At 36.9% G+C, this 72089-nt stretch overlaps 5 protein-coding genes and 1 pseudogene across 5 annotated transcripts; 3 read left to right on the forward strand and 3 right to left on the reverse strand.

Annotated features, from left to right (window-relative positions):
* The first annotated feature begins 12446 nt into the window (after positions 1-12446).
* LOC113285942 lies at positions 12447-17052 on the forward strand. Its single transcript, XM_026534677.1, has 10 exons — positions 12447-12585; positions 13175-13388; positions 13697-13854; positions 13970-14115; positions 14495-14557; positions 14676-14768; positions 15594-15755; positions 15921-16027; positions 16333-16481; positions 16561-17052. The coding sequence occupies exons 1-10, from the start codon at positions 12489-12491 to the stop codon at positions 16839-16841; spliced, it is 1470 nt and encodes a 489-aa protein (XP_026390462.1). The 5' UTR covers positions 12447-12488; the 3' UTR covers positions 16842-17052.
* Positions 17053-35567: 18515 nt separating this feature from the next.
* Positions 35568-36568, reverse strand: LOC113291172 (annotated as a pseudogene).
* Positions 36569-40995: 4427 nt separating this feature from the next.
* Positions 40996-47892, forward strand: LOC113288523 (probable amino-acid acetyltransferase NAGS2, chloroplastic). Its single transcript, XM_026537591.1, has 11 exons — positions 40996-41454; positions 42047-42134; positions 42246-42454; positions 42612-42763; positions 43891-44311; positions 45072-45169; positions 46039-46150; positions 46309-46468; positions 46950-47022; positions 47143-47295; positions 47639-47892. Exons 1-11 carry the CDS (start codon positions 41056-41058, stop codon positions 47667-47669), a joined length of 1896 nt encoding a protein of 631 aa, XP_026393376.1. The 5' UTR covers positions 40996-41055; the 3' UTR covers positions 47670-47892.
* A 1052-nt stretch (positions 47893-48944) lies between these two features.
* Positions 48945-50033, forward strand: LOC113291173. The gene has a single exon (XM_026540738.1). It carries the CDS (start codon positions 48945-48947, stop codon positions 50031-50033), a length of 1089 nt encoding a protein of 362 aa, XP_026396523.1.
* A 172-nt stretch (positions 50034-50205) lies between these two features.
* LOC113285943 (wall-associated receptor kinase 5-like) lies at positions 50206-53117 on the reverse strand. Its single transcript, XM_026534678.1, has 3 exons — positions 52098-53117; positions 51737-51907; positions 50206-51659 (listed from the first exon to the last, which is right to left on the reverse strand). The coding sequence occupies exons 1-3, from the start codon at positions 53023-53025 to the stop codon at positions 50413-50415; spliced, it is 2346 nt and encodes a 781-aa protein (XP_026390463.1). The 5' UTR covers positions 53026-53117; the 3' UTR covers positions 50206-50412.
* Positions 53118-67332: 14215 nt separating this feature from the next.
* Positions 67333-69980, reverse strand: LOC113291174 (wall-associated receptor kinase 2-like). Its single transcript, XM_026540739.1, has 3 exons — positions 69050-69980; positions 68769-68939; positions 67333-68685 (listed from the first exon to the last, which is right to left on the reverse strand). Exons 1-3 carry the CDS (start codon positions 69978-69980, stop codon positions 67466-67468), a joined length of 2322 nt encoding a protein of 773 aa, XP_026396524.1. The 3' UTR covers positions 67333-67465.
* Between the last annotated feature and the right edge of the window lie 2109 nt (positions 69981-72089).

Consider the following 72089-nt stretch of genomic DNA (forward strand, 5'->3'; position numbering starts at 1 on the left):
TGTGAGAAGCTAGATCCTTGAGTGTAGATCAGCCATTTCTTCTTCGTCTATATCGGAATATGCGAACTCACTAGATGAAGAAGGAGGAAGCGGAGTGTTAACCGCTCGAAAGAGGTCCTTTAGTTGAGTGACGGGTCTAAGACGTATACCAATTGGACTCGGTCTGCCCTCTTTATGAGTTCACCAAAGATATAGTACCTGAAACAAGATTCTCGAAAACTAAGTTAGATATGATATAGAATCTAACAAAGCAATAATAAAGCAAAAAGAAAAATAAAACAACTAAAATCGTCCGCTGCTCTCCGGCAGCGGCGTCAAATTTGATGTGTGTCGTAACCACAACAAATTAATTAATATTTTCCCACCTAATTAACAAGTAATATACTGTAGTCAAGTTCGTTCCCACGAGGAGCAAGAGGTTTTAGTTGTTTAGTTGTCACAACAAGGGGGATTTGGTTTTAGATTTTAAAAACAAAAGAAAATAAAAAAAAGAAATTAAAAGTGTATGTTGAAACCAATAAGAGAGATTAGATCAAGGAATCCTTCTTCGTTGCAAAACAATGATTCAAGTTATGTTCTTTTTCACTTTTTATTCGTCACAGATTATCACCAACCGTAGGTAAAGCATCTAGCTCAGTTCTAAACCCCTAAATCCCTAGTATCTCCGGATACGGAAGTTCTCGACTACCGGATTCTATTCACCAAAACACCTAGTAGTAGCTCACTCAAGATGTAATTTAATTAAACGCATTAAGATTTATGAATTTATTAGGTTGATATTAGTAGTTAGACTCTTAGCTCAAGGTCTACTTGCTAACGTTGTTTCCACACACAATTGCTCCACGGAATCCCTCCGCAAGGTCTCGTGTTTGCTACTTGTGTAAAGAGTCAAGAAACGATTACTTATCCCCTAACTTTCACTACTTTTAAATCAATTAATAAATCAATTTAGTTGGCCACCTAAACAATCTATCAATCAACCATGAATGCATATTCCTAATAGTAAAAACAAACGATAATCATGTGAAAAACTTCAAAGTAGATTTACAAACAAAACTCAAAACATGTTAAAAACTAGGAATTCATCCTCAATCAATAAGAAAATTAGCTACTCATGTTTTTGAAATTCACACAAATAATTAAAGGGAGAATTTTTAAAGTTCACACAAATAATTAAAAGAAGAATTTTGAAAGCAAGCAAAAACGCAAGTGTTGTGTGTGTAGAAGTGTAGAAGTTGTGTAGAGAGCTTCTCTATTTATAGGCTTCAATTTTCTTCAACTCTTCTTAGGAATAGAATCCCTTTCCCTTTGTAGCTCAACTTCCAAATCCAAGTCTTTCTCAAATCTTCCATCTTCTCTTTCCAAATTTCTTCAAACCCGTGAGTCTAGATGAGTCTAGAAAATTCTCCATTAATTGAGTCGCCGGAACTTCACTGGTACCATCGGAATACGGCACCGGAAATCTCCTTGCCGGTCGCTGGAATCTTCATCGCCGCTGACAGAATATTCCATCCCGTCACTGTTACAATTAGCGGTCAAACTGGTCAAGCTGTCAGTCAACTGGGTCAAGAGAAGGATAGTCAGCTAAGTCAGCTGATCTTAGTCAGGGTCTGAGTTAGCTTAGTCGGCTGACTCTCCGAGTTAGGTTTACCGAGTCACTGAGTCGACTCATTCGAGCAGAACTGCGGCAGAGTTCTGTTTGTTTCTCGGTGTTTCTCCCGGCCAATTTCAGGCCAATTTCTTCTCCCTGCAACAACCTAACATATAATTCACAAGCAGCATTTTATTCATTCCCTGTAACACCAACTCTACCACTTCCCATGGATATCAACAACATCATGCTCAACTTCCCCGATTCATATCACCAACATAATTTCTGCATCTCAACTCAGCTACCAATTGCAGTGAAAACCCATCTTCACCTCAGTCTTGATTTCTTCTCAATTACAGCAGCAGCAGCTCACCATCATTACCATCTCACATCTTAGCAGAACCCCTTCAATTTCTTATTGTCTTTTCCATCACAAACTCAACCAAAAACCCATTTAATCCATGGCAGCAACTAGTTTTTCTTCTTTCACTCATCTTCAAATTCTTTATAAATTTCACAGCATCTCGAGTTGTCTCTGTAACCCTAATTCGCCACAAAAATCATCATCAGTGAAGACCCATCTCTGATTCTTCTTCCACAGTTCAAACCCATATCAATTTCAACCACAATCATCTCATAAATTGATTCTCGGCTTCAATTCTCTCAAATTACTAACCAATTTCTTCCAATACCGAACTCATCTCAGATTTCACAACAATCTCTCGATCATAGCAGCATCGATTTACTTTTCTTCTCTTGGTTTCAACAGCAACAACCGCTGCTTTTAGTTTCAGGTGAATGGATGAATGGGAGGCAGTCTCCTCTCGGTTTTAGGGTATAAGCATTAGGGTTGGACGACTACACCCCAGGGATAGGGACCACCCCAGTTTGGGTGCTAACATCACACACATTTTCTGGCTAAGGGCTACCCAAATTGCCATCCCCTTAATTCTCAGCTGGACTGTCTTTAGTGCTCTTCCAAATAGAGCTTCCCCTTAACATTGACTGGGATCCAGATAGTGTTCGCCCATGAAATAACAAATTTCGCCCTTTTCGTTCAAATTGGGTGACTTCTTCTCCTTTTTTTCCGCATGACTCCAAAGTAGCTACAAAACTCAAAACATGCGTAAAATACATAATTTACAAGAAAAATAGCAAAGAAAGCATAAACTCTAGATAGTAAATAAGGTGTATTCTACACCTATCAGCCGACCGGGCGCCTTTGGCGTTCCCGTATCCTTTCGTAGATTTGTCAGCCGACCGGGAACCTTTGGAATTACCGAAGACTTTTGTATATTTTCAAACCATCATTGATAACTTACTTTTACTATTCAGGGCAGGTGCTTATACATTGAGCGATTTATGCATGGAAATTTTTCAACCATTTTCCGTTGATGGGCGTTTTGACCTTAGTTCCATTCATTTGCCTAAGCTTATAGTATCCACTGTCTGCTACCTTTCTTATCTTGAACGGGACCTCCCAATTTGCAGCAAACATACCAGCGCTGGCATTCCTTTGTACATGAGGGGCGATTTTTGGGACCAAGTCGTCTACCTTGAAGGTTCCCTCTTTTACGCTTTGGTTGTAATAATTAGATGTGCGCTTCCTGTAAGCTTCCGCGAATCGTTCCGCTCGTTCTCTCCTTTCTTCTACCGTATCGAAGTGGGAGAAACGACTTATTTCATCTAGTGTGGTATGGCTAGCCATTGCCACCCTTGCAAGCGGAACTGCTATTTCTGCTGGCAGTATCGCGACTTCTCCATAGACTAGCGAATCGAGTGACGCTCCTGTGGAGCTGCGCTTCGAGATCCTATATGCCCATAACACCAGCGGTATCTGTTCTTGCCATTCTCTGTGATGATCATGCACTGTTCTGCTCAGGACTCAGATGAGTGTTTTGTTCGTCGCTTCCACTTGCCCATTCCCCTGAGGGTAGTAGGGGGTTGATGTATGCAGACTTGTGTTGTATTGGCGGAGCAGATCAATGACATCCTTGTTTACGAGTGACTTGGCATTGTCTTCCCTAATTATCATAGGCACGCCAAACCTGTAGATGATATGCTCTTTGATGAACGCGACTATTGTTGCTCCGCATAGTCTTTGAGGGGTACTGCTTCGACCCATTTTGATGCATACTCGGTGGCTGTTATTATGTATTTGTGGCGCTTTGAAGATATTGGGTTGATTGGCCCTATAAGGTCCAGCCCCCAGCTATGGAACGACCATGGTGTTACTATGTTGTGTAATCGAGTATGAGGCGCCCGAATCAGGGTTCCGTGCATCTGGCAGCTTAGGCATTTTCGGACGTGTTCGACAGTATCACTTTCCATGGTTGGCCAATAAAATCCTCCTTCGTAAAGTTGTAGGAACAACTTCCGCATTCCTTGATGCTCGGCGTCATGGGACCGAGTCATCACTTCCATTGCTTCTTGGTCGGACAAGCACCGCAGCATGGCGTTACCGTAGCTTCTGCGGTAAAGGACACCCTTGTGTATGAAGAAACATGCTCCTTTCTTTTGGATTTTTAGGGACGCCTGTCTCTCGTTGGGTAACTTCCATGTTGGATGAAATCTATGTAGGGTTGTCTCCAATAGTCGGTACAGACTTCTGCTGGATGTGGTGGAGCCTGACAGTCGGCATAACTATCTTGGAGGGTCACTGCTTGCGCTGACATGCTTGGAAAGTATATCCCCAACCTCTGAAGTTTTCTGTAAAGGTAAACGGCGCCAGTTTTCCCGCATGTCTCCGTGTGAAGCTCTTGGAGTATTTTTTCCTCCTTCCCTCTTATTTACACATCTTGCGAGGGATACCCCGGCGGATCGATAGTACAAAGCTCCTTGGATCATCACAAATTGCTTCAAGGCTTGGGTAGGAACTACTCGATCTTCATCCATCCGAGTTAGGACTTCAATATATACTCTCCTCCAATCATCTGCTTCCTCGAAAGCTAGATCATCTTTCCAAGTGCTGGGAAGCTCCTTTCTTTTTACCGTGACTGTACTCTCTTCTTCACCATTTAGTTGCATCTTGCTCGCTAGAGTTGCTAGAGCGTATGCATGCCGATTCCCACTTCTGCCTGTATGGTCCAATGTTGACCCCGTCTGGTTCATCAGACTCTGAGCCTCTTCCCGATAGGGTGTCAGGTGCGGTTCTTTGACATGGAAGTCACCGTTCACTTGGTTTGTCACTAATTTTTAATCGCCTTTTACTTCTATGCTCCTTAAATCGAGCTCATTTTCCCACCTGAATCCCAGAATCAACGCTTCATATTTGGCAACATTATTACTGCACGGGAAATCCAATTTGAACGAATACGAGAGTAAGTCTCCTTGTGGGGCTTCAAATACTACTCCTGCTCCTCTGGCGGTGTCATACGAAAATACGTCAAAGAACATGGTCCAAGGTTTGTCGACGTCCGCAGCTGCTACTTCTCCAGGTATGCATTCGTGTACCTCGTCGTCTCCTTCTCCCGGAAACATGGTTACTAAGTCGACCATAATTTGTCCCCTTACCCCGTTTGGTAGCTGATATTTGAGCTCGAATTCTGACAACTGTAGAAACCATCGAGCAGTCATTTCTGTTAGGACGGGATCAGATGCTTGGTAGGCTATGGGATTTTCCGCGACTACCACGATGGTCTCGTGTGTCAAGAGATAAGGGCGTAGCTTTTGTGCCGCGTAGATGAAAGCCAGACATGCCTGTTCTATGCGCGGATACCTCAGTTCCGCATCTCACAGGACTCGACTAACATAATAAATACGGCGATAACTCATTTCCCCCCATGTTTTGTGTGAGGACCGCGCCTATCGCTGAATTGGTAAACGCCGTATAGAGATAGAGGGGAACTCCTCTTATCGGAGGCCTGTGGACCTTAGGGCTGACGAGACACTGTTTCCGTTTTTCGAATGTGGCGCACTGCACCTCTCCCCACACAAAGGCTACACCTTTCTTTAGTAAGGGAAGGAACGTAGTTATTAATTGCGCTAAACCAGGTACGAAGCGTCGTATGTATGATATTCGTTATATGAAAGCTTGTAGTTCATTTGCATTCGCCGGAGGTGCCATGGTTGTGATCGCATCAACCTTGCTCGGGTCTACTTGAATCCCTTTATTAGTCACCACGAAACCTAGGAATTTTCTTGACGTCAACCCGAAGGCACATTTGAGGGGATTCATTCTAAGGTCGAACTTCCTGCATCTCTCAAAATATGTCTTCAAATGGGATACATGATCTTCAGCCGCTTGCATTTTGACCACAATGTCGTCAACATATACTTCTACCGTTTGGTGTAGTAAATCATGAAATATGGAGGTCATGGCGCGTTGATACGTGGCGCCAGTGTTTTTCAGATCGAAAGGCATTACTACATGGTAGAAATTTCCATATGGAGTTTGGAAAGCGGTTTTCTTTACGTCCGATGGGGCCATCCTTATCTGGTTGTATCCAATGAATTCGTCCATGAAGGAGAATCATTTCTTACCTCCCGTTGCATCTAGCGTCATATCGATATTGGGTAGCGGGAAGTCATCCTTTGAGCAGGCTCGATTTAGGTCTCTATAATCCACGCAGCACTTGATCTTCCCATTCTTTTTTACCACAGGCACGATGTTAGCTAGCCAAGTTTGGTGCTGGATAGGCTTGATGAACTTGGCCTTAAGGAACCGTTCTACCTCTTTCTTTATCGCGAGAGTTGTGGCCCTAGGGAACTCCCAGCTTCTTTGCTTTACATGCTTGAACTCGGGTGACACTCCAAGGTTGTGGGCCACAAGATCGCTGTCTAGTCTCGGTATCTAGTTGTAATCAAAGGCGAAGACATCCTTGTAGTCTCTGAGTAGCGTGATCAACGCTTCTTTCTCTTCTTCGTCTAAGCTTTTGATTATCATAATATGGCGCTTATCCTCCAGCGTTCCTATGTTGATTTCCTCCATAGCATACATAGTGAAGTCTCCAGGCGTTCGCTCTTCTACAGCCCTAGGTGTCACGTCTATGAGCTGGTCTCGCAGCTCCTCGTCATCGATTGTGTTGTAAGGTAGCTCGACTAAACTCTGCTTGGTGTCTTCATAGGGAGTCTCCACTTCGCTTATCGAAACGTTGGCGCAATCCTGCACATCCGCGGGTATTCCCTCAGCTAACTGCTATAAGCGGTACACGTGCCCTCCATCCGGCTTACAGAAACGCTGGAATCTGGGTTGCCCTTCTTGTTTCCTTTTTATTTCGGCGGGGAACACCATCCTGGATGGGCTAAACACGGACTTGTCCGGCTCCGGATTTTCTTCCTCTCCCCACCTAGGGAGTGGGGTAAGTTGTACTTCGGGCATTTCATCCGTCTCCTTCGGTTCGTCGTAGAAGATCGCGTCTTCCACGTACGCTTCTTCCGGGTCAAAAGGGTTGCTCGTGGAAGGGATCCAGTATTGCTTGCCTCCTATATTGGTATTAACACATTTGTGATATGTTGACGCCACCACCTTATGGTTAAGTAGCCATCCTCGTCCTTGTAATACATCGAACGTGGTGTCATCTTCAAGCACGTAAAATTGTGTAAATGCTCGGATATGGCCGACTCACATGACTAGATTGACAATTCCAATGGCTATCTGGGTGTGAACTCCAAACCCCTTTACTGTTGTAATTGGCATCCTGATTGCAGAATGTTGTACTCCCAGGATGTCTAACGTGTGCATGGAAATTAGATTCAGAGACGCGCCCCTGTTTGCGAAGGCTCTATTTAGTGGATATGCACCGTTAAGTACAAGGGTCTAATGTGTTCTATTGGATAGCAGGTGTCTTCGTCTGTAAACACAATCACCTCCTTGGGTAGGGGGTCGTAGGACTTTCTTCCGCGATAGCCGCTATAGCCTTGGACGCTTCTTTGATTTGGTTTTCGCTGAAGTTGAGGGAATCAAAGAATTGTTGAGCCAACACTGTTTGGGCGAACTTACTAACCACGCCATTTGTATTTGTGAATGTAGGGTTCTCCATTTCGACCTCACACGCCTGTTCCTCATTGTCATGCCAAGGTTTCCAAACATATCCACTTGGGTCATGGGAGAGCATCATAACTTGATGTTGAATCGCCTTACCGCCTTCAAGATTGCTCATCTCGATTTCGCCTATCTCCAGCTTCCACTGGAACATTCTTCGGAGGTTATAGCATTCGACTGTGGGGTGATATATCCTTCGATGGTAGTGACAGTACCTAGCATCGTTTTTGTCAATGGCGCTGGGGTCCATTTTTGTTGGAGGCTGCAGGGTTTCTTTATTTTTTATCCATTATTCCAACAGACCCACAATCTTATCTTTACTGCAAGGTAAGGACGGAGGGAGCGCTTGTGTGCTCCATCCTTCTCGGTTATTGCTCGCACAGATATTCCTAGGTATAGTTGATGCGGTGTTGACTGTATTGCGCAAGGTGTAGTCTGGGTTGTGCTCCTCGACACAGTCGGCGATTCTTGTCGCCGCTTCTTCTAGCTCGGCGAATGTTGGGAAACGAAAGTTGACCAGGATTTTTTTGAAGGACAGAGTCATTCCGCGTACGCAGATCTCCACTAGCGCTTCTTCCTTGACGTCCTCATGGCAATCTAAAGTGAGGAGACGAAACCTGGCGACGTATTTTCCTGTTTCTTCACCTAGGCGCTGGTTGCACTTGCTCAAATCTATAGTTGTAACCTTTCTTTTCGCTAAATAAAACTTTCTAAGGAAGAGAGTTGACATGGTCGACCATGAGCTAATGCTTCCTGACTTTAGGTTGTCATACCAAGTAAATGCTGTATCGGTTAGCGACTTCGGGAACTCTCTCAAGCACAGCTTCCCGTTAGTCGGGTGGTCATTCATAGTAGATAGGAATCAACTAAGGTGTTCCCGCGCATTTCCTTGACCATTGTAGACCTTGAATTTCGGCGAAGTATAATCCTCTACGTATTGATATTCTGTAACTTCGGAGGAGTACGGTCTAGCCACGAAATCGTAGTTGTCTTGCTTCACAACTCTGTAGTTCATCTATAAGTACTTGGCCATCGCTTCTTGCGTCATAGCTATAGGTTCTTCTTCCTTTTCTCCCGTATCTTCCGTTGCTCCTTTAGTATTCTGCTCAGCGCTGGCCACTTTTAGAAGTTTTCTCAACTCTTGCTCTCTTCGGACGTGGTCCTCTAGCTCCTTCTGCATCTCTCTCAGAGAAAGCTGTATGGACGGCGTGTTCTCGACTTCCTGCTGTTTGTTCTTCTCGTGTGGAGTGTCCGGTTTTCTCACTTGTGTGATTGGGTACGATACTATTCCTACTCTCTCGCCCTCTGGGTTGAGTGGCGGGATGTTCGGTTGGTTCTCTGTCGCGCTTGAACTAGCGCCTCCTAGGTGTGTCATGGTGAGCTAGGCTCGAGCCTCCGGGTGTGGTCGCAAAATGTTGAAGGGTGGTTTTAGGTTTTGGTTCTACCCGTCCTAGTTACACCAAGTGACCTCATCTTTCTAGGAATGGTAAGAGAGAGACAGAGATTTGACTTTGCATTGTACCTTGTCCTTCCTTATATAGACTTTCCCAAAAATCTCTCATTTTATGACATCATGACACATGACCTAAACCTCCTTAATTACTTCTAATGTCATTCCTTCATATAACCTCCTCCTCATTTATTAATCCATTCCTTGTCCTTCTTACCTCATGGGTATTTTCTCATTGGACTTGGACTCAGTCCGCAAATCCCCATATCTCACATTAGGCTTATCTCCCCTTTTAGGAGCACCCCCAACCCATTAAGAGGTATTATTTTTCATGCATGAACACCTATCATTTCATTTTAAAACCTAAAATGCAGTTTAAACAACAATACACCATGACAAGAACATCCATTTGAAGTGGTAGGTGGACTAAAATAAGATGATTTGGTTTGTGTGTTCACAATTATAATGTTCTTTATTTTTAACATAACAAGTTGCATATAAGATGTCCGAGCCAATCAATGACGAATCATTAAAAATATTTATATCTTTGGTGTTTATTAAAGTATATGATGTTGGTGTTAAGTATATATATATATGGTGTAGGAATATTATAAATAGATAAGAGAGTGAACGTGTCAAGCGCATATGTGTCCAAAGATATCAGTGGAGTCATTGTTATAATATTGATAATATATCTCTTGTAGTATGATACGGATTCGATCGAATAATAAATGATGACATTTTGAAGACTTTTTGATTTTCTTCAAATTGTCATCATGGTATCACCCGGATCCTACTTCCTAACAGTCTACCATAAAATTATGGTTTTCATTTTTATATACTTTTCGTTCAATTTCCATATAGTTTTTATTATGTTGGTTGTGCTTCAACTATCACATTTTAGAGCATATCGTATTTTTGTTTCTACAAAAAGGTATCTGGACTTGGTCCCCTTATCTTGAGCACCCCGAGGAAATGTTTCTTGTTGAGTTTGTTTAGGATATTTATAGTTTTTTCGGCCTACAATACAATTAGGTACTGACTTATATTGTTTCTCTTTATGGCGAAGCATGTGGAGGATGAGAAAAATTTATGTTATATATATTGAAAATTTATGCATAAACCGAAAAAAGAAAATGATTACATAAAATCATCTTGTTTTCGTTGTGTTGCGACTTAAGCAATAAAATATCTAATTGCAATAAAGTCACAAACATTGGCGATTCGAAACTAGCTTCAAAGCGGTAACTTGTGACATATAGTTGCCTAATGATTGAAATTAGGTTGCAAGGAAAACACACGAGAATAATGGAGTTTCCCATAATAGAAAATAAATTAAACTTTGTTAATTTTTTTGCTAATAAAAATCAAATAAAATATTTGAAAAGGAAAGGATGACCAAAGAAAAAGAGGTAACAACGTAAGTAAGGATGGAAAGATATTTACAGAAGATATATTCCCTCAATACCACGGGTGAAGCTGATCACATAATCATTGGAGAAGTTCTAACAACTACAAACAAATATTGCCATATGGTTAAATTTAGTGAAATAACTTCTAATGCTCCCTAATGATATACATTACAATAAGAACATCTATTTTGAAATCGTCGGTGCATCAAAAGAAAAAGATCCGGCTTGTGTTTCACAATGTTCATTATTTTAAATGTAAAACATTCATGCGTAGGTTGTCAGAGTCGATCAATGATAAACCATCAGAGATATTAAAAGCGTCTTTGGATACCAGAAGCAGAAGTCAGAAGCAAACTATTTTGCTTGACAAAAAGTTACTTTTCGACTTTTAGAAGTCGTTTCGAAATTCTCTAGTAAACTGACTTCTTTCTTTTTTGACTTCTAAAAATCAAAAAATTACTTTTAGATACGCATCCAAACGCGTTATAATATACATGGTGTGCAACGTATATGATACGAACTTGGATAAACTACTTAAAAAATGCATTCTTTACTTTACGGTGATACAAGTTGTTCTTGCTCGCTTTATATAGCATCATTGGACCAAAAAAGAGCACATGTGCACAAGAAAATCTAAAAATGCTCAAGGAAGATACCAGTGCTAACAGGGGATACCAATTAATATAATACAAAATAATCCAACCATTAGATCTGTGAATTGGTATCACCTGCTTGCACTCACCAGTTATATTTTAGAAATAAAAAACAACAAAAACTAACCACTTCAACGCAATCTCCGGTGAGTTCTAAGCTTTTATATCAAACTTTGTGTTTGGATACTAGAAGTGAAAGTGTTTTTACTTTTTCAGAAACAGAAATCAATCTCAAAAATCAATAACAAGAAAATTTTGCTTCAAAAAAGTAAAAGTCATAATCAAATTTTATTCTCCACCTGACTTTTGACTTTCTTGCTTACAAAACCGGTAAATTACTTCTTAAGATGCACCCAATAGGCTGTTTGGATTAGGGGTGTCAACGGGTCCGGGTCCTCCCGGGTATCACTAGACCCGGATCCGGACCCTACTTATAAAGGTCGGGTCGGTTCCTAACGGTTCCGGGTCCGGTTCCTAAATTTGTGGATCCAGAACCGGACCCGTTTAAATACCCGGGTACCCATCGGTTCCGGGTGCCCATTGGGTCTAAAGAAAACTATTTAAAAAATCTCAAAAACTTAATATATTTCTCTTTTTAACTTGGATTTAAGTAATTTTTATAAAAAATTATTATTATTTCTTATGAATGTACTAAATAAAGATTAAATGTAAGAGAAAAAATTTAAATGAGTAAAATATCAAAGTTAAAATTAGAAAAAATACTTATAATTTTGCTAAAAACATGAATAAAAGAATGAATAAACGGGTACCCGATACCCGCGGGTACCCAATGGGTATTACCCGTTTGGACCCGTTTAAATTCGGGTAATTACCCACCGGGTCCTAAGTAGCTAATGGGTCCAAATTTAGGACCCGGAACCGGACCCTAATATACCGGGTCCGGTTCCGGATCCGGGTAGTGGGTACCCATTGACAGCCCTAGTTTGGATAGCACATCAGAAGTCGAAAAATCAAAAATTAGTTTGGCTGTCAGATTTCAAAACAACTTTTAAAAGTCAATAAATGAACTTTTTATGAAAGCAAAATAATTTTGTTTTTGACTTCGACTTCTGGAGAAGCAGAAATCAAAAACATATTTGTATCGAAACGTGCTATAAATACTCTTTTATTTGGTTGCCCAATCTCAAAAAAGAATAGGTTTTAGATAGGCGTCACAGTCACACCAGGGTCTCGTTCGAGTTGCTCAAAAATACTGAAAGACCATTTGGTTCAATGGGGTCTGTTCTGCTCGTAAGTTTCTGGACCGCAAGAGTCCACTTTTTAACGGCGTTGTCTATAAATAAAATAGTACTCATAAATAAAGCCAACTTTACCTTCAAGGCGGTGTCTATAAATATTATCCCTAATAACTTCCGCTTTTTTACTCTCTCCAAAAACGATGGAAAATTCAAAATCTCAGCGATTTTCAACTCTTCTTGTCCCTGTAATTCTTTCGTACTCTATCATTGTCTCTGCCACCGATGATCTCTCAATTGGTATGTCCTTCATCCCACTTTATCGTTTTTTCTTGAAAATTGCTTGAAAAATCTTAAAACTAGGGTTTCTAGGGTTGTTGTCTCTCACTTTAGTTATGTTAGGAAATGTTAAAAAACCCTTTTCCGCTCAGAAATTGGGACATTCTATGAGGTATTAACTAGCCAATGTTTGTGCATTCATTAGATAATGTACCTTGAAGGTGATGTAGCAGCACAAACTTAACTGAAGTACATAGGATTAGGTTTGAACATTAGAAAATGTAGTTTGCGCAAAGGGATGATATATAAACTATTGATTGTCTGTCGTTTGTATGTTTAAGTTATGTGTGATTCTGCAAGAAGGCTTTTCTCGTGAACCAAGTATCATGATATGTCGAAAATGGATAACACTGATGAATGGTGATATAATACTATAAAATCTATATGCAACTCACTTGAGTGAAGTTTTTAATGTTCAATGCAATGGGAAGAGGAAAAGGTTTACTTTTCATTGCTTTAAGATGATTGTTACATAAAACTGATATTCGTTGAAGCACGAGCTTTGTGAATATGTCATTTATATTCACTGAAATACCTTTTGATTTCGCAGATGTTGCTCAACCCACTACATTGAAGCTGTCATCTGGCTTGCCTTTGGAAAAGTCTCCGGGTACAAAGCCTAGTATGGCCGTGGTTGGCGAGAGAGTTAATATTAGTGGTGTATCAAGGCTTAAAAATCTGAAAAAGTATGCTAATACAGTAAAAGTGAAAGTGATAGTCGTGGATAGCTCTCGTCCAAATGCTATCGAAGTCTGTTTTCATAGGTAAGTCAATATGCTGTTTCTAAGAAGTGGTTGTTTCAGTACTACCTGCTGGGAAGATAAGTTTTGTTCTATCTGTTAATAAGTAGATTGAGGGCACATTCCTGTCAAACAAAATCCTTTGCGCTTCTAGGACAAGGCGTTTTTCAATTCCTTCCAGTCAATCAGAGTATTTCTGTTTGGTAGCAACTCAAAATAAATCAGAAGTTTCATTGGCCGTCGTTCAATTTCTACTATTGGTGCAAATTTCTACGTTTTCAGTTGTTTCGATAGTAAACTAGTAATATGATACAATTTTTTTTCTTTTGCAGTAATACATCTCTAGGAGTAGGCATGTGCAATCGTAGTCACTGGGAGAAGCTTGTAAAGGGTCTATGGATTAGATCCATGTCACCTTATGATAACAAACTCTTAGATATACGGATGCCTGGAAAATCCCTTGCAAATGTTGAGGTGTCAGTGGAAGAAGGTGGGTTTTTGTAATTTGCATCTAGTGATCCCTTGGTTCAGTTCTTATTATTAATCTCTATTTTCTTTTTCACTTGTAAACATTTAAACTATATAAATGGTCATGTTTTCTGCAGAGTTCTTTCTGTATCGTATTATATTTCTGGTGCTGGGTTTAATCTTGCTGACACTAGCACCAGCTCTGAGCCAATCTCTTACTTTTTACTATGGCGGGGCAATGACTATGGGCATCATCCTTGTCGTATTAATGGTCCTTTTTCAGGTTAGCATACCCTCAAGTTTCTATTTGACTATTACACAGTGTCCCACTCCTATATTATTTAAATAGAAGACCGATATATGTACTTGATCAAGCATGATTGTGGTACAGTCATAACTGATATATGTACTTGATTAAGCATGGTATATGTACTCCTGAACCCTGAACTATTACCCAATGATATTCAGCTTGTGATTTTCTGAACATCCCATCATTTGGTTGCAAAAATGTCTTTTGTGAACATCCGAAATTACTTGTAGTTGAATTATGTTGCACCCAGTGATTTTCATGTACCTGTAATCCATGACAGAGTCTTACTGTAGTCATATTGGTATTATTACTTTCCGCATTATTTTAGACATACTAAGATGGTCACTGACAGGGGATGAGGCTGCTTCCGAGTGGTCGAAAGAGTTCGTTCGCAATATTTGTATACTCATGTCTGGTAAGTATCCAAATTTTCAGTTACAAGATGGAAAATTGAAAATCCTGACAGGGGATGCTATATCCATTGTTTAGTGACTATAGTCTAATTTTTTTATGTACCGCTTTTGCATCTCCAGGTAGGAATGGGATCTATGCTTCTTGGTTACTTACCTGGGGTATTAAAGTCGGTGCTTGTGGAGATTGGGGTCAGCGAAGATATGTACAATCCTGTATGTAAGTTTTTCTCTGCTTTATGTTATTACTTTACATCTATGTGCTCATTGGAAATTTGTTATCTCATTGTCATGGTTCATCTTGGAATTTGGACAGTAGAGTGCAGTTATAACCTGCCTTGTAATGCTAGAAAAAATAGCGAATAATGCACTGAATGGATCTTCCTAGTAGTCTGTCACAATGGTGGTGTTTATGCCTAAGCTTCTTTATATTGTGTTCTGTTCATTTTAGACCTGTTTCTGGTTTTTGGTATTTTTCCATTGATCGCTGAATTTTTTCTATAACAAAACATCGCCTGACTTGGATCTGAATACATCTTAAATACTGTCAATATTGAGGACCCTGTTGTTCCCCGCTATCATGTCCACGTAGAATTGTATAGCCTAATGTTGCTGTTTTTTGGAAGGAGCAGCGTTATACAACAGTAACAGAGTAGTCCTCCTTTATGTGGTACCTGGTCGCAAAGCTGGCGGGTGACCCACTGAGTGAAGAAAAGAGAAATTAACATTGTACTAGGGGACTTTTTACGCCCTAGATTATGTTTTTTAGTTAGCTTCTGAACTTCTCTTCACTTGTGCACTCTTTTATTTTTTTTTATTTTTTTTCTTCCAGTTTTTCCATAGAATAGGGGATTCTTGTAACCCCTGAAAAATGAAAAAGAGTTGCTGATTACTTCTGATACGGATGGAATGAACATGTGGAATGCTAAGTAGAATTAGTATACAAATGTTGGATAAAATAGCTAATATTAGCTATTGATTGTGATCCACTATCTAAGTAACACATAATAATGGCTTTCCTCGTTTCCGATTACATTGCAGTTGGTGACGGTCCTGTTGGTTTGTCTTCTGCTTGCTGGAGCTTGGTTGGGTTTTTGGGTGGTCCGTAAACTTGTTCTAACAGAAGAAGGATCCATTGATTCAAGTGTAGCTGTTTTCGTTGCTTGGGCAATTCGCCTTGTATCAGCTGTCATGATTAGTCAGGTGGTCTGGCTCATCATTTTACTTTTAGATTGTTTTTTCTTTTAATCAGTTTGTAGTATTTGCTTTTGACTTGCATTTTAAATCGATTCTTTAGTTATTATATTAGATCTTTAATTTGATTTCTGATTTGACAATTGTTAACTTACAAGTTTCTCATGTGTCTAGAGTTCAATGGATTACTTACTGGCTGCAGAGGCCTTTATCTCTTGGATGTTAATTACATTCATACTTGGGAGGATTGACATGTTCAGATCCTTGCGGCGCATGATTAAGTGAGTGCTTCGAATAACTCTGAGTATCTTCATCTTTTAGGTTTTACAATCTTCATATCTTTGTCTGATAATCCTGTCACAAAATTTTGATACTACTTTTTAAGGGGTTGAACTTAGAAATTCTTCGTGGTATTTGCCTTATTCTGGATACGTGCCTTTTTCTTTCCCCTGCTTTGAGGTTTATAAAAAAACGTTTGAAATGGGCTTCTCTTCTTTAATATTCTTGTCTTGGTTAGTGCTCCTTTACGTTTTCTTAGTTTTTTCTGTTGCCAATTTTTGATGTGATATTCATTTTCTATTTACAGGCATCTGTTTAGAACAGCCAAGAGCAACCACAAAAGATCCCAGATTCAGGATTATTCAGCTTCTGAAGATTATCACGAGAAATCAGAAGATCATACATCACGCAGGCGTCGAGCTTCATCGAATCTCTCCCCCAGTTCCCCAGCTGCAGGTTTGCATATTTTTGCATAATCTTGTTGCTCATCAATGTTATTATCTGAATCTTAATGTTATCTCTCTGTTTAATCTAGTTAACGAGACACGTGTTACCAAGACACCGCAGTCTTCTCAGCTATCAGACTCAGGAACGTATTTCTCAACCTTCCATAGAGTACCTGACAGGAAAAAGTTCTCAAAGGAAGAATATGAAAGGTTCACTAAAGATTCCACGAAAAAAGCTTTGGAAAGTTTAGTAGCTTCCCCTGATTTCTGCGAATGGGCTGTAGCTAATGCTGAGCGAATCACCCTGACTCCCACCAAAGACCAAGCTGGTAGTTCAGAGCGGCGTCCAAGGTGGCTAGGATTGTTTTAAAGCACATGTGGCTTGTGTAAATTTTCAGCTAGGGAGTACATATGATTTTGTTTCATCAAAAAAGCTGTAGAAGATTAGGTGCAATTTTCTTTTTCTGTTTTCGTAGTTTATGAAACATTATCAACAATTTTTTGTACAATATCACGTTTGTATAGACGCCAGAAAATTTCAGCTTCTTATAGTAAAAAGTCAAAGGCAAACAAACAAGTAACTTATTACCCTTTATAAGACAAAAGCTAGCCTTCCCCCCGATGGAAACAACTTTTCCCAAGAAAAGCCGAAAACGTACCCGTTTATACCTCTTGCCAAAAATAATTAAATACATAAGCGCCAACCCAACCCATATCGCTTTCTTTTGCAACTTCGCATCGGAAAACTCTAGGGTTAAAGCTGGAAAGAACGCAAGCGACACTTCCGCTGCTGGCAGCATGGTGGCTATGAGATGGTGGTTTTTCAGAAGAAGTGTGGATGTTGAAGAAATCGACAATTCTCTAGGGGCAAGGATTGGACAAGTATGTTGGTTAAACTTCAACATAGAAGTCACTAACAAGCTGGTTAGGACAAGATTAGGAAATTGATGTAATCCTAAGGGAATTAGAAGTCATCTAGTTCCAAGAAAAGGAAAGACATGTAATAAGGTAATAGGACTAGGAAAAGGAATTCATAGTTCTATATATATATATGATCACCAAAGTTGTGGTTGATCATATGAGCAAGATTAGACTTTGTGTTTAGTTTTGAGAGATTTTCTAAACATCAATAAAGAGAGTTGTCTTTATATAAGCTAAGTTTCATCTTGCAGTTGCCATTAATTGGTATCAGAGCTTGTTTCTGAGCCATGGAAAACGAAACCACCATTGTGGGTGCAAAACAGTTCACGCCACCATCAATACAAGTTCCAATCCTCAACGCCACAAACTACACAGTATAGGCCATGAGAATGAAGGTACTGATGAATATCTACAAAGTTTGGGAAACAATTGATCCTGGTACATTGGACCCAGACAAAAACAATGTTGCCATTGGATTACTCTTTCAAGCAATACCAGAATGTCTTGTTCTACAAGTTGGTGAACAGGAAACTTCAAAGAAAATTTGGGATGCAATAAAGGCACGTAATCTCGGAGCTGATCGAGTTAAAGAAGCCCGTCTGCAAACCTTAATGTCTGAATTTGAAAGAGTGAAGATGAAAGACACTGATACTATTGATAGCTTTGCAGGAAAGCTATCAGAGATAGCCTCAAAAGCTGCGTCACTTAGACAATCCATTGATGAAGATAAACTGGTAAAGAAGTTTCTCAATAGTTTACCAAGATCCAAGTATATTCATATCATAACTTCTCTCGAACAAGTCTAGATTTAAAGAAGACTAGCTATGAAGATATAATTGGAAGATTGAAAGCATATGAAGAAAGAATCCTTGATGAAGAAAACAATGGAGAAACTCAAGGAAAACTCTTGTACACAAACTCTTACCAACAAAACTCTGCGACAATAGGAAGAGGTCGTGGAAGAGGTGGTAGAGGAAACAGAGGCCGAGGAAGGGGAGGAAGGTTTAACTCACAAGATAGAACAACAAGTCAGAATGATCAAAACCAAGGGAAAGAAAAGAAGGATAGATCAAACATTATTTGTTACAGATGTGATAAACCAGGACACTTCTCCTCTGTATTCCCTGAAAGAATACAAAAGATGGAAGAAACAAACAAGAATGAAACAAGGGAAGCAGATACAACTCTTTTCATGAACGAAGTTGTATTCTTAAACGAAGGGAACCTAATACCAAAGAACTACGAATCAAAGGATGGAGAAGAAGAAATCTGGTATTTAGATAATGGATCCAACAATCACATGACTGGTAAGAGACACTACTTTTCTGAACTCAATGAGAAAATCAAAGGACAAGTGAAGTTTGGGGATGGATCTTCTGTAGAAATTGAAGGGAAAGGATCAATTCTATTTCAGAGCAAGACCGGATAAAATAAGCTTGTCACAAACATCTACTTTATCCCAAACTTACAAAGCAACATTCTAAGTTTAGGACAAGCTACAGAAGTTGGATGTGATGTTAGAATGCGACAAGATTATCTAAAAGTTCATGACCCAAGTGGAAGACTTTTAGTTAGAGTCTCACGCTCACAGAATAGACTCTACAAGACAAGTCTCATGATTGGTAGGTCATTGTGTCTGAATATGAGACTGGAAGATCAGACATGGAAGTGGCACGCAAGGTTAGGACACATAAGCTTTAGAACTTTAAAGGCAATGTCTCAGAACAAGATGGTTCGAGGGCTACCACAGATAAACGATGAATCAAGGATCTGTGAATCATGTTTAGTTGGGAAACAAACTCGTCAAGGTTTCCCAAAAGCAACAACATTCAGAGACTCAAAGCCATTAGAGCTTCTTCATTCTGATTTATGTGGTCCTATTACACCACAAACCCTTGCAAATAACAAATACATATTTGTTATTATAGGTGACTTCTCAAGATATATGTGGTCTATTCTTATGAAAGAAAAGAGTGAAGCATTTGACAGATTCAAAGATTTCAGAAATCTGATAGAAAAAGAGTTAAAAGAGGAGGTCAAAATGCTTAGAACTGATAGAGGAGGAGATTTAACTTCCTTAGAGTTCAACAAGTTCTGTGAGTCAAATGGAATCAAAAGGAAACTCACAACACCATGTACACCACAACAAAACGGAGTGGTGGAGAGGAGAAACAGGACTCCAATGGAGATGACAAGAAGTTCTTTAAAGGCTATGCAGGTACCTAATTATCTATGGGGAGAAGCGGTACGACACTCCACATACCTAATAAACAGGATACCTACGAAAGCTCTGAAAGACATGTCTCCATATGAAAGTTTGCGAAAGAGAAAACCAAACATAGATCATTTAAGAGTGTTTGGTTGCAAAGTATACGCAAAAGTTGATTCTGCAACTCTTAAGAAACTGGATGATCGATTCCAGACTCTTGTGCATCTAGGAATTGAGCCTGGATCCAAAGCTTACAGATTATTCAATCCAACAACGAAAAGAGTGATAGTGAGTCGAGATGTGGTACTCGATGAAAAAACAAACTGGAACTGGAAAGAAACTAATGATGGACCAAGTAGGGATCCAGGAATGTTTCACATGAGATGGGGTCAAGTAATTGATGAAGGCGAAGGACCCATAATCATCAATATCAATGGAAACAATGATGTTAATCAAGAAGAAGAAGAGAATAATGAAAACACTGAGAATAACGAAGAAGTAGAAGAAGAAGAAGAAGAAGAAGAGATCGATGAAATAACTCAACCCATTCCACTGCGAAAATCAACAAGACAGATACAAAAGCCATAGTATCTGGAGGATTATGTTCTTCAAGCTGCAGAAGAATGTGAGATAATGCTACTTTCTGTTAATGATGAACCAAGGAATTTTCAGGAAGCAAAGGTCTCGACTAAATGGACACAAGCATGTAGAGAAGAAATTATTTCAATCAACAGAAACAAGACTTGGTTTCTAGTTGATAAGTCAGGTGGGGTAAAAGTGATTGGTCTTAAGTGGATCTTCAAAATAAAACGGAATGCTGATGGTACTGTCAACAAATATAAGGCAAGACTTGTAGCTAAGGGATACGTTCAAGAATCAGGCATAAACTTTGATGAAGTTTTCGCACCAGTTGCTAGACTAGAGACAATTCGTCTCTTAATAGCAGAATCAGCATCAAACTCATGGGAAATTCACCACTTAGACGTTAAGACAACATTCTTACATGGTGAATTGCGAGAAGATGTGTATGTTTAACAACCAGAAGGTTTTGAAGTAAAAGGACAAGAGCATAAGGTTTATAAGTTATCAAAAGCTCTATATGGTCTAAGACAAGCTCCTCGAGCCTGGAATACAAAGTTAGATCAAATCTTAAGAGAAATCAGATTTGTTAAGTGCTCTAAAGAAACATCAGTATAGAGAAGAGAAGAAAAGGGAACGCTTCTTGTGATTGCAGTCTATGTATATGATCTATTTTTGACTGGAAACTCCCTTAAGGTGATCAATGAGTTCAAGATAGAAATGTCATCAAAGTTTGATATGTCAGACCTCGGAGAACTCACTTATTACCTTGGCATAGAATTCCATCAAGGAGTAGATGGGATTCAGATTAAACAAGAAGCTTATGCAAGGAGAATTCTGAAAGAAGCAGGACTTGAAACTTATAATCCAACTAAGATACCAATGGAGTTTGTACTTAAAGTTTCAAAGGCACAAGAAGAAGCAAAGATTGATTCAACGAGTTATAGAAGAAATGTTGGATGCCTAAGATACTTATTACACACAAGACCAGATTTGGCTTTCTCTGCGGGAGTAGCAAGCCGTTATATGCAGAGTCCACGCAAGTCTCATGGTGATGTAATAAAGAATATATTGAGATATATAAGAGGAACAATCAGTTGTGGATTGAAGTATGGTCGAGGAGGATCAAAAGGAATTGTTGGGTATAGTGACAGCAGTCATAATATTGACCAAGATGATGGAAAAGGTATAACTGGTAATATATTTTATCTAGGAGAAGCACCTATTACATGGTGTTCACAGAATCAAGACATTGTATCCCTCTCATCCTGTGAAGCTGAGTTTATGGCTGCAACAGAAGCAGCTAAACAATCAACATGGATTCAAGAACTGTTGGGTGAAATCAAAGGAAGAGAACCTGAAAAAGTTCTCATCAAGATTGATAATAAGTCTGCAATTGCACTCACTAAAAATCCAGTGTTTCATGGGAAGACGAAACACATTCACAAAAGGTATCATTTCATACGAGAATGTATCGAGAAGGAGATCATCAACGTTGAACACATACCAGGAACTGAGCAGAAAGCAGATATATTGACAAAGGCATTAGCTCGGATCAAGTTTTAAGAAATGAGACAATTGATTGGAGTACAAGATATGTCACGGGTAAGGTTGAAGCTTAACGGGGAGAATGTTGGTTAAACTTCAACATAGAAGTCACTAACAAGCTGGTTAGGACAAGATTAGGAAACTGATGTAATCCTAAGGGAATTAGAAGTCATCTAGTTCTAAGAAAAGGAAAGGCATGTAATAAGGTAATATGACTAGGAAAAGGAATTCATAGTTCTATATATATATGATCACCAAAGTTGTGGTTGATCATATGAGCAAGATTAGAGCTTGTGTTTAGTTTTGAGAGATTTTCTAAACATCAATAAAGAGAGTTGTCTTTATATAAGCTAAGTTTCATCTTGCAATTTCCATTAAAGTATTAGTGAGGGTTTAAGATGTATCACCACGCCTCTCACTGTTATGTAAGTAGCTACCTTAATCATGTCTATAGCATATACTTTTCACGATGTATGGATTATTTACATGGAAATAAAGTTCCCTTGTCGACGCCCATCGAGTGCGTGATGGATTTTAAAATTTTTTGTTATTGATTCCCTTTCTGGTTTGATCTATCATTCCTGCGTTGCTCTTTTTAGTGTGTTTTTCGTTTTAGTATGATTTCTGTTTTTTTATTTTTCTTTTGAGAATTTCTGTTTACTTTAAATTTGTAGTTAGAGATGTTGGAGAATATCTGATTATAGCCCATATGACTATTTCCTCGTACTAACTTTTTTATGCACGAGGCTAGAACAGATGTTTTGTAATGCGAGACCCATCATTCTAGACCAAGAACACCTCATGGTATCTTTATGTAGCATTGACTATGAACAACTTTTTAAGTAATCAATAATCATAATAGAGGAGGATCCCCTCACACTCTTATTTTTACATTATCTCACACGTCTGACACTAATTTTTTTACAAAGTCTAAACTATAGCATATTTGAAGCTAATATTTTGGGGATATGTTTGTCTTATCAAGATCTAAATCCCCATAAAAAATCACTACATTCCGAAATGTATAACCTCGCATCTACTACTTTGAAAATAACCGTCATAAATCAACGAATTTTCAACGTTAAAATTAAGATTCATAGATGGTAAAATTTAGTATTTCGGAATGTGCTCATTACTTATGGGTATGTAGAGCCTTGCCAGACGAACATACCCCCAAAATATTAGCTTCAAATAAGCTGTCGTATATATTTTATTAGGAAAAATGTCTCTAAAAGTGTGAGATAGCGTAAAAATAAGAGTGTGAGGGGATCCTCCCTCATCGTATTATTATCAATTTGGCATGACTTGCGCCAATCACAGATTATTTTAAGTGAATCATGATATATTTTTATTTTTCTTGAAAGAAAAACCTAAGAAATTTTCATTAAGGCAAAGGGTAGTTAGGCATTACAAGACATCTTCTCTAACTCTAATCTAGAACTAACACACATAGGGAGGTCAGAGCTCCATTTCCTAGCATAATTGTTATTTCTAGCAAACTTTGGAAGAAGGTCTGCTACTTGATTACTTTTCATATTTTTAAAACACACTTGAACATTATCTAAACACTTAACTAAATGCTGACACTCCCTAACAACATTCATGTCTTCCCATCTGGTGATGATATGGTCTCCATTTATGTTGTCCATCACTTCCTTGTTATCTCGTTCCACAATGACATTCTGCAGCTGTAACTGAGTGATCCGCTGGAGAGCTTTTAGAACTACAATTGCTTCAGCCTGTGCAACATCTCTAACCTTTTCTATGGGAGTCCAGGCCTCCACCATCCTCCCTGTAAAATCTCTTACAATTAAAGAAATATCAACAATTAAATTTCCTGTCAAAACAGAGACATCAATGTTAATTTTCAGTTTTTCTATAGGAGGGGGTTTCCATGTCTTGTTGTCAATGCAACTGGCTACATTTCTGTTAGCCATATTGCTAGCTAATTGAACCTGGTTAACACTAAAGTTAGTGTGAATATTATTTTCATTGCAGAATGTTATAATTATGTGCTTTAGACTTGAGCTTGAACATCTGCTGTTGTTGAATATCAATTCACATCTAGATTTCCATATAAACCACATAGTTATGACTATTAGGTTTATTTTAGATTTCTTGTTGAAAGAAATGTTGTTATCTAAATTGCACTAACTTCTTAGCTATTGCTTGATATCTGTGACATAACTGAGCTCTTAAGCAATCTCAATTGATATTTTATTCCATACACTTCTAATATAATTGCATTAAAGCAACAGATGGGTAATCGTTTCAGCTTCTGTGTTACATCTTGGACATTGCACATCCTGATCTTGAACATGCCTTGCATATCTTTCATTGGCAGGAATAATTTCATGAGCTACTTTCCATAAGAATAATTGGCATTTGTGAGGAATCTGAAGGTGCCATATGTTGAGCCAAAATTTTGCTTCATTTTCCATGTTTGCTAAGTTTTGATTCTTCTGACAAAGAATTGCCTTATAAGTGGAATTTACCGTAAATTGTTCACTTCTTGTAAGAGACCAAAGAAGAATTTTGTCTTCATGCTGGGTAGAAGGCCTGATATTTAGAATTTTCTCAATCTGATCTTGAGTGAAGTATTTCTGCAGAATACTTAAATTCCAGCTTTAGGTATGAGTATCAAATAGCTTATTCACCTTCATATAGAAAGGATATTCTTCATATAGAAAGGATATCCTTCAATCCAATTGTTTCTAAACACATAAACACTTTTCCCAAATCCAATATACCAAATATGAAATTGCTTCACCCATTTAATACTTATACACTGAATTTTCAAGATGACATTTCCATTGCTTGAAATATCATCTTGCGGTATATTTTCCTCATCAAAATGTTTAGCTTTGAGAACTTCTACCCATTTCTTATCTTCTTACTGAACTAATCTCGAAGCCAGTTTAGTAACCATAGCCTCATTAAACACCTTCAAATTTTTGAATCCTAGTCCCCCCTATCTCTTTGGAATACTGACACTTGTCCAATATTTGAAATAACATCCCTCGCCTTGTTTTCTATTCCACCATTATCTTCTTTGAATGGCTTGTAGGTTGTTTATGGTTTGATGGGGAAAAATGAAACAACTCATCTGAAATTGGGCCATTGAATTTGTAACTGGTTGGATTTGAATACTTCTACCAGCTTGATTAGACATCCCTGCTTGTCATTGTTGAAGTCTGTGTTGCATTTTATCTTGAATACTACTGAAGCACTTTGTTTTTTTCCAGCCAATAAAAAGGTTAATGCCCAAATATTTATCTTCCAGAGGCATCATGTTCATTTCTAGGATGCTACATATATGTTTCTTAACCTCCTCATTCAACTTTTTATTGAAGTGGGGGATTGACTTATTCAAAATCACCATGTGGCCTGATACTTCGCAGAATTTGAGGTTACATTTTATATATGCTAAAATTTTGTTTTATTGTTGATGTTGCAGATGATAGCATGGACTTGCTTGGATCTTGATAAATACTATAAGATGTTAATTGTCGAGTACACATGGTTATGAAATTCCTAGATACACATACCAGAACAATGAAAATGAGTATGAGTAATACTTGTTAAAACATCTTTAAATGTTAAATGGTCTTTTACCAAGTTTGATGAAGATGCTTTAATAATAGTGAAATCAGTCCATAATCTTAACAGTTTTGCAATTCTTTATTTTAGTTTAATGCTGAGATTTTGATTACTGACTTCGATTATGAAATTTGGTCCCCTTCACTAATTGATTCGACTGTGAATGTGCGAAGAGTTAATGTGTGAATAAGTCTAAATTACTCCGGCTTCTAAATGCATAGAATCGATCTTTGGTAAATCCAAAGTTTTTTTTGTTGCTCTACGCCCCTACTATTTTGCCTTTCCTTTGAGAAAAATCAAATAAAAAACTGGACAAAATTTTGTGCGCGCTATTTTCAGATGTGCATGTTGAAGCCGAAGAAGTTGTAATTCCGAATCAGTTTGAAGAAGTTAAAGCAAAGAAGTTCAAGGAAAATTTCACCTTATCACTTAGAGCATCTCCAATGCAAGGGGCGTCGGTCTTAAAATAGCATGACATATATGATATAAGACCCTGTTCACCAAGTTTTCATCTCCAATACAAGGGAAAAGTTCATTAAAACATATGCCAACTAAGTTCTTCATGACCTTAGGTGTTAAATCCACATTATAATTTATCTTTAGATTCAAATAAAATTTGTTGATAAGAGATAACCTTACGCAAAAACTGTTATTTATTTATTTATTTTTAATTTTTTTTTGTCATTTAACAATGACCCACAAAGAAAAAGGTGTTAAAAAGACCACCACCTAGGATGACCTTGATCCCTTTCTTCGGAGATTCTCTTAGTATTCATGAAATGTGTTATGGAAACTTAAATTAATTCAAAGACACCAAAATATTCTTGCTGCTACTCGTGCAGGCATTCACTAACATCTCTATGTTGAACTGGCATGGTTCCAATGGACATACTCTTCTTGTAAGGTCCCAATCTTCATCTTGCAAGGTCCCAATCTTCATAATTTTTTCAAGAATCTATAAAGGTAATGAATGAAAGTGTAAGGAGTGTGGATATGGACTTATTTGTCTCATAAGCTCAAACGGAAACTCAGTGGCAATGACAGTTTCGTTCCTAACATGGGCACTAGAGCGCAAAATCACTCCTGGACTGTTTTTATATCCTGGCCCATTCAACTCGGTACAAATTAGTCTTTTTTTCATTTGAAAATATGAAAAGTACACAAATAACCTTTATGATTTACAATTTAGTCAAAATATTTACAGTTTAGTCCAATATGATTTATGATGATGTCAGTAATTTTAAATAATATAAAATAATAATAAAATAATTTATTTTTCGAACCGTTAGTCCAAAATTCGCAAACTTTATATATTCGGAAATATCTTTTCTAGATCTACAAAAAAGTACTCATATGGCTATATAATTTTCATTTTCATTTTTTTTAATTTACATTGGTCTACAACTGTGTACACATCTACAAAAATCCAGAAAAACCAACATCCACACACTCACAATAGGCAATATATCCATGGGACGGGAGAATGATATACAAATATGTATACATCTACAAAAAACCAGAAATCCAACATCTATACGAATGAAACATGTCATTTACTCATGAGACATGACAATGGCATACAACTATGTACTTGTCTACAAAATTCAACATTCATACTCACAAAGCAGACCATATACTCATGAGACAAGACAAGGTGCACCAGTTTGTACACACATATAACTTGAATCGACTACCTAATTTATAAATCAAATGGATTTGAAACATAAACCTCGGAAAACCTTAAGGTAGGCTTGGGTGCTCTACCATTTTGAGATTATGAATCCATAAATTCAACACATATACAACCAATTATTTAGGCATTAACAATCAACAGGTGTGCAACTATGTAACCTCAAAACATGATTCCGACAATCTTAAAATAAAAAATAAACTTAAAACAAATCATTATAGAGCATGCAAGTGCACAAAGATGCACACCTCTACAAAAACATAACAAAATTTAGCATCCATACTCACAAGACAGATAATCCATTCATTAAAGAGCATGCTGGTGTACGAAAATGTACACCTCTACAAAAACCGAATAAAATCTATCATCCATTCCCATATGACATACCATATATTCATCATAGAGCATTTTGGTGTATAAGCATGTACACATCTACAGAATAAGTAGCAAAAACTAGCATCCACATCCACAAAAAAGGCCATGCAAACATCATTATGCATACTAGTGTACAAGTATATGCGCATCTACAAAAAAAATAACAATTTCAGTATACAAATATGTAGACATCTGCTAAAAATATAGCCGAATACTCACCATGATTCAAAATAGCATACACAACCTTCCCAAACATGGTTGATACCCTTCATATTATAAAAGCATATATAAAAAACATATACGATGTATATTAAAAGTGCACATGGTATATAAAATGAAACATATACTAGTGTACAAATATCTACACCTCCACAAAAACCTAACAAATTCTAGCATCTATACCCACATGACAGACCATCCGTTCATCATAGAGCATACTAGTTGAAAACGTGGGGGTACCAAAATACACCACCAATTTTTTCTTAGGCAATTTGTATGGACTAAACTCGAGTACAATTCCGAGAGTTCAACTTAATGAATCTCAATAAAGGAATTATATGAAGATCTTATATCTCTTTCTATCAAAATCAGAAAGTTTACAGAAGCAAGTCTGTGAACCTGATTATGTGTGAGAGTACTTAGACGATTCCAAAGGTCAACATCCAAAATCAATCAAGTCGTATCCAACAAACAAGGATGGATGTAGCTACTTTGATTGATTAACGTACAACCTATGATATTTCAATTATGAAGATAAACAATATAATGCGGAAAAAGAAATAACAAAGACACCAGAATTTTGTTAACGAGGAAACCGCAAATACAGACTAACCCCGGGACCTAGACCATACTTGAACACCAAACTGTATTAAACCTCTACAGACACTCTACCCTACTATCAGAAATTCAGATTGGAATGTAGTTGATACCGAATTAAACCTACACATGAATTCAGTTACATTCACTCTCCTTACGCCTATTAAATCCCAGCATGACTCCGTGCAAATGATTCCCTTAGATAACATCCTTTATATCCTAAGAGTTGCTTCAACGCAATTGAAGACTTTAAACCAATCTTCCTCCCACATATATAAGCCTATTTGTGATTTTTGTTCTGATCAAGGATCAAGGTGAGGTAGGGAATCGATTGCAATAGAAAATGTCCAGCAAACCTCATAATCCGGTCTTATGACTCCCGAATATCAGCCTAGATTATTATTCACCTCACAAGTCGAAACTTGTGGAATCACAAAGTCCGAGACGAAGATACTTTTTGATTTCTATTTATCATGTTTGTTTGAGCAACTCAACAATCAAAACAATATCGGGATACTCGAATTATTAAGACAAAGATAGTTGGACTTGGCTTCACGAATACCCAAGTGAAGTTGATCCTTTTAGTCGCTAAACCTTAGAAGGGTTTTAAGGAGAGGCTGACTCTAGTTTACAACTAGGACACACATGAATAGTGTCAAGGATTCAAAGATCCCAGTTGTTAGAGGTTTTTCTTTTATAAACTTTCAAGATCAAGGTTTCTTTAGATTTAAGCTAAGATAGCGTTGGAACCAAACGATCAATAATCACCGTTAGATGAAAAACTTGACTTGAGATTAACATAGTAGAATATAAACTATGTTAGGATGGACAGTAACTGAACCGTGTACAATGACCTATTCATGTAGGTTAGCCGAGACTATCCAATCGAACTATATGCTTATCCATTTTCATATAACACTTTAAGTCTTTTCTTGAATCACACATATGATCAAAAATGAATAGATAGTATTTTTAGAGAGTTGTTCAAATGTTGATTATCTCATGCAAATAATTCTTATGCTAACCATTAATCAAGTGTCTCCGGTCTTAACAATTCTTGTGTTATAATCAGGACATAGATATACATACCCTTTGGATTATTAGACTTTATTAATCCAATTATTTCAATCAGGTGGAAAATATAACATTGGTTGCTCAACCTAATCATCTTAAACTAGATTTCCATTCACTCGAAGACTGATAAGGTTCTTGAGAGAAACTTACTGGAAATTTGGAATCAAATAATGTTGGTGTTGTATAATCAAAGTTTATGATATAAGCAATGGTTTTATGAGTTTTCACCCACAACATAACGTGCATGTTTTAACCATGTCCAACATAGTGGCACAACTACATTTAAAGGAACGACTTTGTATCTTAAGCATTGTGCATTTCACACAATACAAAACTTCTAGGAATTCGGCTATAGAACGAGAAAGTTATCTTTTAGCTCGTCATATTTTCCAAAACATATTTTCATCATTTCATCAGAACTTACTACTTTCACTTTTCCATCTGATAAGCTTTCAAGCTCCGATAACAAACACTACCATCCATGTATGTTTGTTACGTAGCTAACTATTAAACATATGTGACTATAATGTGAAAGTTATTGATGAATATGATGTAATATAGTTTACCGAAATTCCTTAACGGTTATTAAAAAATCTCAAGAAATCATGAAATCGCAACATTTTGCAAACACATTTTCTTGTTTCTTAAATCTTGCTTTCTCTACAAGCAAACCATTATTTAGTCCAAAATAACAAGGAAACGTCACTCTGCCACTGCATCAATAATGTGGCTAAGATGCAATAACATCGTTCAGTATGCTTATGCATACTCCCACTCTTATCGCATTTCATGATAGAAGGTGACCTTTAGCGTGCTACCTAAAACTAATCATCTTTATTCAAATAACCAAAAGATTCCTATAATTGTTGTGTTGTGTGTAATGTACAATGCTCAAGGTACATAATTGTTCATGTTACATGTGATTATGTTGTTGTACTAGAAATGATTAGTACTTTCCCATCAACTTTGTATGTGAAAACTCATTAAACCGTTGCACGCTTCATAAACTTAGTTTCCAGTAAGTTCTTCATCAGTTTTTGAGTGGATGGAAACCTAGTTTCAGAGGATTAGGGTAAGCAACAAAATCTAGAGTTTTCTACATGCATGAAGGAATTGGATTAATAAACACTACTAATCTAATGGGCATGTATATTGACTTCATGGTAGTACAAGAATTATCCAAACTATGACACTTGATTAGTGTTAATCTAGTGGGAGTTGTAAACTATGAAAATTAGTTTCAATAATTAAATTATTATTCCCATGATGATTTGATGTGATCCAATATATGAAGAACCACAAGTAGATGAGCTACTCAAACTTCAGAAAGAAAAGAAATTTGATGTTTCTTCTGATAATATGGTATATCTTCGGGTACTGAATTATTGGATCAAACAAGTGTTCGGTCTAGTATTACTGAATTTGATGACTCATAACTGTTTGGAGCTTCATCAAACAAATGTTGGAACAATAATGTCTAATTGAAACTTGGAGGGTAAAGGTAAAGGAACTGAAAGGGTTTCTTTGAAAGGAAACTGGACTTTTAGTATGTCATCTTAAGGTATCAGTATATGGTACTTTAAAGACCCATCTTAATAGTAATTAACCTTCAGATTTGAGAAAACTCTTTCTCACTCAAGTTATGAATCTGAAGATCAGTGGGAGCAAGTACATATATGTTGATTTGTATGTTGATGACACGCTAGTCACTAATTTTGTTGAAGATCTTGGTGAAAACCCTCTATAAAGAACTTTTGAATAGATGAGATGAACTTTCCATTAATGCAAGAAAAAGCATCTCAGTAAAGGAAAGTTCTTAGACTTATGACATGGGCAGTTGCTCTGCTAGTGTTGAAATTACACATAAGAGTAACAAATCTCAGTCTTATGAAATGAAAGTCTAGAAATCTCAAGAAAATGCAAGGAATACCTTATGCTTCCACAATTGAGAATTCATGTATAGTGCGTTTTACATGAAATTATGGAATTATGTAATAAGCATTCTTGGTTGTTGCCAAAGTAACCCAAGAATATAATTTATTATAGAATATTGAAGTAAATTTATATACCTTCGTATAATTGATTTTTTTGAAGGTGGTTAACTATTCTGACTCATTTCGAGCTCATGATTCATAGAGTCATTATGTGATACGACTTTATGCTAATTGGGGATCTAACAAAATCAAGCATAAAGAAAGTATAATTGCTTCGAGTCTGAATATGTGGTATATGATAATGCCGCAATTTAAGGTTGTGCAACTTTATCTCAAAACTTGGATTACGTCGACATTATAGCCAAGTAGTGAGTATTTATTGTGCACAACAATCTCTTTCTCTTAAGAAATAAATGGTGAAATTTTATATGCTAATAAACATATGAAAATAGATTTTCCCATTGTACAGAAAGAGAATTTTGTAAACAACGTGTTGATGTGGAAATACATGTGCAAAACTTGTATGTGTATATACATCAATAAAGGGTGGTTCGCCACTTGATGCCTTGAAGAATAAATTGCATCGTAATGTATTGGCCCCTTATAACAGTTAAGGTATGGATGAAGTATTGCTTTCCACGACACATTTTGAGACCTCATGTAATGTGTTTTTTCCGCATTCCTATTATTACATATGTGCAGATAATTATTGATTTGATGGAATGAAAATTATAGGAATCTTTTGGTTATTTGAATTGATGCTATTAAGGCTCTTATGAGATGTAGCCTTATGAAATGAGAAAAACTTATGTTTTCATTATTTTGTAGTGTACTAATGTTATAGTACATGAAAGGGAGTATGTCGTTAAATGATATATATAACCGCAATGACTTGCATTAGTGCATTGCGAAACAATGATATTATGACTTATTGCAATGGATTAAACTCTCATTATAGGCTGCGCGCATAACTGTTTCATATCAAACCCTTGATGGATATATCAGTTTTGTATGGGTCATATGGGCCAAGTGCGAGAATGTTTGATTTGTGTCCCACATACCCATATTCATACGGGTTTAAACTGGAGAGCCATATCCATATACTAGAGTCTTCTTCTAAGGCGGAAAAGAAGAGTCCAAGCCGTCGGCTATCAGGCAGTAGATTGGTTTTGAGTTCCTTTGATGGTAAGGAAAGTTACTGCTATAAATAGCCATTAGAGAGGTACTAAACCTATTCCTTGCCATATAATAGAGTTGCTATAATTCCATCTTTATGCCTAGCAACTATAATAGAAACGGTGAGAGTCTGAAAATATTCAGCAGGGTAAGTACGTGTACTGTGCCTGTTTGTGAATGTTCTTTGTCATGGTACGTGTACTGGTATGGATACCCTTAAGATAAAATACGAGTTCAGGAACTCACAAATCTTTTATGGTTTGCATACCAGGTATGCGTACCGTTTTCGATATTAAAACCAACATATCTTTTCCGGTTTTCATAATGCGTATGCGTACCGTTCTTGGTTCATGAGTCACAGACTTTTTATGGTATGGATACCGAGTATGCGTACCACAAAGTCGCTGCCGAACTATAGCTATGTCGGTACTTGTACTGGGTACATGTACTGCGACTCCAGACTTATAACAGTTTTCCTAGTATATGAAATGGTATGCAGATTATCCTATATACAGATTAACAGTAGTTCTATATCTTTCTAACAATCAATTCGAAACATTTTCGAATAACATCAATGACACATCTCACTGTTCTAGACTATTTTCAAATTATTAAATCTTGAATCATAATTAGGTTATAAACAATAAATTGTTCTAAACCAACTTCATCAAGTATGAACAAATGTTTTTAAGCATAAATAATCATATTTCGAGAAGATGTTCAAGACAATCTTGACTCGAAATTTCTGTTATGCGTGTATTGTCTAATTTAGTCATGCGACAATGTCTCATAAATAGAAAGGTGAAAACTTGAGAAATAGGTTGTTCAGTCTTCACTTACCTTTTGATATTGAAGTTCTCCAAAGCTCATGTTGATCTTCTCCTTCAAACGGTAAAATGCAGTGATATTAAATTCTCAACTACACACTTCTATCCTAATCTGAGACTGACTAAATGTAGATTAGAAATCAAGATATAAATTCGACAACAAGCTTGAGATAACAACACTTGTGAGTTCGACCAATCAATGCTCTAACACTAGTATGCAAACATATACACCTCTATGAAAATCTAACAAAATATGGATCCATACCCACATGACAGGCAATATATTCACCACAGAGCATTCCAGTGTACAAACGTGTATACATCCATAGAACAAAAAAAAAATCTACCATCTATACCAAAAAAACAGGCCACACATTCATTATTAGGAATAGTAGTGTACAAGTATGTAAACATCTACAAAAAATAACAGAATAGAGCATTGATTCAGAAAATACAATCCATGCATTCATCACAAAGAATTTCATAGTACAAAAATATACACATCTACCAAATAAGGTCAAATGCTCACCATAATTCAAGATAGTGTAAACATTAAACTTCTTAGAAATAGTTGATTATAAACATATATGAAAAGACACAGAGATGAAGACATCAAAGATCTGAATCACATATAAAAGATCTCAAATAACTATTCTTAGGATCAACCAGCACACATATGAAAAGATATCAAAATTGGATCAACTATCAAAAAGATTTAAAATCAGTAGATCTGAATCACATTTAAATATATCAAAGAAGTAATTTTTTGAATCAGCCTTAAAATCACCATAAATCGAAACATTACAGTATACAAAAAGTACAATTCTATATAATCAAAAAATAAAAGAAGTTACTCTATCAATTAAAAACCATGAAAAACTTTTAGTGTGTTAATAAAGCACATAGATAAAAAAGTAAAATATCACAGATCAAAGATCGAATCGATTTCACATCATAGATCCAAAAAGAATCAAAAAGATAAAAAATCTCAATCTAAAACAGAAATCAAAAGAGTTGCATGAAAATCAAAACCTAACAAATAACAAAATCAAAATAAAAACCAGAAATAAAAAAGATCGAACAAAAGATGAAACACCAAATCGATTTCATATCATACGTTCAAAAAAAATCTAAAAAAAAAATCGAACAAAAGATAATTGTTCAAAAACTAACATGAGATCGAAATCTGATGAAGAAACGACTTCATCCAACAAAATCGCCTCTAAAATCTCTCTTGGTCTCTCTTTTTATGAATCTCTGCTAATTCAAAATATGAGATCTTGAAAGAAAAAAACTCGTTCATATACACAACTTTGAAAGGAAAGGTAATTTTGGCACTAGGAAATTTAGAATCGACCTTGTTTGGACTAACTCGTTACAATTCTGGACCACATTGTCTAACCGGGGGATTTTTGGATTAGCGAGTAATGAACTTGGGAGGGGAGGACTAGATCATCCAAAGCTTGGGAAATATGAGACTAAACGTAAATCAAATAACTTATATCTCATATCATGACATAAGTAAGCAGTTTTTTTTTATTGTGTCAGCCAAAAATTTCACTAATTGATCTTTATGACGCTTCCTCTATCAATTATATCTTTTATCTATCCATAAAATATAGTACTATAGGCATATCAATTTCTTCATTTATTTTGCTTTTATGAAGTCTATTTCTTTTCTATAGTTAATAAAAATTGTTGCTTTGTACGATACATATGTATAAAGCCTATCCTCTAGTATTTACTAGCGTATTTTATCTTTCTTTCCCTCTTTTTATAGTGGAGATAGTCGCACGCAATGACAGATCACAACCATATTATTAAAAGCTTGTGGTTAGAATGGATTTCGTTCTAGTGCCCGGAAATAATATTCCAAAGCTTTTGTATGTCCTCCGTTATTTGTGTGGATAAGGCCTATGTTATACATTATATAACTTCGATCATAGGGATCAATTTCTAGTATCATAGCTTCATAATAGTTCTGTAAAGCTTCCGCATAATTTTCTTCGGATTGAATGACATCCGCATAATTCTGTAAAGCTTCCGCATAGAATGACATCCGCTGCGGTCGTTCATTCTATTCAAAGAATCCCCGTTCAGAACCGTATGTGAGATTTTCATCTCATACGACTCCTCCCTTCTGTGCATAATGAATATTAATAATCCATGGAACCAAAAGAATATCGAAATATTCTCATTATGAACTGATAGGGAATAGTGTTTTTACAAGAAATCTCTAGTCATCCTTCCCGCAAGAGGTCTTTTCTTAACATTAATTGTGTTGTTGCTAGATATAAAAGGTGACTCCAACAATTTCTTTGTCCTCAACACCCCCTATTTTCAGGAATTAGTCACTTCAACAGTCTTTGATGGTTATATAGGTATCCAAAGTACAAACGAGATGGATGTTTGTTGTCCCAACCATTCTTGTTAGTTCCGATCCCGATAAGGAAAGGGATAATTTATAACAAAGTTTTTTTTGTTGATTCCTAGGTGTAGTGCTTCTTCCCCTATGCAACTTATTGGTTAGTACTGATGGAGTAGGATTGACCTCTAATACAGAAATAACCTATAGGTGTAACCTTTCGTTCAATACTAGATTAGAAAATTGAAGCATCTGAGGCTGCATCAATTGGGGATACACAATAGAAGGAATTGTTCTATTTCAAAACTTCACCTTCAAGAAGCGTAGATTTTTTTAAGGTTTATTTCAATAAACACGTTTCTTTTATACCGAATCCAACCCTACATGCCTTTACTCGTAAGAAGGAGAACACTAAATAGAATCAAATCACACAATCTCTATAATAGGTAAATGCCTCTTTAATTTTTTCCGGAAGTTGTCGGAATTATGCGTAATAAGATATTGGCCACAATTGAAGACGTCTTATCAATAAATTTCCATTTATCCGTATCTAGGCATAGATCGCAATCCATTCTATAATTCTTCTCATTACCTCGCATGGGAAAAGAATCCCACAAACAAAGGAACTGTACAAGAGAAAATAACATAAAAAAAGACTCGTTCTAAACATGAAATTAATATTTCCTACAGATTATGATAACTCGAGAAGTTTTTTATTGGATTATGATTCAAAGAAGAAAAAAGAATAGAATAATCGTTCTATGATCAAAATACCACCCCATCCGTTTTCACATTTTGAATTGTTATAATCGGTTGGTGGTACCGATACTGCAAAAATAAATATGAATAGCTCACTATTCACCCGATTTTTGGGTCATAATCATAAAATTTTGTAGGAGAGATGGCGTAGTGGTTGAAGGCGTAGCATTGGAACTGCTATGCTGGATTTTGTTTACCGAGGGTTTGAATCCCTTTCTTTCCATACCTTTGCCTAATTCAAGACCGTTATTGACCACAATGGATCAAATAACAAACAAACAAGGAATAAGATTATTCCAAGAGGTAGACCTTTCTTGAAATGAATTCTCTATTTCTAATTGGGATGGTACGAAAAATACTGATAAAGGGTAGCCAAGACATAAAAATATCCACGTGGATCCATTTATGATACATGAAATGGGAAAAATATCCGGATCACACCCCTTAGCTTCGGTTAATTTACTTTGGCGAAAAGGGGGCAAAAATTCTCCGAATCCTTGCCTTGCTATTTGAGTTAGGTTCAAGTCTGACGGGAATAATATTCTACGACTAGCAATTCGTTTATTTTCAAGGAGACCTACTTACTATCTATTATTTGATTGACTAACCCTTTATATTGGGATGAATGAAGAGTCAAATGTTTTGGGAATTCTTCATGGGAGGATGAATCAAGATAATTTTGAATCAGATCTTTAGATTTTTTTCATCCCTCGTCGTAATAATATCTCGGGGTTTGCAGCGCTAACTTGGTATATCTATTATATGTCCATTAACTAAAATATGTCTATGGTTAACTAATTGCCGAGCTCCAGGAATGGTCGAAGCCATACCCAATCGAAAAAGTATGTTATCCAAACGCATTTCAAGTAATTGTAGTAAAACTTGACCAGTTGACCCGTTGGCTTTTCCGGCGATACGAACATATTTAAGAAATTGTCGCTCTGCCAGACCATAATGAAACCACAATTTTTGTTTTTCTTATAGACGAATACGATATTCAGACTTTTTCCCAGAACGCGATTGATTTCTAAGATCATTTACGACTTTTGGACTTTTACTAGTTAGTCCCGGTAAAGCCCCCAGACGGCTTATTTTTTGAAACGAGGCCCTCGGTAACGAGAAATAAAAACTCATTTTTTTATTTACAGAATAAAATTAAATTAGGACTGAACTAAACGATAAACGAAAAAAATATACTGAAGTTACGTACCGTACTACAAAGAAGAATGAGATAAATTGTATCAATATTCAGACTCTTTTATATATAGCAAGGTAAAAAGACTTTGTCTTAATTTGTTCTGTAGAGATCTAACCAACCACTTGAATCTGTTTTTTATTCATAATCAGAAGTTCTTATGGGATTAGATACCCCAGTAATCCTAGCCGTAAACGATGGATACTAGGCGCCGTGCGTATCGACCCATGCAATGCTGTAGCTAACGCGTTAAGTATCCCGTCTGGGGAGTCCTTTCGCAAGAATGAAACTCAAAGGAATTGGCGGGCCCGCACAAGCGGTGTTTCTACGCTTAATTAGCCCATAGCTATAACTACGGATGTGGTTTAGCAAGTTGTGGCACAGTACACACATTTAGGTAACCCCATAACTATAACTACGGATGTGATTTAACAGGTTGTTGCGCCAACAAACAGGCAAGCCAAAAGGCCGAAAGACAAAACCGAGGAAGAAGAAATAAACGCAGCTCATCGTTTTCCTCTGCAATTTCTGAAATCGCATCGAAAATTCTAGGGTTAGAGGGTTAAGCAGACGATAATACTTTTTTTTCTTTTTGATCGATCAGACGATAATATTATGGATTCTACCAGGAAGAACGCGGTTGACGGCATGAGGGATATCAATTTGTCATGGAAAGATGTGATAAAAAAGGGTTTAACCCCTATTTCCAGTATCTTCAATCTTGCGGCAACATGCTTCGTGTTACATGCAATAGGCTACGTCATTTATGTTGGGTCGGAGGTTTATATGGATACAATGGTTCCTTGTCGACAACCATCCTCAGGTGCTTGCTTGATTTCCTTTGTGCTCTAATTATTCATTCCTTCAATATTCCTTTTAATTTGTTTTTAGTTTAAGAGTGACTTATGTTTAAGTTTCTAGTTAGAAAGATTGTAGGTGAACTGATTTAAGCTCAATGTATCTATTAAGATTTGTGAATTCTTAGGTGGAGGTTTTTGTAAGAAAGAAATCAAATTTGTAACGAACTTACAATTAAACAAAATTGAACATGTGCGTTAGGTGAGTTGAGTTATGAAGGGTTAGGTCTAGAGTTAGTTTTGATAGTTCTTCAAATTTCAATAACCCTAAACTTCAGAGTTGAACCTAGAAGATTCGCACATACTGTAGAATTGGCTTGGATGCTGTCCTATTAGAATGGAACAAATAGATATTGGCGGTGCAATTGAAGGTTACTTTGGATCATGGTTGGTTCTGTCAGTTGGAATTTTTGGGTCCATCCATCTTCGGAAAGGAATAATTTAGTTGGCAATCATCTCTTGAAGATGTTTTAGGAGGATTGGATGTCTAGTGGTTTGCATCTTGGTAATGTTCGGCTAGAGGAGTGGCAGTTCCACTTTCTACCAATTGATCCTAGGGGAAAAAACACTAGTCGTTTAAGATTCTATTCCTGATAGTAGAAAAACTAGTGTGTTACTTCAACATGAAAGAGTTTTTGTTTTCCTTAATATTACAAATTTAGGAAAGAGAATTTTTTGCCAGAGAGAATTCATTGAGAGGAATAGGAAAAAAAAGAAAGAGATGCACACCTAGGGTAAATTCATTCTGAAGTGAATTTGTAAATGTTTTTTCATTGATGAGAGATGCAATGCCTGGGATAACTTAACCTCGAGTATAACATTGGAAAACTCCTTTAATGGAATAAATATTCGTGTTCTTATTGAGCAGTCTCTGCTGTTGTTTTTACTGCATATGTTCATGTACAGGGGCCAAGCCACCACTTCAAGGTTGATTTGTGGATAGAAGATTGAATCATTGCTAAAATTTCAGTCTTGGACTTCTTATTCTATTTCCTCGTGTTTTAGTGATGTAAGAAACTGGGTCTTATGCAAGAGGTTAAAAGAGAATTTCTTGTCATGCTAGCCATTGCCCATGCCTACTCCAACTTTTCCATCATGAGTTGGAGGGATCTCATATTAGAACAAATGCACCTCATAGTATCTTTAAGCGATCTTGCACTCAATGTAGCCTTGACAATAAACATCTCTTGAGTTACTTTAACCTTAATCGTACCTAAATCCATATAATTTATCATTTTGGTATAACTTGAGCTAATCTCAGATTCATGATTTTTTTTTTGCCAAACCATAATTAGCCAACCCGCCTGACGTTTGATATGCTAACATTCTGTTTATTGTTGATAATGCAGTTTGGTAGCGTGGATATTCTCCCGAGTACATACTATAGGATGTTATATAGTAATGGATCCTCTACTTGCACAGTAAAGAAGAGTAGGTGTAGTACTTGTTAAAACATCTTTAAAATGTTTCGTACCAAATTTGATGAAGATGCTTTCTTGATAAGGAAGTCTGTCCCTGTTATTATTCTCTTTTTTTATTTTTTTTTCTTTCAAAAATGGACCAAGCTGTCAATGCCGGGACTCGAATTACTGACTTGAAAGATCAAAGTCCCGTAGCCAACTGAGCTAAACCAATTGGTTAGATCATTCTGAAATCAGGTTTATGCAGTACTTCTGATGTGATGCAAGATATACTGGGATTTTCCGGTTTCAGTAAAGAATGTTACCAGTAAAAAGATCACTAGAGTTTTCAAAATCTGGTGATAATGATGAGTAATCCTTTCTTGGAAAAAAATGACCAGGGATCATGTGGGAGGAATTTAGTTGATTTTCCCTCTTGCGTCTAGGAACACATAAAGACTATATAAGAGAGTCAAATAACTGAATCTGAAAGTCCATTCTGTAATGACTGCCCAAAGAAGAGAAAGTTGAAGGTTGGTCAGAAACGCAACCTGAAAATTGAGACCAAGAAGTCGTCAATGGCATAGGTTCTGTGATGTCAGTTTCTTAATCACCCCTGCCAAATTTTGGGCACATCTCAGAACATCTTTCTTCATTAGGTTTAGCAATTTGTTTAAGGGACTAGTACTGCAAATTAGGTGCTAGTGTTGGGTAATGTTACATGCACATTAGTAATGCTGCAGTTTACAGACTACTACTGCAAGGGGTCTCAGTAAGCCTAATCGCTCATGTCTCAATAAGCCTAATCGCTCATTGAATAGGCTAATATTCTCCTCTTTGCTGTTTGAATATACATCCAGAAATTGCTTTTTTGTAAAAGCAAAAAGATCAAAAGTTTGTTTGGATTCGTTCTTTTAGAAACAAAAATCAACCTTTTGCAATGCATGTTTTCGCTCCTGATTTCTGCTCCTAGTGATGCAGAAGCAATTCTAGTTCTTATATCCAAACCGGCTATTGGCCTTCCCGAAACAACAAACAGTCATCCCATCCGTATGACGCGTCTGAAGTTGGAGTCTTATGCCCTCACCCAAACCCCCCAATTCAACCCCCGGACCCGGACTGATTTCACTATTACCCACGTGTCTCAAGCCTATATAAAAAACCCTTAAAAATCTCTTTTTCTCTCCACCTCACTCTTTCGATTCCCCTCTTCTTTCTCTTTCTGTTCTAACAAGTCCTGGTTTGTCTGAGTAGCAGACATGGCGGCTTCATCAAGCTGCTCAATGCCATGGACTTGCTCAAAAATCTCACCCAATATCATCAATAAATCTATTAGGTTACCGATTTCTAATTCAACGAAGAGTTTCAGTAGTAATTTTTCAAAGATTGAAACATCATCATCTCCTCTTTTCTTAGTAGAAAATAGGTTTAAGAAGAAAAAAATGCAATTATTTTGTGTTAAGAGTGAAGGTTTTATTGATGGATTGAGTTCTGATAAAATTGAAGATGATCCTAAATTAGCTAAAGAAGAAGATGCACGATTTGTTCGGTGGTTTCATGAAGCTTGGCCTTATTTTCAAGCTCATCGTGGAAGTACTTTTGTTGTTGTTATTTCTGGAGAGATCACCGAAAGTGAACATTTAGATGCCATTCTCAAGGTACTTATAATCTTCATTTCACCATTTAAAATCTCAGTGATTTATAACCAGTAATTGCTGCCACAGTTGGTGCCGGCCGTAAGTTTTGACCTGATTCCAAGCGAGAATGCGGTGAATTATAGTGAAATTTGGAAGATATTGTTGTGAAATTGTAGTTAATTGCTTAGGGAAAGCATTTTTGTGACTGGCAGGAGTCGCTTTTAATCATCAGAAGAGGGCCTCTTAAGCGTTTAAGAATCAATCAAAAGGACGACAAATGCACATATTCTAGTGTCCAAGCGTTTGGTGAGGATCTCATAGTCTTAGATGAGGGAATTGCACCATGCATCCCCTCGACAGGGTTGCCTGGTGGTGGTAGCAATCCTTGGCAAATTTTGCATTTTGGTATCTAAAGAGTGATAGGAATCTAAGCTAGTTTTTCTTTATACTTGGATACAAACCCTAAGTTAAGACATTTTTTCAAGCTTTACTGAGCACTACAGTTGTGTTTTGACAAATTCATATAATAGTCTTAGATATTCGGTTTCTTTTGTGGAGTTACTAGATAAACAATTATTTTTGTGTTACCAACCTTGAAGATATTGATGTGCAGGATATATCTCTTCTTCATGGGTTGGGAATCAGATTTGTTCTAGTTCCTGGGACACATGTTCGAATTGACAAGCTTTTGGCTGAGAGAGGTGAGAAATTTATCTTTATTGTCTTTCTGCCTCTTTTTTTTTAATCTGGGCAACCTTCGAACATGATTTCTGCTTTTTACTCACAAATTAAAAAATGTATGTTGCAATCAGGAAGTAAAGCCAAATATGTTGGTCCATACCGTATTACAGACAAGGATTCCTTAGAGGCAGCAATGGAGGCAGCTGGGAGAATTCGGCTTGAAATAGAAGCAAAACTTTCTCCTGGACCATCTATTTGCAACATTCGCCGTCATGGTGATAATAGTCGTTTGCATGACGTTGGTGTTAGTGTTGCAAGCGGCAATTTTCTTGCTGCAAAGGTGAGTAATACAGCACCTCCAACTCTGTTGAGTTCAGCCATACACTTCAAGTCCAGAACAAATTAATATGATACTTCAGTAAAGTTGTGCTTGTGCCATAGATAAATATCATACCGCTGCTTAGTGAAACTAACTTCATTGATTTTTTTTTTCACAGAAAAGAGGAGTTGTCGAAGGGACTGATTATGGGCATACTGGTGAAGTGAAAAAAGTGGACGTTTCTCGCATGCGTGAAAGGCTTGATGGAAATTGCATAGTTATATTAAGTAACATGGGCTATTCCAGTTCCGGAGAAAATTTAAATTGCAAGTATGCCATATTGATTCTTTAGGTACATTTAACTTGAATTTTGGTAATTGTTCACCACCCCTACAGCTCTCGCGGAGATGAAGTTATCTTACTTACAGGGAATCACAACCGTCATATGTTAGCAATCATTGTGCAATAGATTTGTTAGAAGTTGCACTAAGAATCCAACTGAGTTGGCCAATGAGACTGAGGAAGTGAATTAGCTATAAGTTAGTTGTTAAATCATTTGGGGAAAAACTACGTGCCTTTAAATCTAGGATCACAGTCCTGCTTTATCGTCTTACTTTTTCAGAGATCACGTTGATAACCTGTCAAGTCTAGCCCTGTAGCTGTCTAAGAAGGACTAAGTTTCCTGAAAAGTGTAAACTTTTTTGTCCGCTACTTGATTTTCTGAAAACATAATATTACTAACAACGTTCTGGTATGATTTCATTGAACTGGTCTCCAAATTGATTTTCTGAAAACATAATATTACTAACAACGTTCTGGTATGATTTCATTGAACTGGTCTCTTTGGAGACTCCCAGGGATGTGGGATGAGATAAATATTCAGTTTCTTGGCTAGAATAAAGCCTAAAAAAGGTCCCAGGAGCTAAGAAAATCAGTTTTTTGATCGGTCTATGGTAATTGTGGCTATAATGGAGTTAGTGTACAGTGTTTTGAGTCTTTTGACAATAACACAAGAAAACAATGAATTGTAGTGCAAATAAAGAAGTAGGCGTGTGATTTACTTCTGATAATGCTGGAAACAGTTCGGTTGACTGAATATGTGACCAATCATTCCATACCGTAGAGTTGATGGTTTTCGATTTTATCTATGTTTTTTTATGAATTTTCTGGTTATCATTGCTGATGTTTCCATAAGTTTTTTTAGACTAGCTATCTTGCAAAATAAATTCCGTGTATATTCAATACAATAACTCATTCAGTTACTGACAAATCTTAAAATACACGGAGTATCACTACACTCTGTTAACATGCACATTAATACTTGGTTTATTCATGTATTTGAGTCGGCATCAATGTTTGTTTAATCATCAAACATATCTCTATTTTCTCTTCTTATGTCTAAAGATGATGGTTGTTACTTTCCCTAGACTCTGACATATCTTTGATAAACATTGCAGCACTTATGAGGTTGCGACCGCCTGTGCTTTAGCTATTGGAGCAGAGAAACTAATTTGCATCGTCGATGGCCCGATTCTTGATAAATGTGGACGTCTTGAACGTTTCTTGACTCTTGAAGATGCTGATATGTTGATCAGGGAACGAGCTAAGCAAAGTGAAATTGCGGCTAATTATGTTAAGGCTGTAGATGAAGAAGATAGCTCTTGTTCCGAGCATTCCGGTTCCAATGGCATTTATTCTCCTCAGAGTATTAGAGGTTTCGAAGAAACCTATAAACCAATATTTCAGAATGGCGTTGGTTTTGACAATGGGAACGGACTATTGTCTGGTGGTCAGGGATTCGCCATTGGAGGCGAGGAACGTTTGAGCAGAGAAAACGGCTACTATTCCGAGTTGGCTGCTGCTGCTTTTGTTTGCAGAGTAAGCTTTTAACTCCATGCATTTTTCTTGTCCCAAAAATTAACATGCATTTAAGTATTTAACTTGTTGCACGTGTATAGTTTATTTAGTTACTTTACGTGTACTTGGGGGTTGAAAATGTTTGCATTTATTTGATGAGTACAGTTTCTGAATATGCTAATTTACAGCGGCCTATATATTGCCATGTAGTTTGTCAATTGACAAGTGGTGAAGTACAGTGACTTTAGGCTTCATTTATCTCTATCCGTATCAGATCTGACCAGATTGTATGTTTTGGTTTAACTTTTGGTTCATCTTTACTGATCCTGTGTTATTGTGTTTGAAAGAGCTGGAAGTTTATCTGATTAATGGTATTCATAATGGCTTCTTCTTCTTAGGCTTTTGTTATGTCACTGGAAAATTTATGCCTTTACGTTATTATGACACAGTTAAACTAAACCACTCTTGATGAATCCATTAGTTAGTTTCCACAATTATTTTTTATATTTGTAACGTATATGCAAACATTCTCCTGCTAGACATGCCTCAACGACTCTATGATAATTTAAGAGTCTAAGTTTGATTTTTTTTTTTTTTTTGAATGTACAAGGTGTAGCTTATATGCATTAAAATCTACAGAGAAGTAGCTGAACTTAAACTATTTCTTCATTTAGAGAAAATACTCAATATATCTACGTTGTCAGAAAAAAAATTCATTTTGCCTCTGGTCCTGAGGAGGATTAAGTATTCACCATTACAAAGTTTCTGTTTCTTTCTACAGGGAGGTGTCCAAAGAGTTCATCTAATAGATGGCACCAACGGTGGTGCTCTGTTGTTAGAGTTATTCAAAAGAGATGGAGTGGGGACCATGGTTGCAAGGTAGTTGTCATATATATTTAGGAGATCTCCATTGTATTTTGTTTTAATTTTTAAGTAATAATTACCAAGTTTTTGTTGCATGGTGCCACTAGCTAGAGTATTGAATCTCTTTAAGTAATAGATTGCTTTTTGGATATCCATCTAGCTTCCAGTGAGACATATAACTCGTGCATAGTGTATGCTTTTTTTGTATTACGAATGAAGATTGTGTTAACTAGTTACTGACTACATATTCATTCTTAACTTAGTTTCTCTAACAGTCTCAGCATATTTTTTTAGTTTTACTGATGCAACACATTTGATAAATTAAGTTTCCTATGCTCTTTCAAGTGCTGCATGTTAACTAAGATAAATGCTCCTTGGGTGTAGATACATGAACTGACTTTGAGTACTAGGGAAATGTTAATTGAGTTTTGGACCTCTTTGATGCGAAGGGTTGACTAAAGATACCTTTGATAGTACTTGTTTAGCTTTCCTATTGCCTTAAATTTTATTATGGGAAGCAGGGTTTAGAGAAGTCCAAGGTGAAGGTCCTGTGATGTTGGCATATTTTTTCAACGATGACAGCCTTAATTCTACAATTAAATGTTGGGGATTTAGAAAACTCCTAGGCCGTGTAATACTTGGATATTTTTGCAATGATCCCAAGTGAATTCACCAGTCATATCCTCTGCAATTGACAGTGACTCACTTAGAAAGTTTGAAACATTTTGTATATGCTGTATGCTTACGCTTGCTATTGTTTAATTTGATTTGTTCCAAACTATCAATTCTGTCGTTCTCTTTAGCTAGCACAGATTTTTAACTTTCATGATTACTTAATATATCTGGATTCTCTTGTTTTCTTTACAAATTTTTGTTTGTTGCAGTGATGTTTATGAAGGAACCCGGATGGCTATGAAGATGGATCTCCCTGGAATAATACAGCTTTTAAAACCTTTGGTAAAAGCTGGAACATTGATTGAAAGGACAGAAGACCAGGTATTTTTCTTTCTTTTTTATTATCTTTTCCTGAATGTAGTTAAAACATTTAAATTTAATTGTTATTGTTGCTCTTCAGAATATATGAAGAGTCAATGTTACGTCTTGTCTTTCTTTGTACTTGAAGTCTTAAATTGAATTTCCACTATTTCCTTCAGCTACAAGAAGCTTTGGACTCGTTCATCGTGGTGGAGAGAGATGGTTCAATCATTGCTTGTGCTGCCCTTTTCCCTTTCTTTAAAGAAAAGTGTGGAGAAGTGGCTGCTATTGCTGTTTCTCCTGAGTGTCGTGGTCATGGACAAGGAGACAAACTGCTTGGTATTATTTATATTTCTTCCCATGAACTTGTTCTTATTTATCTGACATGCTCAAAAATCCTATTGTACACTATTTACTGCTATATGTACCATTGATATTCAATCTTTTGCAGTCCATTGCTGACGGTGTAACCTTGCTTGCTTCTGCCCAAGTTTGTGTCTTCTTGTTACCTAGTTGACTCATGTCTTCAAATAAAATCAGAAACTAACTTGTAGTTAACCAAGTAAGATATGTGAAGTGTCAGGTACAAATGATAGGTAACAACGAGAATGGTAAAGCAACAATGGGAACACGTTGCTCTGTAAAGTTGGGGCTTTAGGGGGAACTAAAGTGTGGTTCTCAGGGTTAATCATCTTGGACTGTTTAACATGATTGAATGAATTGGAATGTAGGCTGCACTATGTTCGTGGAAACAGGCTTTATTGGTCTTGCATCTTTTCTTTAATGCATACCGTTCTGAATATTTTTCTATATATTCCAGATTACGTTGAGAAGAAGGCAGCATCCCTTGGTTTGGAAAAGCTTTTTCTGCTTACCACCCGAACTGCGGATTGGTAAGTCCCTGGTTTCTCATTATTACGTAGCTTATGTGATAGAAATTAATCAAACTTACACAAATCTGAAACTAGCTAAACCGAAGTTTAGATGAAACCAGTGCTGCTTTAAATGGACAGGTTCGTGAGACGTGGATTCTCAGAGTGCTCAATTGGGGCTATTCCAGAGACGAGGAGAAAAGTGATCAATCTATCCCGCGGATCAAAGTATTATATGAAGTGGCTACAGCCAGATCATAGTGGTATCACTGTCGACAGTGCCGGCTTGAAACGGTAATACTTGGCACAACCAACCCCGTATACATTTACAGGGTTTCATTACTAAATTTTCAACTAGGGAAAAACAAGACATGAAGAACTAATAGAAGTATAGAACCAGTCATCTTTGAGATAATCTTGTATTTACACTGGGTGTTCCCCTCACTTTTTAGTGAGCTCTTTTAGTATTTCCTCGTGACTTGTTGTGATTTAGTACTTAGGGCTGCCTTCCTGAGCTACAGTCAACAGATTATTTCAAAGCGGGGGTTATTTTGGTAATTACAAAATAAATATTTGAAAGTTACATGTATTTTTTTCTTGCTTCTGTAAACTCAATTCTGTTTTCTTTTTCCTGTAGGTTGTCGGGATTCAATGGAAGCTCAACTTGACTGTCTTTGATATAGTTATTGACACTATTACTCATCGTCCTAGTGCGCCAGAAGCTAGCTCTACCCCAGGTTGAATAAAGCCTTCATTGCTGTGTTTATTGACACTCAATGATGTTAAAAAACCAAATCTGGCACTAATGTAAAACGTAGCATAGTTTCTAATCAATAATGTACGACTGAGTAGCTTCGAAATCAATAAAGCTAACAAACTTGTTGAAAAGGCTGAGCTCGTGTTTAACATTTCCCCCCACCCCCACTGTTCTAGCTAGTGTTTGCCGTATCTCATGTAGTTATAGCTCACCTGCATTTATGCCTGCATACTAGACGAAAGTTAATCTTCGTTCCAAATTTATTATCCGGGTTACAACTGACTGAATGAGCTGTTTTTCTGGGATCAGAGCAGGATCAGCAACAGTTATCTGCCAAATTCACAAACTGGTAATTGGTTGAAAATGAGGTTGTAGGATGACAGGGTTGGGCTTAGCAATTTTGAACTAGATATTCCATGAGTTTACAGGCCTAACTCTTGCAAATAGTCAACTGACATCCGTTCAGATATATTTAGACCAAAGCAGAACGGTATTATTTATCAATTTGAAACCTAGAGAATGGAAAAATTGGTCCATTCAGAGGTAGCCATTAGTAACTTCCAACCTCTCCTCACAGACGGTGCTACATGGCACTAGCTGTCTATGATCATATCACAAGTGTCCAATTTCTAAGCCTAACCAAAAGCTTACTTATCCAACCGGTTAGCTAGAGCTAAATGGATAAAACCAATGAATGTCAAATGTTTTGAGGTGTTGGAAGTGTGTTTTAACCGGCAAAATCACGTGGCGAAAAACACTGTAAAGTTTTTAAGAAATGTGAACAAGAATCCTCTTATGTGTAACCTCGCATGTAAGTTTACATTCACACGTGTTGTCCTCATTGGCGGCAACTCCAGGGGGTATGAATCTCTTCTCTCAACCTATCACCGCCTCCTAAATGAGTTTTTGAAACTCAAAGACACCACCAGCACCACCATATTCCCCAAACCATTTGCCATTGTACGTGTCCTTTCTCACCCAAAACCTCTTCAACACGTACTCATAACACAACCCCACTTGTCAGTATCTCTCTCGTTTTTCTTCTTCTTTTTAAAATTTTGCAGCTCATTTTCTTCCATCCTTCTCATTGGTAGTATACTAGACTAGTATATCCGTTTGCCCCAAAAACAACCACTCCCTCTCTCTTTTCCTCTCCTGTTTTTCTCACTCTAGAAACCAAATCATGATGGTTAATCCAATAAACAGTTCGTATCATCAATCTTCTTCTAAGCTTGATGAAATCATGTCAAGATATAGACCCATTGCTCCCAAACCCATGCTAGATCAAACAGATACCACTACTACTGCTGCTGCAAATACATCAAGAAACTTGCAGATCAGTAATAAGAGAGTGAGAAAGAGAGGTAGATATGGACTCTCATCTTCAGCTGCAAGAAAAAGAACAAAAACTACTACACCAACTCAGCTCCATGGACCTTCTTCTTCTTCTTCCACCACCACCACTTCTTCTTATGGTATGGGTTTCAACACACGCCTTCTCTTCTCACCACCACCTCATGAAGCCGCCCCTCTTCAAATAGAAAAACAACCCATGATGGGTTTTGTTAGATTTCCTCTTCCCTCATTTTCTACTTCTTCAATTCCTCCTCTTCCTCATGATTTGCATGGAATTAGTAAGTTAAATGGATTCACAAACTCTACAATCACAACCATTGACATCCCAAAGGAAATGGATCTCTTGAAGACGCTGCATGCAGGACAGGTTTCACCGGGCCGAAATATTAATTCGGGCTGCGGGTCTGGTAATCTTATTGCTCCTCAGCCCGTTAGACCAGTGGGGTCAAGTATTAGTGTTGGATGCATCAGCGAAGACCCAAATTCAAGTTCCACTGCATGTGTGAAAAAACAACAACCTGAAGAAGTTGAAGCTGAAGTCGAATCGGACACTTTACCGGTTGTTGTTTCGGATTCGAGAAATAAAGTCCGGTTAGCAAACTCGGCATTCAAAGAAATGGTCGGACAACCAGAATGTGCTTGGCTTGATTCAATGGGGGCTAATAGTGAAAAATTGACAAGTAAAGGTAAAAGAATAAGTGGAGAAGTTATGTTGGATTTGTCGAATTCTCAGGTACCTGTTTCATCAAATGGGTTTTCTTGTAATGTGAAGGTTGAATGGGGTAGAAATGGAGAGAAGAGTTGTGTTTGTGCTCCTTGTAATGTCATGAAATTGTCTTGTGAGTCTAAAGATTATCTCTTCACTTGGAGAATTCATACAACTGACTTTCGTGAAGAATCATCCAATTCCCAGCCTTAAATATTAAACATTATGTTGTATGGATGCAACTTTCTTGTATATGGTTTCATTATTTTCCCGAGCAAATAATGTTATATATGTAAATGCTAAGTGTTTTTTCTTGGGTTTTGGCATTTTTCTTCGAAATCTCTCATACTAAAATGAAATAAATTGGGTTGTAATGCCCGAGTGCTGGTACAATCATTTGACGTTTGAACATATTACTAAAATCGGGAGAGCTTATTCCCGAGAAGCATACAAAAAAGGAAAAGAAAAAGGAAAAACACAAACAATACTTATACACTCTAACCCAAGTAGGCCAATGATGAAGAAGGTAAGCCAGCTATTGCATCTTACCAATGATAGCATACAATCAATTAAAAGAAAATTTTGTGCAGTATTACCGGGGCATGTTCATTGGCATCATCACATCTTTCTCTATACTGTACTGATCAGAATTCTCAATACTGCACAGACCAGAATCACCGGAGGTGTACGAGCTTATTGGAACAGAATAGAGGTCCGTTGGCTCGTCAATAAATACGCTGGACTTCTTTTTAGGGCTCTGTTGATTATGAGCTCCAGACGGCCGCGTCTCCGATTTACTCAAGCTTTCGAGCTCCGCAGCTACTTGTTTCATTGTGGGTCTATATTCACCCTCCGTGTAGAGACATCTCCTCGCGAGCTCGGCAACTGCAACGACATGCTCGCGGCTTCCTTCATTAGCTACCCGAGGTTCAACAAGCTTGAAGATATCATTTCTTTCCATTGCATAAATGAAAAACGAAGCTAGACTTCTTTGTTCCTGGGGTCGATCAGGAGAAAGGGGTTTTTCTCCGGTTAAAAGTTCCACAAGAACTACACCAAAACTATAGACATCACTTTTATCGGTCAACTGACTAGTATGAAAATATTCTGGATCTAAATACCCTAACGTTCCCTGCACTAGAGTGTCTATTTGGGTTTGGCCTAATGTATTCAACCTCGATGCTCCAAAATCTGATACTTTAGCTGTGTAATTTTCATCCAATAGTATATTGCCGGACTTAATATCCCTATGAATGATGGGTGGAGAAGCCGCTGAGTGCAGATATGCAAGTGCTCCTGCACTTTCGGTTGCAATTCTCAAACGGCTCTTCCAAGAAAGAGAAGCTGAAGATGACTTGCCATCCGCCTTGTTGTGAATATGTTGGAAGAGGGTGCCATTCGAAATGTACTCGTAGACAAGTAAGGGAACTTCAGTTTCTAAGCAGCACCCCAAGACCTTCACCACATTTCGATGGTTAACCTGAGCCAAAATAACAAGCTCATTGATGAACTGTTCAATTTGGGTCTCATCAATTACCTTCGACTTTTTAATGGCAACTAAACTTTTATCAGGTAAAGTTCCCAAATAGACCGTTCCAAAACCTCCTCTACCGAGGATCAGTTTATCACTGTAATTACCTGTAGCCACTTTTAATTCTTCAGCTGTAAATATTCTTGTAGCCTCCGCACCACCTTCATACGACGATAGTTGTTGTTTTAATAGTAAACCACCATTTTGTTGAAAGAATTTCTCTTTGAGTTCGTTTAGTTTTCTTCTTTTGATGCTCAAGTATAACAAAGAGCTACCAACAATCAAAAATAAGAACCCCAAGCCAATACCTGCATTGACATTAACTCAATCAAGAAACCAATCATTACAAAAATTAAACATTGTTCAATCCAAGGAATAAGCATACCAAGAGTGACTTTTAGTATAGGAAATTCCTTGTTTTTGCGAATGCAACCGGTTCCAACTTTCCTCCCATCTCCGTGGTGGTCCTCTGGACAACTACAATTGTAGCTTCCTATTGTATTTGTGCATATTCCTGCACAAGGATTGTTGTCTTGATCCTCACACTCATTCACATCTATTTATCCTCCCCCATGAAAAATAACCAAGAAAAACATCAGTTAGCAAATAAATCACAATATGTTTCTTACAATTTGCATAAAAGGAAAAGTCCGCTTACAGGTTTCATGGTCTCTGCCTTTTATTTTGAACATGCCACATACCTTAAAGAATTGACTAATTTGTGAAAACACAGACTTGTAACATACCTTGGCATCCAGGGCTTAGATATGGATTCCCCATGAACCCTGTGTTGCAAGTGCAAAGATATCCGGGAACCTTGTCTGAATTGCTACAGTTACTATTTTTTTGGCAGGCAAAAGTAGACGTATCTTTTTGAGCTTCTTCGCACGTCTTGTTACCAATAGCCCAATCAAGCACAATTGGTATATCTCTCCCTTTGGTGCGGAAATCTGAACCTACTAAATCTGAAGCACTGAATGTGTACTTATCAAACTCACCTATGAATGAATAACTACAAGGATTGAAGGATAAACTCTCCTTCGTTGAGTTCATTGAATCAGCATAGATTAGGAACCTCTTGATACCTTTAGGTAAGGATACTTGACAACACCCACTTCCAGAACAAGAACCATCTACAACATTTTCCTTAGTATCACATTTCGTGACACAATTTGTAGTGAAGTTAAGATTTGGATCAAGAATGTACGCCATGGAATAACAACCAATCCCAAATAATTTGTTCTTGGTTGATGAAACTGTAAATGGGGTATTTCTTGTACTCAAAAAATAAGGAGAAATGTAGGATGCATCTAAGGTAACATTACCAGTTTTGTAATCATAACATATCGTGGATGGTGATCTCTCAACACGTAATTCGGTTTCGGATATACTTGTAAGTTCAAACATATAACGTTTACCTGAAGTTAAGTTTAGGCCAAGCCATAAGAACGGTTTGGGAGGGTTGAAAGATGTATCGCATGTGATGTTGTAGAGCTGTAATCCGTCTCTAGTGAAGGAACACCCATTCTCGCTGGGACCTATACCAAAGGGGTATGGAATTGTGAAGTCACCGCATTTGGATTCACATCCAGGCTTCGACTGCGGCAATACAGTTGCTGCTGATGTTAGGATTATCCATGAGAGCTGCAACAATAATAGGAGTTGCAGAAACATAATTGTAGACCTTAAGACTCTATTTTTCTTGTTATTGTTTTGTGGTTTTGATGGAAATAGAAACTCTAAACTCGGAAGGGAGAATACGTACTGATAATATAGAAAGTTTGGAAAAAGAAAGAGTTGATTGATTACTGCATTATACTATGATATTTGTGAACAAACTAAGTAGCAATTAGTGTTCAGATGGATAATTGGAATCATTTGACTTTCTTTGTTCATTACGGCTGTAATGTCAACTTGACATGATGATAATGACTCCCTAATGAGCAATCAAAAAGATAATGAATTTTTTTTTTTGAAAAAAAAGAAGATAATGTTATTTGCATATAGGGCTGTCAATGGATACCCGAATATCCGCTATCCGTTCGAGTTCGTTTGAATCGTTAGGATATTATCCGAAGTTTCGGATATCGGTATCGGTGTCGGATAATCATATCGGATAATCACATATCAATGTAACGGATTCGGTTGTGTTAGTATCCGACGGAAAATTATTCGTATCCGATAGCGAGGGTATATATGTAATATACATATACCCGTAACCCTATTGACTACCAGGGTAAACTAAAAGAAATTCTAGAAACTAAGAGTCTAAGACTGAGACTCTAACTCAGAGACAGAGAGACAGAGAGTAGAGCGACTGGTTTCCATTCAGAGTCTCAAAGAAGATTTGATTTTTTCCCGATTCACCAGCATCTCATCCTCCAAAGCCAACACAGTAAGTTTTTTAATCTCTTTTCATTTCAACATTTCAACATTTTAACTGTTTTTTAATTTATTATCGGAAACGGATAATTAAAGGATATTATCGAATATTCGTTACTCTTAACGGAATGGATAGCGAATAAAAATTTCAATATCGGTCGAATTTTATCGGATAACGGATATCCGATAAAATTAACGATAACGGATACGGTATAGCAATTATCCGTTTCGATAGCTACCGTTTACAGCCATATTTGCATATTCCACTCATACAAGTTAAGCTTAGTTAATGCATGCAAAGATTCAACGATCCTAGTGGGTGGTTGAGTATTGACTTTTATATCCGGGACAGAATTATTGACTGGTCATAGCTTTTACCTCGAATGGGAAAGTCGTAGGATTTTCTATTTTTATATATTTTGAGGATCGCCCCCCAGGTTACTATCATGAAGAAGATACATGTCCGAACATTTTTAGAAATAAAAGTAATTTCTACATCCAACTGACGGATGCTGATTCAATTTGGATCTACAAGTACCATGTAGGCATACAAGTACCATGTAGGCATAAACTAGTATAACCGTTGTTCCGTTGCGAGAGCTGACCGAAGAAGAATATGAAGATAGGATTTGTCTGTGATTATCTTCGTTCCGTTTCAGAAAAAATGATATTTTTATCCCGTTTCAGAAGAAATGATACTTTCACCTCATTTCAGAAAGTGATACTTTCGCCTCATTTCAAAAAAAGTGATACTTTCGCCCCGTTTTCAAAAAAGTGATACTTTCGCCCCGTTTCAGAAAAGTGATACTTTCGCCCCGTTTAAAAAAAAGTGATATTTTCGCCCCGTTTCACAAAAAATAATACTTTCACCCTCGTTCCGGAAAAGTGATAATTTCGCCCCTTTTCGGAAAAAGTGATACTTTTTCTGAAACGAAGGGAAAGTATCACTTTTTCTAAAACGGGGCGAAATTATCACTTTTTCCCTTAACGGAGCGAAAGTATCACTTTTTCTGAAACAGAGTGTGAAAGTATCACTTTCTCTAAAACGGAAAATTAGTAGATCCATAAACCAAAATATGGTTGCATTAGCATGATGTGTTATGCATCCTTTGTGGTGGTTTGCATAATGGTTATGCATTCAATTTTTGAGAATTGTGCCTAAAGTGAAAGTATCACTTTTCTTGAAACAAAAGGAGTACATCGTTTTATTATTTGCAACGGAAAATTAGTCGATGCATAAACTAAAATATGGTTACACAAAGTATTATGTATCCTTTGTGGTGGTTTGCATAATGGATATACATCTAAATTTTCTAAAATTGTGCCTAAAATGATAAATATCTCTGATTTTTTTTGTAAAAATTCCAAATTTGATATTGTTGTTTGTACTCATAGCATAGATTTTTTATAATGTTTCCAACGGGATAAAATTTGTAATTCCAAGGCACGGATTTTTGGATATGTTATAGTAAAGTTTGGTTGTCAATTATACTCCTAAAAAATAGGATACATAAAAAATTATTATACAATTTGACACTTATATCTATTTGCCCTTCCTCTTTGGTTTATTTACGAAAATATCTAATACATGTTCCCTTTCCTTTTTGGTTTATTTACGAAAATGCCTAATACATATTGCCATTCTTCTTCAATTTATTGATTGAAAATGGTTTGGGACACCGAATCCAATCTTTGTGTCTCAATTGATCACTCACAGTTTACAAAAAATTGGCCATATAAAGGTCCTCGGCTCAATTAATCGACAACAACACATATGTTGACATGCAGTAATTTTTTTTTCTTCTGAAGATGATGTTGGAACAATTGCCGATTTCGCACCTGCAAAACAAGGATTAAACAAAGAATTCGATACGCTAGCTGAGTCGCGACCTGTTAAAATGTTTCGTGGCTCTGCCTTGAGTTTTGTGTAAGCAGTTTATCTTCGTCACAACGTTCCCAGGAGAAAACATCCGAGAAGAAACTCTCGTCGATCACTCACGCACACAGTGAGAAATCGATCACTTTCACTCTTTTAATCTTGCTAAAAAAACTTGGTCTCTTGATTACAAAAATAGTATAAAGAAAAGTCGCACCTTTTTGGTTCTCAAACTAGCCTTTTTATAACCTCAGCAATTAAGAAAAAATTAATGGGAATAATTATCTCCATAAAATCCTCTGTAACAATCCAAAACCAAAAATAAATATAGTTAAATCCGTAATATATACACAATATAATAAATATATACACAATAGGAGGGATTCGATCCCGAGACCTCACCCTGAAGGCCCAAAATGCTTAACCACTTGGACAAGCTCAAATTATTGAAATAAATGTACAAAAGAAATATTTTAAAACATATATCCCAACAATCCCCCACTTATATTTTTAAAAATCATTGAGAAGATCCGCATAGTTATGTGCATAAGCAAAAATATCTTTCGATTTTAAACCTTTACATAGTATTAAATTCTCTGCACCCTGACATAAAGTGAACATATGTCTTTGAACTCCATGGAGAGAACATATTACTTAACACACACACACAACTATACTGATAGTAAATCCCTAAATGCCAGCACATTACGACCTTGTGCTTATCCCAGTTTCACTGAAGGTTTTAGAGAACTTCCCATGTTCTCATAGATAGCGACCATAATTTCTCATTCACATAGGTGAGTCTATCAAAGGTACTCACGTAGCTTGGTACCCCACTCTATATAGAGCTATAGATATCATTAAGAGTTAAAAAAATCAACATTAACCCACTTCAGGATATCATGCCATGGGAAAGATGCATGATTCTATCTTCGTATCATTTGTGAATCGTTCTTCCCTCTGAACCTATATCTAGGTGGGTATCCATCACAAAATGACTCGATTTCTCGTGTGTAAAAGTCTCATGCCTTTAGAGGTATTTAATACCTTTTCTCTAGCTAATCCTTTCGTTAAAGGATAAGCTAAGTTCTCTACCGACCTAATATGATCCACACATACAATACTAGTTGTGAGAAACTCTCTGACTGTGTTGTGCTTTCTACGTATTTGTCGATTCTTACCGTTATAAAAATAGTTCTGTACTTTTGCAATAGCTGCGGTACTATCACAATGGATCATAATAGCTGGTATCGGTCTATCCCATACATGAATTTGAGAAAGCAAGTTTTTCAACCATCCTGATTCTTCACTAGTTGCTGCTAGTGTTATAAATTCAGACTCCATCGTAGATTGAGCCAGAATTGTCTGTTTCTTTTTAATTCACCATTTAAAAAAGTTGTTTTAACATCCATTTGATGAACAACAAGATTATGCACAACAATCAAAACACGAATAAAAGTCAATCTTGTAACAGAAGAATAAGTATCAAAGAAATCTACATGTTCTCTTTGTCTCTAAATCCTTTAGTTGCCAACCTAGTTTTGTATTTGTCTTCTGAGCATATGGTTTCGACTTCCTTTTAAGTACCCATTTACAACATATTGCTTTGCAACCGAGGGGTAAATCTGCTAGGTGCCAAGTTCCATTAAGATTATGGGAGTCCATTTCATTATCTATGACTTCTTGCCAAAAATCAGATTCAGGAGAATTAAGTGCCTGTTGAAAACTGAAGGATCTTTCTTTAGTGTATAATTTTCAAACTCAGAACCGAAGTTCGTTGGAATCTTAGCCCTTTTGCTAGCTTAGGTACAATTTCAGCATCTATAGTTTCTTCATTTATAGGTTCTTCTATTATACGTTCAGAACTTATACTAGGTACATCACTAGGTAGAGAACCCCCACGATCCTGAGACCTCACCCTCAAGGCCCAAAATGCTTAACCACTGGGGAAAGCTCAAATTGTTGAAATAAATGTACAAAAGAAATATTTTAAAACATATATCCCAACAGATGATATATTGGGGACAGAGAGTCCACTAGCAGGGGAAAGATAAAATCCCTTGAGGATATACCTAGCAGATTACCTTTATCGAATGCGCAGGAGATAGATAGAATTACGAAAGATAGTTAGTGTTCTTCTTGGAGTAAACACGGAAAGATAATGGACCGAAGTGACAAATTTAATGAACTAAGATTTATTGATAAGTTGTTGTCATAACTGACTATACAAGTAGTATACTTTATATAGAGGAGTTTGTTTGAAGAGAAAGTAAACTAAAGAAAACATTATCACAAAGATAGATAGGATAAGACAATGACACTAGACAATAACAAAGATAACAGTAATCTAACGCTCCCCCTCAAACCTAAGCAGTTAGAAGACAATGCATCAGGTTTTCCTTCAAATAAAAAAAACAAGTGAAAGTGAGTCCTTTAGTACTGAGAATTTCATTAAGATGGGCATCCGAAGGAATAAATTCAACACAAATGTAACCTATCACAAGAATTTCATGAACGAAGTGATAATCAACTTCAATGTGTGTTTGGTTCTTGCATGAAAAACAAGATCGCTGACAAGATATCTAGCACCAAGATTTTCACAGTAAAGGTAAAAAGACTTTGTAAGAGAAATTCCTAGTTCATTAAGCAATTGAGATAGCCACATGACTTCACTAGATAGTAAACTAACAACTTTGTATTTTGTTTTAGTTGAATATTTGGCAACAGTGGGTTGCTTTTTGGAGGACCAGCTGATAAGGGAGAAGCCTAAAAAAATACACAGCCTCATGTTGATCTGCGTGTATCGGGACAACCCACCCAATCTGAGTCTGAATATCCATTGATAGAATAGATATCACCAACAAAAATAATAATGCCTTCTCCAATTGTGCCTTTGAGATAACGTAATATGCATTTGACAAGAAGCATATGAGAATCACGAGGGGCTTGCATGAACTGCTAGACATAATTGAAAGCAAAGGTGATGTCAGGTCTGGTTAGAATAAGGTATTAAAGAGAACCAACTAAGATGCGATATTGTAGAGGATATGAGACAAAGATACCAGCAAGATATGAAATTCTTTTTTCTCTAGTGACTGGTGTGCCGCAAGGCTTACTGTCAAGCATATCATCTTTAGTGAGGAGATCCAAAGTGTACCTTGTCTAAGTCAGAACCGGTGAATTAGGAGAAGTATTCAAATCAGTTTCAAATCCAAGAAAGTAATAAAGAGTGCCCAAATCCTTTATTGCAAAAGCTGCATTTAGCTTGGAAATTAAAGAAGCAATGAAAGAAGCAGTACTTCCTGTAAGAATTATATTGTCAACATAAAGTAGGATAACTACCATAGATGCATGAGAGTTAGATATAAACATAGATTGATTATTTTAGCTCTAACAAACCCTTGCTATGTAAGAAAGACACTGAATTTCTCATACCAAGCACGGGGATCTTGCTTAAGCCAATATAAATATTTTATGAGTAAGTAGACATAATTTGGTTTTACTGAGTCAACAAATCCTTGAGGTTGGTTCATGTAAATTGTCTCAGAAAGATCTCAATGAAGAAAAACATTGGAAACATCTAATTGCTTGATGATCCAACCCTTAGATAAGACCACAATCAGAACAACTCTTATGGTAGTAGACTTAACAACATGACTAAAGGTATCATTGTAGTCAACTCCATCTTGTTGAAGAAACCCCTAAGCTGCAAGACGAGCTTTGAACCTATCAATACTTCTATCGGGATTTAACTTAATTATGTGGACCCACTTAAAGCCTAAAATATTCATATCAGGTTTAAGTTCAACAAGAATTCATGTATCATCCGCTTCCAGTGCTTCAAACTCAAGTTTCATAGCTGCAGTCCATATTTTATCTTTATGGATGACTTGTAAATCTTTAGTTCAGTAGGAATTGATTTGGTGAGAGTAGCACAAAAAAACATGAGGAGTGGTGAAATGAGTGACCAAATCTGGATTATATTTTGGTATAGTGATGCCATATTTGATTAATAGGTTCCACAGGTTGAGAAATGAACTCTCCTGCATCGTTAGTGGATACAAAAGGTAAGTATGAAGTTGATAATGTAGCAAATAGGTCTGAAGTAGGTGTTGAAGAATTTATTTGAGAAATAGAAACAATAACTGTAGTGAGTAAAGTAAGTGAAGATGAACAAGTGCAAAAAGGGAAAGAAGTTTCATCAAACACAATATTTCTTGAGATGTAGACCTTCCTAGAGTCATTATCATAGAACCTATAACCTTTATGACTAGTGTTGTAGACAATGAAAGTACATCTCGAAGATTTGGGACTTAACTTATCCTTTCTGTAAAAGGAATAACATGTGAAACTAGATACTTTAAGTAAAAAATAATCTGGAGCTTTAAAGAAAAGAACTTGATAAGAGGTAAGAAAGTCAAGCAACTTAGATGGTGTCCCACTGATTAAATATGTGACAGTGATGAATGAATCAAACCAGAAAAGATTTTTGCAGATAAGATTGCAAGGAGAGGAGGTTTCCCATTCCAGTAATATGCTTGTGTTTCCTCTCAACCAAGCCATTCTGCTGAGGTGTGTTTGGACATGAAATAGTCACAGTAATACCACATTCATCAAGATACTCTTTTAAATTCCCATTGACAAGTTCAAAAGCTCCATCAGTTTGAAACACCTTAATTTTTGAAGAGAGAAGATTCTAATTCATAGTCTTGAAATGTTTGAAAAAAGATACACTTTCAGTTCTGTCCATCATAGGGTAGATCCAATGGAAGCGATTGAAATCATCAATAAAAATGATATAATACCTATAACCTAGTGTAGATAATTCAGGTGCAGGTCTCCACACATCACAGTGAATCAAATCAAGTGGTTAAGCAACACTCTTATTTTATACTTTGAATAGTAAGTGTTTACTCTTTCCCAATTGACAAGGATGACAAATGGAGTCAAAATCTGAATGCACCAGTTTGACTTGATCTGTGTCAATGAGTTTGTGAACTATCTTATGAGCAGGATGACCCGAACACGTGAAAAATGAGTGAAAAAGCACCAACTGAGATAAGGGATGTATGTGACTATGGTGCTGATCCAGTGATTGGATAAAGATTGTTTGTTTTAAGTAATTCAACTAATACTCGTTCTGTATCAAGATCCTGAATCTCATAGCCCCATGGTGAAAATGAAAAATAACAATGATGATCATTAGTGAATTGTCCTACCAATAAAAGATTTCTATGAATGGTAGGTACAAAACACACATTGGACAGAGGAAAAAAGATGCAGTAGAAGTATGAAGAACCGAGTCACTAATAAAAGTAATAGGAAGAAAGTTTCCATTTCCAACCATTACTTGAGATGTAAGTGAGTAGAGTAGGGTGATTTACAATGTGATATGAAGCTCCAGAATCAGGTAGCCAATCAGTAGCATCTGGATAGACAGACATCTCAGAAAAAGATGCCACATTAACTTGAATGCAAGTATTGGATTGAGGTCTAGATGGGGGTGTTTTGTGTTTTGATTACTTAGATGGAGTGTACCTGTATTTGCATACACTAGCATAATGCCCAATTTCTTTACAGATTTTACACTCCGTAGAGTCATAATCAACATATGAATAAGAGGGTTTATCTGATCTAGAAGAGGTAACACCACAACTAGAACCAAAATCCTTCTTAGCAAAAAAAATGCAGATGAAGAAAGATCTAAAACTATTGCAGATTCAAGATCATGACTTTGCAACCATTTTTCATGATAGTCTTTACTAAGACCTTGTAACACGCGCATATCAATATCACTTTCAGAAAAGTTTTCAATAATGGCAACCAAGGAGTATGTAATATATTTAATTTCCTGAAGATAATCACTAATAGATCTAGACCCTTTGTGGATATTAAACAACTGATTTCTAAGAAAATACTTACGAGCAGAGAACTGATTTGAAATTTAGTGGAAAGGTAAAACCAAACCTCGGCAACTGTTTTACACCCAAGAACATAAGTTGTAATAGATGGAGTGAATGTGGAATTTAAGCATCTATTGAAAAATCAATCCCATTTGATCTACTTTAGATAAGAAGTATTTGGAGTAGCTTCATCTCCAACACCAGTTTTTTTTGCATGCAGGAGCAAGTAAAGAACCATCTAGGTAACCAAACAGATCTATTGTTTTACACCCAAGAACAAAAGTTGTAATATATGGAGAGAAGTTGGAATTTAAGCATCTATTGAAAAATCGATGCCATTTGAGCCATTTTAGATAAGGAAAATTTGGAGCAGCTTCATCTCCAACACTAGTTGTTTCTGCAGAAGCAAGTACAAAACCATCTAGGTAGCGAAGCATATATGTATTGATTAAGAATGAGGACATCTAAGATTTCCGCACCAAAAAATTAGTATCATCAAGTTTAAGAGAGATGAAGTTAAGAATAGTTTTGAAGGATAAAAAAGTAGTAACTTCATAGTGAAGAGGTTCAGATTGCGGCGCCACTGAAGTTGTAAAGATATGTTAAAGTTTGAGTGATTAAATTTTAGATGAAATATTTAGGGTAGTGGCCGAAGCAAGTTGAGGAGAAATGATAACCCTTAGATTGGTAAACCCTCAAATCGCATCCCTAACAAATCTAATACCATGAATTTAATGAACTTTGATTTATCGATAAGTTATTGTCATAACTGACCATACAGAAAATACTCCTTTATATAAAGGAGTTTGTTGGAAGATAAAGTAAAGTAAAGAAGATAGGAAGGATAAGACAATGACACTAGAAAGTAACAAAGATAGCAGTAAAATACACATTTACTCAAACAAAAATATTCTTCTCAGAGAATCAGCCAAGTGGTATAATAAATCAAAAACTGATTTGGAGCTTGCTAAATTAAAGTTGTCGAACGAGTCAACTGTGCAAAAACTGAAGTTTGGAAGGGATAAAAAGAGTGCAACTAAGGAAAGTATGAAATCTTAGTTTCGTTTGAGAATTTTTTTGATGGGGCGCAATATTCGATGGGGGTTTGAGAGACAAATAGGAAGATGTCAATTGTCATTTCATTTTATGCCTTTTAACGAATTTAAGTTTTCGTTAATTAAGGAAATGGGTGTATAGTGATTTTAATAAAATTTTCTTGTTTTCCTCCTCCAAATATATATTATTATCTCTTTATTTTCTTCTTCTTCTCCAAATTTATTCTCTACTTTTGTTCTTCTGCTACATCCAGAGATTTCGAACAACCTTTTTAAAAAGAAAAATTAAAGTGATGGATAAAAAAAATTCACCAATAAAAATAAGCAAATCCATGATTTTGATGATCCAACGTGATTACTTAGATGGATTCAAATCTCCTTAAAACCCTAATCTTAAAGGTCATCTTATTGTCATCATCAACAACCATCACTAATTGTGTATGATTTTGATATCGTATGTTGGGGTCCGACACCGAACTAGAGGGATCCTACTGATAAAGAATCAAAGATAGATAAATTGATCGTTTGATCGACGATCATCCACCATAATCCTTTGAATTTGGGATTATCCACCAAATAAGCAAAGCTTAATATTAATTATGATTGTATTAATTGATTATAAACCCTAGAAAAACTATGTATTTATATGGAACATGAGTTAGAAAGGAAGTAAGCATAAATAATTCATAAAATAACTAGACTCTTGGTGTTGGTGTCCCAACTTGTCCAATCCCTTGAGACACAATTTGTCCCCAAATTGGATAGTAAGACTAAAGTAAAACATTGATTAACCATAGAAAAATAAATTCCTAAAATTCATCTAACCACAAAATCGAATCGGTTTCCTAGCATTCCCAACCCCTTAAAATCCAACTTGTCCTCAAGTTGAATCTTATAACTCACCGTGAGAACATGCATTTTTACACTTTGTATCTGCTAACCAAGGTGGCTTCCACGATATTGACAAGCTTGACCAATGATTACTCTTTGCAAGTACTAACCAAAGTGGCTTCCATAAAAATATAAAGTCATCTTCCTCCAGCTTGTAATTTTTAGTGCCATTGCAAAGAAGTTCACGTTGTACTATCATGAAAACATTTTTGAGGTCCTTCTGTGACACCTTTGAACAGTTGGTAACTTTCTTACCAACATGCACCCACTTACCAGTAATGTTCCTCCAGTACAAATGATTGCATCCAAATAGAAATGAACTTCTCCTTTTCTTAAACCAATTACAGCTGAGATTTCCTAACAAGATTTTGAACTACAAGATGATTCTTGCATTTTAGAACATGACGCGGTATCATATGCACCAGATTTAGTGGAAGTGAGAGCCATTTTTAACTGTAATTCAGACTCTAGTTCTCCTTTTTCATATTTGATTGCTCCACTTTCTTTGTCGAACATTCGGAATGTGACATATCATTCTTTCTGTCATTAACCATACCAAAAAGAAATTTTGACTGTTCAGTTTTTCTTACTGAGCTACTTTCCTTAATTATGCGTGCACCTCCACGAGAAACTCCACTATCTTTACTAAAGATAGTTTTGGGAAGGGTTGGTCGGAAAATTGGAAACTGGATACGTAATTTCAAATGATACCAGATGTTAGGATCCGACCCCGAACCAGAGGAATCCTAATGCTAAAGATAAATTAATTGAAGCCACCATAATCTTTTGAATCGAAAATTAGCCACAAAATAAGCAAAGCTTAATATTAATTATGATTGTAATAATTGATTATAAACCATAGAGAAAACTACGCATTTATATGTAACATGACTTAAAAAGGAAGTAAATACGGATAAGTAATTCCTAAAATAACTAAATTCTCCCGTCCCAACATCGTATTGTGTTTGAGGTCTGGGATTTGGGACATTCTGGTTCACATGGATTTTGGGTGCTTTCGTTTTGTTTTAGGCTGGACCAAGATTTCACATTTTTTTAGAATAATTACTCTATGTAACACCCCGTACTTTTAGCATGGTGCATGCTAAAAGATGCGCCATAGCATGAGATGAAGCTTCATCTCAAGTTTATGTTGCGTTAAAAAGAACATTGTCCTAGAGACAATATAGCGCCAAGTATGGCGCATTTCGAAGGCATATTGGCCAAGGTACAATGTTGCATCATCATGGGTAGATGGCCTTGGGCGTTGCAGCGAAATCAGTGTGCATTATGCATACTATTAGTCAAGAGCCAATAATGCACAATCATTGTGCATCAGGCCAGAACGGGTTGACCTAGTGAATATTGGACAACAATTTTGCAATATGCCAGAGAAGGTTGGCATAGTAAATGTTGTATAATCATTGTGCAATACGCCAGAGAGAATGTTGTGCGATACTACAGAGAGAATGTTATTGAGTCATTATGCAATATGCCAGAGTAGATGTTGCACAATTATTGCGCGATACGCCGCAGAGAATGTTGCACAACCGTTGTGTAATACTGAAGTAAACCCAGCAATCATTGCAGGCTATTCAGAAATACATGGCAACAATCATGAATAGTGAAGCAAGCACCTCAAAAATGGTACTTGGTGAATGTTAATCACTTCTCTTTTCTAAGTTATAGAAATGTCAATTAAACATATATAGGGAGGGGTAGTTGGTTGAAGGTGCATGTGCGGACCATGCACCATGTAAGCTTCATAGCTGAGCCGGAACGGTGTAAATGATGCTTAGGCCTCAATTATAGCTGTGTAGCCTTTCCAATGGGGTATATGATGCAAAGGCATCACTGTGCCATGCTTTGTACCCGATAATGCGCAACCTTTGTGCATTTGACGGAACGACCTATACGGACTAAGCCATTACCATTATTGCCAGGACACATTCTTGCAATATAACTTGTCTTAAGTTGCTTGTCCCTTCGAGGATGAACTACATTCCGTGCTTGATTCCTTTAGAGTAGGAAAGGGTACATAGGCAGCCACAATGAGTTGCAACATTGCCATTCTGGCTCGTTTTTGCTTATATCATCTAATTGCGAGATGATTGTGGCATATTGGCCTCTCATATCATCTGGCTCGGTGTTGCGATGCAAGAGGTGATTGTGGCCATTTTTTGATGAGGCTAGTTGCATGTCATTCACTGGATGCTCATACTGCCTATCAAACTACATGAAAATGTCATATGCACCAATTGCGAGTCGGGAATGGCCAGAATGTAAAATACATCAATATGCAAGTTAGGGGAGCTTGCATAAGCCTTAGGAAAACACGACATGATCCTAACTGATGCACCCTTGTCACGAGAAAGACAAGTGCATGCTCTCGACAGTTAACAAAAAAGAAGCAATAAATAGGCTGCAATGGCCTATGCGCGAGCTCAAGACATCTTTCATTCCTATAAAGGACCCAAAGGCCAGAGATGCACATTAGCATGCATCGGCTATAGCCTCAATGTATTTAAATACCTTGCAAAATGGGGGTAAGTTGGAATGTTGTGGAAGCTAAGTTAGCTGCATCATGCTCCACGAGTTAGGGGGGTAAGTTGGAATGACCAAGAATGTAAACTACATCAATATGCAAGTTAGGGGAGCTTGCATAAGCCTTAGGAAAACACAGCATGATCCTGACTGATGCACCCTTGTCACGAGAAAGACAAGTGCATGCTCTCGGCAGTTAACAAAAAAGAAGCAATACATAGGCTGCAATGGCCTATGCGCGAGCTCAAGACATCTTTCATTCCTATAAAGGACCCAAAGGCCAGAGATGCACATTACCATGCATCGGCTATAGCCTCAATGTATTTAAATACCTTGCAAAATGAGGGGTAAGTTGGAATGTTGTGGAAGCTAAGTTAGCTGCATCATGCTCCACGAGCATGCTTTCAATGACGAATGGACATGCATTTGCCTAGTTATAAGGCCTAGTAGTAGCATCAGAGTGGCGCATCGGGGAAATTATGGCATGCGCGTCTTGGCGTAATTTTCCGATCCATCGCACTGTGTTTCCATGAACTTTTCATCTTATTCCTCTAAGAATTAATCATGATATGATATCTGATCCAATATTGAAAGTGAGAAACTTATTATCGCAGAATAGTCGGAGAAGAAAAAGAGGAATAGGCAGAATTGAGGCGTCAACTGATTTGGGCCTTCTTAACTGGCTTAACTCTCTTGTCTTGAGTGACTTCAGCTTTAATTCGGTAGAAGGACATTAACCGAAATGACAGGCAGCTCCCTATTTGTCCGTCGTGCACCCATCAGATATTGCGACCCATCAAAAATTTTCCCGTTTTGTTCTTAGCTTAGAAATAGGTGTCGCTTATATTCGTGTTTCTGTGTCAGTCCTGTATGGTCATTCTACTTGTTTTATTCTCTTTGTGTTTTCTTTTTGTTTTGTTTCTCTGCCGTCAGGCCTGCATAGCCTTTGTTCTGTTTGTGCACTCCTTTAAAGCTCTTTTTTATTATTTAATAATACTAAACCGTTGCATTTTACAGGAAAAAAAAATGGTGGTAGGAGTGGTGGAAGTACGGGGGTGACGGCGACCTATAAACATTTTAGAAATTAAAAAAAAAAAACAAGGAAAAATAACTTCCAAGGTTATCCAGAGATTAATAGCACTTTTTTTCTTGAAGCATGAAGATTAATAGCATGTTTATAACAGGGTACATCAGATTAGAAAAAAGAAAAAAAGTACGTAGGAACAATGATGTTATCTTCTAGAAATTTTAATGAATCCTTAATCTTTTCTGATAAAGGAAGAGAGGTGCCAAACAACACAATTTTAGAGATGTTCAGCTCAAGTAGGTAAAAACAGACAGAGGAAAAAATTATTGAAATTTTAAAAACAGACAGAGGAAAAAACAAACACAGAAACACACATTTCAACGCAAGTAGGTAAGCCACCTATTGTAACTTGGAATGCAATAAAACTCATACGGTATTATCAGGGCATGTTCATTGGCATGAACACATCTTTCTCCATACTAGTGTGCTGACCAGAATCACCAGAGGTGAAAGAGCTTATTGGTACAGAATACAGATCTGTTGGCTCATCATTAAATATTTTAGACTTCTGTTCATTGCTTTGTTGATCATAAACTCCAGACTGCCGTGTTTTTGATTTTCTCAAGCTTTCCAGCTCTGCAACAACTTGTTTCATTGTGGGTCTTCTTCCACCCTCCATGTTGAGGCATCTCCTTGCGAGCTCCGCAACTGCAATGATATGCTCGCGGCTCCCTTCGTTCTCTACTTGAGGCTCAATAAGCTTAAAAACATCATTCCTTTCCATTGCATAAAGAAAAAATGAAGCTAGACTTCTTTGCTCAACGCATCGATTAGGAGAAAGAGGTTTTTCTCCTGTCAAGAGTTCGACAAGAACTACGCCAAAGCTATAAACATCGCTTTTATCCGTCAATTGACTAGTATGGAAGTATTCTGGATCTAAGTACCCTAACGTCCCCTGAACTAGTGTATCTATTTGGGTTTGGCCCAATGTATTCAATCTTGAAGCCCCAAAATCTGAAACTTTTGCAGTGTAACTTTCATCTATAAGTATGTTGGCGGACTTAATATCCCTATGAATAATGGGTATAGAAGCTGCTGAGTGCAAATATGCAATCACTCCTGCGCTTTCAGTTGCAATCCTCAAACGGCTATTCCAAGAAAGAGAAGACGATGATTTTCCATCCGCTTTATTATGAATGTGGTGGAAGAGGGTGCCATTCGAGATGTATTCGTAAACAAGCAAAGGAACTTCGGTTTCCAAACAACATCCCAAGACCTTTACCACATTTCGATGATTAACTTGCGCTAAAATAACAAGCTCATTGATGAATTGTTCAATTTGACTCTGATCAATTACCTTTGACTTTTTGACGGCAACTACGCTTTTGTCGGATAAAGTTCCTAAGTAAACTGTTCCAAAACCTCCTCGACCAAGGATGAGTTCATCACTATAGTTTTTGGTTGCCGCTTTTAATTCTTCTGCTGTAAATATTTTTATAGCCTCGGCACCACCTTCATATGATGATAGTTGTTGTTTTAACAACAACCCACCATTTTGTTCAAAAAACTTCTTTTTGAGTTCGTTTAGTTTTCTTCCTGTCATGCATAAATATAGTAAAGAACCAGCAACAATAAGAAATAAGAACCCTAATCCAGTACCTGCATGAATCGTATTTCAGTCAATAAAAATATTATTGCACATTGGACACTAACCGATCAAGGGAATAAGGAGTAACACATACCAAGAGTGACTTTTAATATAGGAAATTCCTTGATTTTGAGGATGCAACCAATTCCATCTTTCCTTCCATCTCCAAAATGGCCCTTTGGACAAGTACAACTGTAACTTCCTATTGTGTTTGTGCAAATTCCTTCGCAAGGATTGGTGTCTTGATTCTCGCATTCATTCACATCTGTTTAACCCGCATGAATCATAAATACTCCGTTAATGAACTTTATAATCATAATAATACTAGCTCTACAAAATTGAAAAAAAAAGAAGAATCTAGTTTCCAATTCATACCTTCGCATCCAGTGCTTAGGTATGGACTCCCCGCAAAACCTATGTTGCAAGTGCAAAGATATCCAGCAACCTTATCTGATTTGCTGCAATTACTATTCTTTTGGCATGCAAATGTAGACATATTCTTTTGAGCTTCTTCGCATGTTTTGTTACCAATAGCCCAATCAAGCACAATTGGTATATTTCTCCCTTTGGTACGAAAATTTGTACCTGTTAAATCTGAAGCACTAAATGTGTACTTATCAAACTCACCTATGAATGAATAACTGCAAGGATTAAAGGATAGACTCTCCTTTTTTGGGTCCATGGAATCAGCCCTGGTTATGACGAACTTCTGACCTTTAGATAATGATACTTGACAGCACCCACTTCCAGAGCAAGACCCATCTACAACATTCTCCTTAGTTTTACATTTCGTGACGCAAGTTGTAGTTAAGTCAAGATTTGGATAGTAAATCCCCCCCATGGAATAACAACCAATCCCGAATAATTTGTTCTTGGTTGATGAAATTGTAAATGGGGTATTTCTCATAGCCAAGTAAGTGACGTTTTCATCTAAGGTAGGATTACCAGATTTGTATTGATAACACATAGTAGCTGGTGCTTGTTTTACACGTACTTCGGTATTTGATATACTTATGAGTTCAAGCATATTACGTTTACCTGAGGTTGTGTTCGTACCAAGCCATAAGAATGGTTTTGGAGGGTTGAAAGATGCATCGCATGTAATGTTGTAGAGACGTAATCCATCTCCATTAAAGGAACACCCATTCTCGCTCGGACCTATACCAAATGGGTATGGAATTGTTAAGTTACCACATTTGGAATCGCATCCAGGATTCGACTGCGGCAATAGAGGTTCTGATGATGTTAGGATTATCCGTGAGAGCTGCACCAACAGTAAGAGTTGTAGAAACATAACTGTAGACATTAAGATTCTATCTTTTGTAATTCTTTCTTAGTCTTTGATGGAATAAATTCTGAAGAGAAGATACATGTACATATGGCTCCTGATAATATAAAATTGTTGTGAAAAAAGAGAGAATTGATTGATTATAGTATATAATCTTTAGTGCGTGGGCAACTTGGCTTGGTAATGAGGTGACATGATCAACTTGCATTAAAGAAAATGTACTGTTTGCACTTTGCACCCTGTTGGAATATTTTCAACGCCGCTAACCAAAGGGGGGTCCTGGGGGGCATCGCCCCCCAGGCTGTGGTCGACCTGACAGGTCAGGTCGTGGGGGTCCAGGGGAGACCGCCCCTGGTGGGGGTTTCAAGGGGGCAACGCCCCCGGAAGAATTTTTTGAACTGACGGTTTTATTTGGCCGATAAAAGCCTGTTCGAAAATTTCGAATCCAAAAGACACCATTGATGTCTGTTGATGAAGGAACCTGACGTTTCGTGAATAGAAACCTGTTGGCGAATAAAAACCTATTCCCAACAGGTGCAAAACCCTTTATAAATAGCTTCTCCCAGTTTCGTTTAACATATAAGAAAAATCAATCTGTTTTCTCTGTTTCAAAAAGCATCATCAGAAATCAGAAATCTCTTTGTGTGTTCTTGATTGAATCAAGGGGTACAAACCTTGAATTCAGTTTTCGTTGCAGGGCTTTCATTGTATCCTGAAGGCAATATTTCGCATACCTGTTGTAATCGCCAATTGTTATTGGGAGGGTAGAAATATTTGTCTAAAAGAAATTTATACAAGCCTTGAAAGTTTTGGAGTGCAACACTTTCTTCTCTGATTCATTCATCCTTTGAGAAACCCAATTTTTTTCCAACACACCCACACACAAGTTAAGCTTATGTGAACGGAGGAACAAATGATGAGAATGCTAAGGTGAAGAAACAGAGTTGCACGAGATATAACAACTTTAGAAGCATATTGCAATGTATCACCAAATCTGCTATTGGTATAATTGATGATAGGTTTATTCAAAAAAAAATTTGGAGAGATTTCGGTCCGCGAGTCTGGGCCACCAAGTCTTAACCATTTTTTTCTATTTTAGGGTTTAAACGTCTTGGGCACTAAGTCTTTTATTTGTGTAAATAGAGGCTTAAACTTTGTATTCTACACACTAATGAATAAGAATTTCTCTCTCTCTTTGTCCCTATATTTTGTTTGTGTCTTCTTCTTTTTTTCTTTATTTTACACGAAAGGCATCTTTGTCCCTATATTTTGTGTCTTCCGTACGTATTAATGAAGGACCTATTATTCTCTCTTTGTCGCGGACCATCATATTCATTTACAACCTTATTTTTTCCATAGTGTTGATTGGTTTTTTGTCACTAGTGTGGATTTTCGATTTTTAAAAATTTGAAGGCATGCATAAATGTGATCTTATCTATGAAGCTAAGCAGAGGATTGGACTTTCTATTCTTGCCTGTTGCAAACTTGGAAAGGTCAAATAGCTTCAAACAAAGCTCAACTAATAGATCCCTCATCAGGCCTACTACTGCTACATAATTTCCAGTTTTGTATTGTGTTATTCTTTCCTTATTAACTTATAATTAATAAATAGCATCATCTGAATTTGAATTTAAAAAAATAGTCAAATTTACAACTGGTAATCTAATTCTCTTCCAAATATAGAAGTCAAAATTTCCAGGAAATGAAGTTACCCACTTGCTAGTTCAAAATTGACAGGGATATTATATCGTGCGTATATACTACTATATCCTGTGTCTGGACGTAGCATGATACAGGGATGAGAATAAGACTAATTCTCGTATGCGAGTTTATAAGAATAAACATCACATCGAAGCTCCATAGTCAAGATTCTATAATTAGTCCTCCAGACAACAACTAACCAGAAATAGTAATATAGAGTAGCGTTAGTTTGCACTCCAATAGTGGATCATATACAAATGAAGTATCCGATTTGTATTTTTGACCGAGCATATATTGCTCTTGGAAGAACTTTTTAGAAGAATTATTCTAATGAAATTATGTCATGAAGAATTCATTTCAGTTTCATTCGAAAGTGAAGTTAGAGGGATCAACCCCATTGACAAAACATTAATATCTTTTAGAGGC

This window comes from Papaver somniferum, chromosome 6 (genome assembly GCF_003573695.1).
Source record: "Papaver somniferum cultivar HN1 chromosome 6, ASM357369v1, whole genome shotgun sequence".
Classification (NCBI taxonomy): domain Eukaryota; kingdom Viridiplantae; phylum Streptophyta; class Magnoliopsida; order Ranunculales; family Papaveraceae; genus Papaver; species Papaver somniferum.

Excerpts from the sequence above, each read along its gene's own strand:
- LOC113285942 (XM_026534677.1), top strand. The coding sequence starts at position 12,489 with ATGGAAAATTCAAAATCTCAGCGATTTTCAACTCTTCTTGTCCCTGTA. Across the intron at positions 15,756-15,920 it reads CAGCTGTCATGATTAGTCAG|AGTTCAATGGATTACTTACT; the intron begins GTGGTCTGGCTC and ends TCATGTGTCTAG. Across the intron at positions 16,028-16,332 it reads TCCTTGCGGCGCATGATTAA|GCATCTGTTTAGAACAGCCA; the intron begins GTGAGTGCTTCG and ends TTCTATTTACAG.
- LOC113288523 (XM_026537591.1), top strand. The coding sequence starts at position 41,056 with ATGGCGGCTTCATCAAGCTGCTCAATGCCATGGACTTGCTCAAAAATC. Across the intron at positions 46,469-46,949 it reads ACAAGGAGACAAACTGCTTG|ATTACGTTGAGAAGAAGGCA; the intron begins GTATTATTTATA and ends TATATATTCCAG. Across the intron at positions 47,023-47,142 it reads ACCACCCGAACTGCGGATTG|GTTCGTGAGACGTGGATTCT; the intron begins GTAAGTCCCTGG and ends TTAAATGGACAG.
- LOC113291173 (XM_026540738.1), top strand. The coding sequence starts at position 48,945 with ATGGTTAATCCAATAAACAGTTCGTATCATCAATCTTCTTCTAAGCTT.
- LOC113285943 (XM_026534678.1), bottom strand. The coding sequence starts at position 53,025 with ATGTTTCTGCAACTCCTATTATTGTTGCAGCTCTCATGGATAATCCTA. Across the intron at positions 51,908-52,097 it reads TCTAAGCCCTGGATGCCAAG|ATGTGAATGAGTGTGAGGAT; the intron begins GTATGTTACAAG and ends GAGGATAAATAG. Across the intron at positions 51,660-51,736 it reads TATACTAAAAGTCACTCTTG|GTATTGGCTTGGGGTTCTTA; the intron begins GTATGCTTATTC and ends ATGTCAATGCAG.
- LOC113291174 (XM_026540739.1), bottom strand. The coding sequence starts at position 69,980 with ATGTCTACAGTTATGTTTCTACAACTCTTACTGTTGGTGCAGCTCTCA. Across the intron at positions 68,940-69,049 it reads CCTAAGCACTGGATGCGAAG|ATGTGAATGAATGCGAGAAT; the intron begins GTATGAATTGGA and ends CGGGTTAAACAG. Across the intron at positions 68,686-68,768 it reads TATATTAAAAGTCACTCTTG|GTACTGGATTAGGGTTCTTA; the intron begins GTATGTGTTACT and ends CGATTCATGCAG.